Source organism: Rana temporaria, chromosome 1, assembly GCF_905171775.1.
Source record: "Rana temporaria chromosome 1, aRanTem1.1, whole genome shotgun sequence".
NCBI classification, from domain to species: Eukaryota; Metazoa; Chordata; class Amphibia; order Anura; family Ranidae; genus Rana; species Rana temporaria.
Genome location: NC_053489.1, coordinates 128,492,925 through 128,565,013, shown reverse-complemented (window position 1 = coordinate 128,565,013; position 72,089 = coordinate 128,492,925). Strand labels below are relative to the sequence as shown.

The 72,089-nt window shown below is 43.6% G+C and overlaps 2 protein-coding genes across 2 annotated transcripts; one reads left to right on the top strand and one right to left on the bottom strand.

Annotated features, from left to right (window-relative positions):
• Positions 1-39,951: 39,951 nt before the first annotated feature.
• Positions 39,952-44,309, bottom strand: LOC120935946 (protein ANTAGONIST OF LIKE HETEROCHROMATIN PROTEIN 1-like). The gene is made up of 3 exons (XM_040348016.1): positions 43,916-44,309; positions 42,059-42,160; positions 39,952-40,828 (listed from the first exon to the last, which is right to left on the bottom strand). Exons 1-3 carry the CDS (start codon positions 44,113-44,115, stop codon positions 39,952-39,954), a joined length of 1,179 nt encoding a protein of 392 aa, XP_040203950.1. The 5' UTR covers positions 44,116-44,309.
• On the top strand, positions 40,870-41,985 carry LOC120931380. Its single transcript, XM_040342764.1, has 2 exons — positions 40,870-41,017; positions 41,109-41,985. Exons 1-2 carry the CDS (start codon positions 41,004-41,006, stop codon positions 41,725-41,727), a joined length of 633 nt encoding a protein of 210 aa, XP_040198698.1. The 5' UTR covers positions 40,870-41,003; the 3' UTR covers positions 41,728-41,985.
• Positions 44,310-72,089: the final 27,780 nt, after the last annotated feature.

Genomic DNA, 72,089 nt, shown 5'->3' with positions numbered 1-72,089 from the left:
AGATCCGTCCAACTAAAATCTAAAGTACAAACACGCATGCTCGGAACCAATGCTAAACATCAGACAACAATAGCAGAAGTTGCCCAAAGGGTGGCGGTAAAGAGCTAGAAAGCCAGGCCTACCCCGTCCAGGAAACTGTGTATGGACCTGTCTGCCTGGGCTCAGGCGGTGGGTCTGGTAGAGATCTGGAGGTGGAAGAACCCTGCCACAAGGGCTTATTCATGCTTTTCAGCCTCGTACAAGATGGCGTCACGGATAGACTTGGCCTTCTCCAACCCCACACTGTTAGCGGATGTGTTGGAGGCAGCCTATCTCCCTAGTGGCCTGTCTGACCATAGCCCTCTGGCCGTGGTGCTCCGCTCCATGGCCTCCCGGAGGGCGGCGCTCTGGAGGTTGGGCGCTCAGTGGGTCTCCCATCTGGATCTGTCTGATAAATTACCGCCCCTGTTGGCTGAGTTCTGGTAACAGAACACAGTGTCCTCCTCCCCAGACATCGTCTGGGATACCTTTAAAGCCTACACTTGGGGACAGTATATCTCTTCCATCACTAGCATAAAAAGACAGCAATGAACTGCAACTCGAGAGCTGGAACAAGCGGTTACTGACACTTACAATAATGACCCCAGTCCGGTTCACTTTGATCTGCTGATGGCGGCTCAGAGGGAACTTTAGTTGCAATTGACTGAAGCCACACGACTTGAAACTTATAGGGGCAAACAGAGAGCCTTCGAACGGGGTGACCGGATTGGCCATCTGTTGGCCATGCTGGCCCAGCATGAGCAACCTCTCATGCTGGTATCTACTCTACAGACCCCGGGAGGTGGGACGGTGTCCTCCCCTTCGGATATCTTGCAGACATTCAACACTTTCTATGAAACTCTGTATTCTTGTCCTCAGATTTCCAGCCTGGGTGTCATGGTCTTACCTCTCTGCAGGCTTCTTTCATCTGACATGTGCTGGCGGCCATATTGGTTCCTGGGCTTCTTATAACTTACCACACCCTGCGGCTCCTCCTTCCCACTGGGAGGAGCTGGATGCCTTGCATATATATATAGGAGGTCTGTTGCTTCATTTCCCTGCTTGGTCCTCTTGTATACACATGCTCCTGGATTGTGCTGCTGCTTTTGGTTACCGACCCGGCTTCCACGGACTATCCTTCTGGCTCCCGATCCCTGGCTTCGTTCGGACTACCCTTCTGGCTCCTGATCCCTGGCTTTGTTCGGACTATCCTTCTGGCTCCTGATCCCTGGCTCCGGTGGAAGACTCTGCTTACTGTTTGATCATTCGTTTGGACTTTAACCTTGCTGTTTGGTTTTTAATAAAGCCTTCCTATTTCATTTATCTGTTGTTGTACGTCTGATTCATGCTTCCGTGACATTAGGACCAAGCCATGAATTCTGACGGTACAGGGCCACCTTCGCTACCCATGCTGGTTGCCAGACTGGATCAGCAGGATCGCCTGCTGGGTCAGTTCGATCAGGCGTTGCAAACCCTGCTTGCACGCACGGCTCATCTCGCTCCCATTGCCGATAGGCCGGTTGTCGCTCCTGGGTCCGCTCCTACTGCCGCTCCGGTTGTTGCGCCAGAGTCTACCCCGACACCTGTTGTTGCGCCTGCAGTGTCTCGGGGTATGACCGGTTCTGCCCCCCTTCCGCAGCGCTTTGGGGGAGAGCCAACTCAGTGCCGAGGTTTCCTTAACCAAGTGGGCATTTATTTCGAGTTGCTGCCACATGCCTTTCCCACTGAGAGATCAAAGGTGGGCTTCTTGATCTCGCTGCTCTCGGACAAGGCCTTGGCAAGCCCCTTATGGGAGAACAACAATCCGGTGGTTGCCGAGTTTTCCGGTTTCGTTGCTTCTCTTCGGGAGGTATTCGATGTATCGGCTCGCTCTGCCTCTGCTGCGAAGCTCCTTATGTCCGTCAGACAGGGTTCACGATCGGTAGCCGAATGCGCCATTGCGTTTCGTACCCTAGCAGCAGAGGTGGGCTGGAATAACGAGGCTCTGGTCGCTGCATTCTCCCATGGTCTCTCGGATGCCTTGAAGGATGAGGTTGCGGCTAAGGACCTACCAGTGGAGCTCGAGGCTCTTATTTCTTTCCTGATATTGATTGACACCAGACTCAGGGATAGACCTTCCTTTAAGGAGAGCCTGCGGAGGTCTCCTAACAGATTGGCGCCTACGTTTGCTGTCCCACCCGTGCCTCCCTCTCCTCCCACGCCTCCTGGAGTTGACTTGCCTGGGGGTGAACCCATGCAGCTGGGGTTTGCTCGCCTGTCCGAGGGGGAGAGGGCATTCCGGAGACGCGAGGGCCGATGCATGTACTGTGGTCTCGTGGGCATTTTCGGTTGGCATGTCCGAACCGTCCGGGAAACGCTCGCACCTGAGATCCTGTCGGGGGCAGATCTTGGGTGAAGTCTCTTCGACCCCGGTTTCCCGTGCTGATAAACCACTGATCACCGTTGTTCTCTTCTGGGTCGGGGGCTCGGTGACGACCCAGGCATTGGTGGACTCTGGTGCTGGTGGATTTTTCATTGATAGTAAGTTCGCTGCCGCCAACTCCATTCCTCTGCAGGCTCGAGTTTCCCCGCTGGTTCTCAAGGCGATAGACGGCAGACCCCTCCAGCCATCGCACGTGACTCATGAGACCCTTCCAGTGGGGATAGCCATTGGGGCCATTCACAGGGAGTCGGCCTGCCTTCAGGTCATTTCGTCTCCACACTACTCAGTGGTCTTGGGGTACCCCTGGCTCCAGAAGCATAATCCGACTTTCGATTGGAGATCGGCCGAGATTCTCTCGTGGTCACCACAGTGTGGGGCTAGTTGCATCCATGGGCCTGTCAAGTTGTTGTGTACCTCCTCGGACTCTGTTGCCTCCTGATTACGAGGGGTACCGGGATGTATTCGATAAGGTGCGCGCTGGGTTCCTACCCCCGCATCGCCCTTATGATTGTGCCATAGATTTACAACCTGGTGCCGTTCCTCCCCGTGGCAGGGTCTATCCACTGTCGGTTGCGGAGAATGAGGCCATGGAGGAGTACGTGAAGGAGGCGCTTTCCCGTGGTCACATTCGCAAATCCTCGTCCCCGGCAGGGGCTGGATTTTTCTTTGTGAAAAAGAAGGGCGGAGAGTTGAGGCCTTGCATCGACTACAGGGGCCTTAATCGCATCACGATCAAGAACGCATACCCGATACCCTTGATTTCCGAGTTGTTTGATCGCCTGAAAGGGGCCACGGTCTTTACCAAACTCGACCTGAGGGCGGCATATAACCTGGTAAGGATCAAGGCTGGTGACGAGTGGAAGACCGCGTTCAACACCAGGACCGGTCATTATGAATCCTTGGTTATGCCCTTTGGGTTGTGCAATGCGCCCACAGTCTTTCAGGAATTCATCAACAATGTTTTCCGTGACCTGTTGCAGCAGTGTGTGGTGGTCTATTTGGATGACATCTTGGTATATTCTGAATCCATGGAGGCCCACATTCTGGATGTCAAGCGAGTGTTGCAACGGTTACGAGAGAACAAGCTGTTCGGTAAGCTTGAGAAATGCGAATTTCACCGGTCCCAGGTAACCTTCTTAGGTTACATCATTTCCGCGGAGGGGTTCTCCATGGACTCTGAGAAGGCTTCAGCTGTCTTACAGTGGCCCCAGCCCAGTGGTCTTCGTTCCCTGCAGTGCTTTTTGGGCTTCGCCAATTATTATCGGAAGTTCATCAGGGACTTCTCCATGCTGGCCAAGCCTCCCACGGATCTGACCAGGAAGGGCAGTAATTCCCAGGTCTGGCCGGCCGAGGCCATCCGGGCTTTTGAGGCTCTAAAATCTGCCTTTGTGTCGGCTCCAATACTGTCTCATCCCAACCCTGGGTTGCCCTTTGTTCTCGAGGTGGACGCGTCTGAGACGGGAGTAGGCGCCCTTCTATCTCAGCGTCGGACACCAGAGGGTCCTCTGCTTCCCTGTGGGTTTTACTCCCGGAAACTGTCTCCCGCGGAGTGCAACTACCAGATTGGTGACAGAGAGTTGTTGGCCATCGTGCAGGCTCTCAAAGAGTGGAGGCATTTGCTCGAGGGTTCGGTGGTTCCGGTTCTCATCCTGACGGACCACAAGAATCTGACTTACCTTTCTGAGGCCAAGAGATTGACACCCGTCAAGCCAGATGGGCTCTGTTCCTGTCACGTTTTAATTATGTGGTCTCCTACCTACCCGGTTCCAAGAACGTCAGGGCGGATGCCTTATCACGTCAATACTCCGAGCTGTCCAGAGAGGAATCGATACCGACTTCGGTCATACCTCCTAATCAGATCCTGGCCGCCATTCGCACCAGCCTGACCTCTCCCCTTGGAGAGCAGATTTTGGCGGCCCAATCTGGTGCTCCCTCTGGGAGACTCAACGGCAGATGTTTTGTGCCTGAGGAGTTGCGCACTCGGTTGTTGCGAACCTACCATAACTCCAAGACCGCGGGGCATCCTGGAAAGAATCAGCTGTCCTGGGCTGTTTCACGTTTGTTCTGGTGGCCTTCTCTACGTTCTGACATCACCGCATATGTAGCGGCATGCTCTGTTTGTGCCCAGAGTAAGTCCCCTCGGCACCTTCCGTTGGGCCTTCTGCAACCCATCGCCACTGGGGAGTGCCCATGGTCACACCTTGGGATGGACTTCATTGTGGACCTTCCTGCATCCCGAGGCCATACGGTCATTCTCATGATTGTGGATCGGTTTTCCAAAATGTGCCACTGTGTTCCTCTCAAGAAATTACCCTCTGCACAAGAGTTGGCCACGGTTTTCGCCAGGGAGGTCTTCCGGTTGCACGGTTTGCCCAAGGAGATAGTGTCGGATCGGGGAAGTCAGTTTGTGTCCAGGTTCTGGCGCGCCTTTTGCTCCCAGTTGGGGATTCAACTCTCCTTCTCCTCGGCCTACCACCCTCAGTCCAATGGGGCCGCAGAACGGTCCAATCAGGCCCTGGAGCAATTCCTTCGTTGCTATGTCTCCGATCATCAAGACAATTGGGTTGACCTTCTGCCATGGGCTGAGTTTGCCAGGAACACGGCGGTGAACTCTTCTTCTGGGACGTCTCCCTTTATGGCCAATTATGGGTTCCGGATATGTGGGGGGAAAAATTGCGCTAACTAGAAAAATTAGTGATAAGAGGTATGACCCAAAAAGCAGCCAGCACACAAACAAACAAAGTCCAGGCAAATAAATACAAAAAAGTGCAGCGCTAAAAAACATTAATGTGAAAAAAATGTTATATAAACAAACAATTGAGGAAACACTTGTGTAGTGAATGGTAAATGGGAAGTTAGCTCATGAGAGCCAAAGTATATGTGTCTAGCGATCAAGCTAGTGGAAAACACTGGATAAATGCAAAAAAGCAATCAGAGTTCAATGAGCTGTAGGGAGAGTTCATGAAACTGCTTCCAGCTGGAAAGGTGAATGCACTTCACAGATGATGTAAATTCAAACAAACAGTGGTAATGGCTTGTCTGTAGCAATCTCCACGTTGGTATAGGAAATAAAAAGGGTACTCTTACCAGCTGTGGTGGACTTGCGTGCTAATACTAGCGCCAAGTCAGGTAAAGCGTGGTGGTCACAGCGGACCCTGGGTTTTGTGCAGATGGATGGCTCTGTTGGATGGTTCAGATGGTCGCTCCACTCAGGATATTGGAACCGATCTGGTCAGACGCTCTCTCCAAGGCAGAAACCCCAATGGGTGAGGCCAAATGATAGAAAAGGCCACACTCGTGGAACACAGCATATGTGAGAAACAAATGAAAAAATGCTCCAATGGTGCAGGTCAAACAAGTAAAACAAGTAAAAACCGTGAAGGCTTTATTTTGTTAAAAAATGTAGTAGTAAAATCACGTGAAATTAGGATCATAAAAAGCAGTATGGGGTACTCAGCATGTTACCCACGGGTAACATGCTGAGTACCCCATACTGCTTTTTATGATCCTAATTTCACGTGATTTTACTACTACATTTTTTAACAAAATAAAGCCTTCACGGTTTTTACTTGTTTGACCTGCACCATTGGAGCATTTTTTCATTTGTTTCTCACATATGCTGTGTTCCATGAGTGTGGCCTTTTCTATCATTTGGCCTCACCCATTGGGGTTTCTGCCTTGGAGAGAGCGTCTGACCAGATCGGTTCCAATATCCTGAGTGGAGCGACCATCTGAACCATCCAACAGAGCCATCCATCTGCACAAAACCCAGGGTCCGCTGTGACCACCACGCTTTACCTGACTTGGCGCTAGTATTAGCACGCAAGTCCACCACAGCTGGTAAGAGTACCCTTTTTATTTCCTATACCAACGTGGAGATTGCTACAGACAAGCCATTACCACTGTTTGTTTGAATTTACATCATCTGTGAAGTGCATTCACCTTTCCAGCTGGAAGCAGTTTCATGAACTCTCCCTACAGCTCATTGAACTCTGATTGCTTTTTTGCATTTATCCAGTGTTTTCCACTAGCTTGATCGCTAGACACATATACTTTGGCTCTCATGAGCTAACTTCCCATTTACCATTCACTACACAAGTGTTTCCTCAATTGTTTGTTTATATAACATTTTTTTCACATTAATGTTTTTTAGCGCTGCACTTTTTTGTATTCAATTATGGGTTCCAACCTGCCGTGTTACCGGAGTCATTCTCTCCCCAGGATATTCCGGCTGTGGAGGATCACCTTTCCGATCTACGTGCTTCTTGGGTACAGATCCAGAGGTCCCTTGAGGTCTCTGCGCAGCGCCAGAAACTCCAGGCTGATCGCAGACGGGCGCCTGCTCCTTCTTACCAGGTCGGAGACTGCGTATGGTTGTCCACTCGCAACCTCAACCTTCGAGTGCCCACTCCTAAGCTGGCTCCTCGCTTTGTTGGTCCCTTCCGAGTGCTTCGCAGGGTAAACCCGGTTGCCTATGCCCTTGCGCTCCCACCTGGTATGCGGGTCTCCAATGTGTTTCACGTTTCCCTGTTGAAACCACTGGTGTGCAATCGCTTCACCTCCTCGGTTCCTTGGCCTCGTCCGGTCCAGGTGGGCGATCATGAAGAATATGAGGTGAGCGATATCCTGGACTCACGCTTGGTCCGCGGTCGGGTGCAGTTTTTGGTCCACTGGCGTGGTTATGGTCTAGAGGAACGTTCCTGGGTTCCCTCCGCAGATATCCATGCTCCTGCCTTGCTCCGAGCCTTCCACGCGCGCTTCCCCCAGAAACCGCTTTTTTCGCCGTGGAGGAGGGGCCCTTGAGGGGGAGGTACTGTCATGGTCTTACCTCTCTGCAGGCTTCTTTCATCTGACATGTGCTGGCGGCCATATTGGTTCCTGGGCTTCTTATAACTTACCACACCCTGCGGCTCCTCCTTCCCACTGGGAGGAGCTGGATGCCTTGCATATATATAGGAGGTCTGTTGCTTCATTTCCCTGCTTGGTCCTCTTGTATACACATGCTCCTGGATTGTGCTGCTGCTTTTGGTTACTGACCCGGCTTCCACGGACTATCCTTCTGGCTCCCGATCCCTGGCTTCGTTCGGACTACCCTTCTGGCTCCTGATCCCTGGCTTTGTTCGGACTATCCTTCTGGCTCCTGATCCCTGGCTCCGGTGGAAGACTCTGCTTACTGTTTGATCATCCGTTTGGACTTTAACCTTGCTGTTTGTTTTTTAATAAAGCCTTCCTATTTCATTTATCTGTTGTTGTACGTCTGATTCATGCTTCCGTGACATTGGGATGCTGAACGACCTACTGGACCTGTTGGCGCTTGGCTGGCTCTCTGATCATGAGAGGGAGACTTTGGTTCAGCCATTTACGGCATTGGAGGTCCAGGGAGCCATCCAGTCCTTTCCTCCTAGCAAAGCGCCTGGACCAGACGGACTGCAGATATATTATAAGGCACATGTGGGCCTTCTGGCACCCCTGTTGGCACAACTGTATACCACATGTCTGGCAGATGGAAATCTACCTGCATCTATGTATCATGCCTATCTAACACTGATCTATAAGGCCCCTAGGGACCCTGCTTCCTGTGCCTCCTACCGACCCATAGTACTACTCAACACTGACTTTAAAATTTTAACTAAGCTCCTGGCCCTTCAGTTGTATCCCCTCAGTGATAGACACAGACCAGACGGGTTTCATGCCCCGTAGGTCCACGGATGTGAATCTTAGGAGACTATACACTAACATACATGCTCAACACTTTAACCACTTCAATACCGGGCTTTTATACACACTCATTACCAGGCCTATTCTGGCACTTCTCTCCTACATGTAAAAATCATCATTCTTTTGCTAGAAAATTACGCAGAACCCCCAAATATTATATATGTTTTTTTAGCAGACACCCTAGGGAATAAAACGACGGTCATTGCAACGTTTTATCTTGCACGGTATTCGCGCAATAATTTTTCAAACGCCCTTTTTTTGGAAAAAAATTGTTTCATGAATTAAAAAAATAACAAAACAGTAAAGTTAGCCCATTTTTTTTGTATAATGTGAAAGATTATGTTACACCGAGTAAATAGATACCTAACATGTCACGCTTTAAAATTGTGCATACTCATGGAATGGCACCAAACTTCGGTACTTAAAAATCTCCATAGGCAATGCTTTAATCTTTTTTTACAGGTTACCAGTTTAGATTTACAGAGGAGATCTAGTTCTAGATTTGTTGCTGGCACTCTAACGCACGCGGCGATACCTCACATATGTGGTTTAAACGGCGTTCACATATGTCGGCGGGACCTACGTGTGTGTTCGCCACTGCGCGCAAGCTACCGGGGACAGGGGCATTTTAATTTTATTTTTTATTCTTTTATTTATTTTTTTACTTATTTTTTTCTTTTTTTACACTTCTTTTCTAATTTTTTTTTTTTTTTTACTTTTATTCCTATTACAAGGAATGTAAAAATCCCTTGTAATAGGAAATGTGTGTGACAGGTCCTCTTTATGGAGAGATGAGAATAAGACCCTGCATCTCTCCTCCAGGCTGGAAACCATGAGATCGGTGAAAAAAAATTCACCGATCTCATGAATACTGTTGCTTACTAGCCGCAATCGCGGCTTTGTTTACTTACGGGGACCCGGGCGTGACGTCATCACATCGTGCCCGGGTCCTCCGACGGTCATAGAGATGACTGGTGACCATCTGGTCACCAGTCATCTCTATGCTTCCTGCGAGCGCTGGACGATTCTTTCTCCGGGCCCCCGATGGCACGGGAGAGCCCGGGGAAGCACTGGATGGGGGCGGGAGGGGGGGGTGGGTGTCCGCCGCTATGATGATCGTTCTTATGATCGTTCTTATGTTGCGCAGAATCGCTGGCAGAACAAAAGGATATCTGGATGATGCCTCTAGCTGCAGGCATCATTCAGATATCCACCCGCAAAGCCCAGGACGTCATTTGACGTCCACCCAGGATGGGAGATCCCATCTGTGGACGTCAAATGACAATGGGCGGGTATTAAAGTGGTTAATGTGGGTTCACGGGCGGTGGCCTCCTTAGATGTGGAAAAGGCTTTTGATACGGTTGAATGGCCCTTTTTGTGGGAAACAATGCACAGGATGGGCTTTCCTTTGCTTTTTATCAAATGGCTTCAGGTGGTTTACAGGTCCTACTTCCTCGGTACGCCTGGGTGGCGGATTATCTGCACCCCTCAGGCTCTTCAGGGGAACTAGGCAGGGCTGCCCTCTCTCTCCAGCGTTGTTCGCCCTCGCTATTGAACCAGTGGCATAAGGACTCCGCACCTCACCGCATATCAAAGGTCTCCATATGGGGCTGCTGGAGGAGAGGATAGCCCTGTACGCAGATGACATGTTGCTCTTCCTTAATGATGCTGGCCCATCATTGCAGGAGGCACTAACCGTTCTAGACACGTTGGCAGAGGTCATCGGACTTAGAGTTAACTGGTCCACCCAGGTACCGGCTAACAACACTAATGAGACCACGAACACAGGGTGGCATTACATTTCCGGACTGCTACAAGTACTACCTGTCCTGGTAACTGGTGGCTCCAGCCGGACAGGACGATTTCGTCCACGGTGCTGGAGGCTACAGTGGTTGGTTCGCTGGAAGCCCTCCAACTATTACTCTACTGGGGCCCCCGAGCTCCATATCCGCTGACCCCCTCCATGCTTACCACCCTGCGGGCATGGACAGCTGGCCTGGCCATTAAAGGATGTAAAAAGTCTGAGATTTCACCGAATGCTCCAATTTGGCTGAACCCTGGCTTGACGCACATTTACAAAATTTTGGACCCTTACGCATGGACAAAATATGGTATCAAGCTCATGTCCCACATAGTATCGCGCTCATGTCCCACATAGTATCGCAAAACTCCCTGCTTTCCTTCTCCAATCTCGCCTCCCTTTATAACCTCTCCAACCACTACCTTTTTAGATATCACCAACTATCCCATGCATTTCCAGCACAGTTCCCGAGTTCTTCCTGCATCGTGGCCCAGTGGGAGCTGGAGAGAACACTCAGATTTAGCTGTGACAAAAAGCCCACCTCGCATTTATATTCATATTTGGTCTTTGTGTCTCTCCCTCCCCTTGACAAGCCGTATCACAAAAAAATGGCCTGGTCATGAAGGGGGTCAAACCTTCCTGAGCTGAAGTTGTTAAATGGTAAGTTCATTTTTTTAAATGTGCATTTTTTGCAGGTAAAAAATGTGCATTTATAATATCTTTTCTTACGAGCCTACAGAGTATTGATCAGCAGATCATGGATGCAGTGTTTGGCTACTGCATGCTCTCAGTCAGCTGTTTGCCCGTACCTCCCGTATCGGCAGACAGGTACTGAAGAGCAGGAAGCATCAATGAATTTCAAGAGCGTTCACCAGTGCCCTCGCAGTTAGAGAACTACAAGTTGTCTACCGTGGTGGCAGACTGGACCTGTTGTTCCTTTATATCCAGAACTCTGTGAATGAGTGCCGTGGCTGTGTGGGCAGAGCCCTCAACTGCCAGACTGTTTTAAAAAAAAGATTAAGAGAGGGTGCGGGGAAAGAGGGGTGGTTCTGCTGCTTTAGTAACATTTTACATAACCTTGAATAGGAGTGACTTGAAGGTGAATGTTATTTACATGAAATCTTTTCAATAACATTGGAAATTCCTTCCAACTGCATATGCTATTACAAACCAAACCAAGGAAGTCTGATAAAAGTGACAAAAAAAAAAACCTTTTTGGTGTTACTACTTCTTTTCTAATCACACACTTGTACAAGCATGCAGGCTGAGGGATAACAAAAATGGAGCAAAGCCAGTGTGCTGCCCCTCCTTGCTATCAGTGTTGGGGGTTATCGTGGCAGGGGGACTTCTAAGGCCTCTAGCCCATATGATACTATATCCTGTCCAACAAAAGGGATGTGGAGGAAAAGTCATATATTGTAGAATACTACATTGGAAAAAGGGAAACAAATCTGTGCAACACCTCCCATAAAAAGTCTTACAAAGTACATAAGGACCCTTTATAACTACTTCACATAAGGAATAAAATTGAAAAAAAGAGTCCTTTAATTGAAAGAAAATAATCAAAATAAATAAATAAATAATGTCCCACACTTGATCTCACATCAGTCATGTGGTTACACTGCCTGATAACATGTACCTGACAGATTCCTGCTGATATATGAGCCATTTCTGGCAAGACATAAATATAAATATATGTGGAACCCTGAATAATGTGATACCAATAGCCATACGTGATCTGATTCACCATTATTGGTTTCTAATTAGGAAATTGTAATGCAGATTAGCCAGACAGAGTTGCTAGCCAAATTAAGGCCTCATGCACATTGGACATTTTCCTAACTCCTTTCCTCCTGGCAGCAGGGTTTTGGCAAAAAAAAAATACTTGATGCTTGTAAACTCATGTAACGCTTTTGGGCTGTAATTCATTTAATTGGCCAGAGTGATCATTTATTCTGACCATTGAATGAGTTAAAGTGGTTGTTAACCCAACAATCTATCTTTACATAATCCTGTATTATTATTTTTTATGTAATGCCCCCCTGTGACTGTGCTATATAAAAATAATGCTGGATATACCTTGTTTACAGAGCGCTGAACTGCACTCATTGACCCGCCGCCTATCTCCTCTCTCGGTCTGACAGATGTAGTGGGCTTTGGTGAGGAACCCCCACTAACATCAGTCAGGAGGGGAGGAGGAGAGGAGGAAAGAGGCGACCCCACCCGCTGCATCTGTCGGGCCAAGAGAGGAGAGAGAGGTAGGTCAATGAGCACAGATCAGTGCTCTTTAAACAAGGTATATACAGCCATATTTTTATAAAGCACAGTCACAGGGGGGCATTACATTAAAAAAACTGAGGATTATATTTAAAGGAAACAGTAATTTGAGGAGCAGTTCAGGAGGGGGTGGTGTGGACACAGAGCTGACATGCAGAGAGGGGAGGGGGGAGGATGGAGGAAGTCAAGGAGACACAGAGCAGGGCTGCAGATGACGGAGGCATGTATGCTGACAACGGTGTCAGGGCTCAGCACCCCTGATATATCGGAGTCAGGGTACAGGGGGAGGCAGAAACCAGCAGGATCAGCCATGTGATACAGGGGGCCAAATGACACAGTACAAGCACTGTGCAGAAAAACATGCTTTAAAGGAGCAGGATCTTTATATTTATTTTTTGGGTTAACAAACGCTTTAATGCTCAAGAGCTATACACGCCTAGTGCTTAGGCACATTTACACACATTTTTTTTTTTCCACCAAAACTCTTCTGCTCCTGGATGCGCTGGCTGTGGGGGGTTTTCTGGGTCTAAACTTTCTGGCTCTAAACTGCACATGACAGGGGTGAGTCACTTAACAAATGCCACCAATCATAAGTGTATTGTATTTAACCAATGAGAGAGAAGGTATAAAAGTTGAAGTTTATGGCAACACCAGTCGAAAAAAAAACCAAGTAAAGATATAGCAAAAGAAGAATTTTTAATCAGGTTTTAACCCAGAAAACACAAATGATCCACAGTTATATGTTAAATATTTACTAAACATTATTAGGATACTAGCATGGCACTGGAGCATTTACAAGACTGTTCTGCCTCCATTGGTGGATCTGTGCACTCAAGCTATATTGTGCCACTGGCGGTCCTATTTACTTACCATAAGTGCACTACATCTATACTGTTATGTTTTTAAAGCTTGTATCAGTCGGTGCTGCACCTGCTTTTGAGATTCCCTGGAACCCCTGGATCTGAGGCATTCAATATGAAAATATAAGCTTTTAGCTGTGACATAAGTGGAACTTTGCCTGTTAATGAGGGGAGGGAAAGGATGAAAAGGCAAGCAAGACCTGGGACTGGAAGTCATGTTTGAGCATTTCATGTCTGAAGTTCTTTGTTTACTAAGGAAATGCAGCAATATCCATCTGTAAGTACTATGTTCAGTAGAAAATGCTGTTTTTCTCTATTTTTGTTGTAAATCAAATAATACTGAGCAGATACCAGCTGTTTTTCAGCAGATCCTTTCCCTTAATCCAGAATTAATAATGAACAGCATGGATACACTGCATAACAAACCAAACACTCTAAGGAACAAGAGGTGAAAATAATTAGCTAGAAAAAGTTATCTTGAATAATCTTGATACATAACATGCTTTGAGAATATTTTCAAATACTCAACCCAAGAAGTGAGAAAAGCTTATTTATACAAATTAAGAAGTAACATTATCTACGAAACAGTCTGTAGGAGACCCCAAGAGAAATAATAACCTACTACATATACACATTTAAAAAAAAAATGTGACACATAAACATTTTTTTTTATGTGCTACATAATACAACCTATTGTTTTATTCTTTCTGGCTTTCTTAGGCTGGTAAAGAAAAGAAAAAAGCTAACCTCTTTGTATTTCTTTGGGATTGTTCAACTGGAGGTATAAAAATGTATCTTAAATATGTCCAATGTTTTTTCAGAGAGTCTAATGCCTCGTACACACGATCGGTTCGTCTGATGAAAACGGTCTGATGGACCGTTTTCATCAGACGAACCAATCGTGCGTGGGCCCCATCGGTTTTTTATCCATCGGTGAAAAAACTAGGAACTTTTTTTTAAATTATCTGATGGTTAAAAAACCGATATAAAAAAACGATCGTCTGTGGGTACGTCCATTGGTTAAAAATCCATGCATGCTCAGAATCAAGTCGATGCATGCTCGGGAGCATTTAACTTCATTTTTCTCAGCACGTCATTGTGTTTTACTTCACCGTCTTCTGAAACGATCGTTTTTTTAACCGATGGTGTGTAGGCATGACTGATGAAAGTCAGCTTCATCGGATATCTGATGAAAAAATCCATCAGACCGTTTTCATTGGATGAACCGATTGTGTGTACAGGGCATTGGGGTTCTCTGTAAAGTGTTCCAGGATGCTATACCCAAGATAGGCTAGCACGTATTTATCCGGCCAATGTGGAACCTATTTTCTGGAGGTGTCCACAGATCCAGACTTTCTGGTATGAGGTCACTTCTTGCACATCTGAGGGTCCCATCCCGTGTCGATTAGGGTCTGTCTCCTTGGTTTGGTAGTTCCATCCCTAGCCCATCTAACTCTACTCAATATGGTCTTATTCTAGGGCAAATGCCCCTCCAGTATCCTTTTGGAAAGGGCTGGTTAACTCTATGATGCATATGTATTGAGCGACTTATATATCCAGGGGGTGCACAGAATTATTTTATAAGGTTTGGCAAACCTGGAGCGATTCATCTTCCAAGTTGGGGTAAATAGTTATATTGTTTATTGAGAGGTTTTATTGTTTCCGTAAATTGGGGTTTAAGCTTTCTGAATTCAATATAATGAATATATGGTACTGTATATGTGAACACATACCCATGTGCAAGTACTACTTGTCATTGTCAATCCCACTTTAGAGTTTATACTTCACCTCACTTCATCATCATTAAATAAAAAAATACATAATAAATGAACAAACACACACATGTGTTGGTGTCTTGAGTCCTATGTTTTTTAAGCTATGATATTTTCAGCACTTGGTATACCTCAAATAACCTGTGAAATAAGTTAAAGCACAATATGAGATAAAAGTATACCTTTCAAATTCATAAGAGGAAGAATACTCTTAACCACTTAAGCTCTTGTATCTTTTTAACCCCTATGGACTTGAGAAATGTTTACCTTTACACTATGGGCCTGTTTAGCCAGCAATAACCTTTTTTGGAAGGGGGTCAAATTAGGCTTTATTTTTTCATTAGGTACAAAAACCATATGCTATTAACATGGGCGTCCGCTGAAATTTTTTCAGGGGGGGGCGTTTCGCTAGCGGCCAAATAGCGTAGCCAAAAAGATGGTAAAGCGCAGCTTTTTAGCGGCGCTTTACCGATCACGCGGCAGTGTGAAATAGCTCTTGAGATAATTCAGCTTCACTCCATGCCCATATAAATATAGCCTAGAGAATGTACAGACCCCCCCTTCAGCACAGACCTGTCCATTCAGCACAGATGGACCCCCCCTTCAGCACAGACCCCTTCATTCAGCACATATGGACCCCTCCTTCAGCACAGACCCCCCCATTCCGCACAGACCCCTCTTTCAGCACAGACCCCTCTTTCAGCACAGACCCCCCTTTTAGCACAGCCCCCTCTTTCAGCACAAACCTCCCTTGAGCACAGACGGACCCCCCTCCCCCAACTCATTCAGTACCTCAGATCAGCCATCAGCGCGGCACAGGCACAGCAAGTTGGGGAGGCGGCTTCACTCTGCTCGCTGTGCCTGTGAGACATCCGGCCCTTCTCGATTTTTACAGGGGGGGTCAATTGCCCCCCCTTGCCCTATGGAACGGACGCCCATGGCTATTAATAAAAATAATAAACTACCAAAAAAAAAATTAATAATAATCAAGTTGGTCAAAAGAGCGTTAATCACATGGTAATCACAGGACAGCAGCAACCTGGTCACAGCTCCATATTCCACAGCTTTTGACCACCTTGATTATTTTAAGGGGTCCATCGCATTAGGTGAGGAGACACCTGATTGGGCAAGTGGGTGACACTCTTTGGTGGCAGTCTATGGTGGAAGAATTCTGATACTGTGGAAGATTTACTTTTTACTTTTGGCACATGACCTGTGGTGGTGTTTTTACGGACACTTACAATCTAATTGGATGATTTAACCTAATTGGATGACATATGGGACTGTTCTCACTTTTTTTTTTTTTTTTACTTACAACCTAGTTGGATGATATCTGGGATTGTTTTCACAATTTTACTTTTTCTGTACATGATTTTTGATAATTACCGTATTTATCGGCGTATATCGCGCACTTTTTTGCCCTGAAAATCAGGGCAAAATCGTGGGTGCGCGATATACGCCGATACCTGCTTTCCCGCGCCGAGTTTTGAATACTGCGCCGACATATACCGAGCGCAGTACACTCGGGTATAGTCGGCCAGTCTCGGCTTCTTCCGTGCTAACGTCCTGGACGTACAGGACGTACAGGACGTGAGCGCGACAGTTGCCGAGCCTGCCCGAGTGTACTGCGCTCGGTATATGCTAGCGCAGTATTCAAAACTCGGCGCGGGAAACGAGCGGAGAGGACGCGAGGACGCCAGACCCGACGAGGAGGACACCCGAAGCCGCAGACGGACGCCGGATTCGCCGATGGACGCCGCGCAAGACACCAAAACTGTAAGTACAAAAAAATATTTTTTTCCACAGGAATGGGGCAACTTTAGGGGTGCGCGCTATACGCGGGAGCGCGCTATACCCCGATAAATACGGTATGTAAATTTATGAGCTTTGTTGTTTACATGCACATTTGAGTCCATATTTTATAATCTTTTTAGGGAGCGCTTCACTGTTAGGAGGTATACATTAATTATTTCATTATTGTTTATGTATAGGCAAAAAATATTTACATTTTTGGAAATAATTAGTTTATGTTGACTAGTGTTAGTTTTAAAATAAGTGGTGTTACTGTAGATAAAAATATATATTTTTTATAATTTGTTCAGTTTAAAATGTTTCTGGGACAAAGTATTATTTGCAAATGAATGAACTTGTTTGTTTGTTTTTTTGTATGTTTTGCGGATTGTTTATGCAACACTTAACAAAAAAAAATGAAAAAATGAAAAGAAAAGTTTAAATATTAATAGTAAAAATAAAAAGTATAATAGTTATGAGGATAAGGGGAGGGATGAGTCAATAATATCTGACATTTAGATGCAGCACATAGCAATCCCTGTCTTTCATGTTGACAGGCAGGAATAGCTGATGCTATGCCACAGTGGTGGGATGAGCCAGCAGGGGGGTAGTGCATAAGAGATATAACTTAGAAATTTAAAGTTAAAGTTTATTTTTTTTATTTTTATTTTGCCTTTTCATCTGCTGCACTTTTATCAGTTAGCAGTCTTACCAGTTCTCTGTGAGGACTACAGAATGGGGAGAGGGTGTTCTGTAGTCCTTGCACACTTCCTGTCCTAGATACAGTAGTTAGCATTGTCACACAAGGACATGAACTGTGTTACTGGCAGGAGCCCCAGCACTTGAAAGAAATGTGGGTAACCTAAAATAAGAAGCCACCATCTACCCAATATCCAGCTAGTAGTTTCTTGATAGTCTTTACGCTCAGGGTGGCTATAGACCTAAAGTGCACGATCACCATTCAAGTATAAGGTTTACATTGGGTGTGCCTTAGAATGTTTACATGTTTGCACCTTTGAAGGGCCGAGCTGTACAGGCTCTGGCTGTCTTGGGGGAAAACAATAGCCATCAGTCACAAAAATCCACCCTGGTCAATCAATTGTTTACTGAAACAAGCTTGAACAGGAATCATACCATAGATATACAACATTTCTTGATCCCACTGTAAACAGCTGGATCCTGCAAACACTTTCTTATGCCTGGAGGCGCATACAGTATATCTTGTATTCAAGAATTTATTTAGATATTACTCTTTTTTTATATCTGTGCTAATTTCATTTCAAAACAATTAAGCCTGAACTTGTATTACTTTAATGCCGCGTACACACGATCGGTTTGTCTGATGAAAATGGTCTGATGGACCGTTTTCATCAGACTAACCGATCGTGTATGGGCCCCATTGGTTATTTATCCATCGGTTAAAAAACTAGGAACTTGTTTTAAAATGATCTGATGGTTAACTAACCGATAGAAAAAAAGGATCGTCTGTGGGTACGTCCATCGGTTAAAAATCCGCGCATGCTCAGAATCAAGTCGACGCATGTTTGGAAGCATTGAACTTCATTTTTCTCAGCTCGTCGTTGTGTTTTACATCACCACGTTCTAAAACGATCGTTTTTTAACCGATGGTGTGTAGGCACGACTGATGAAAGTCAGCTTCTTCGGATATCTAATGAAAAAATACATCAGACCGTTTTCATCGGATGAACCGATCGTGTGTACAGGGCATTACACTTGTTATTACTGTAGCTCAGTTTATGTGATTTTCCACCTTTGATACGTTTTCTGGTGTTTTGTCATATACAAGTGCTTTTATCTCTTCCAACATTTCATACTGAGCCACTTCATAACTTATCTTCATAAATGCACTTTGATATGTATATCTGAACAAGCATGACCTTTTCCTCCTAAGATCAAGAAGCAGACTGTAGACAGTAAGTATGGTACAATATTAATCAATAAATGTAATCTACCATTGCCTCTTATAATTCCAGGAGCAAACTGTATGTGATAAATAATGTCCAACTGGACTGGATGCATCTACATTACCTTATTACAATTACAGATTATGTCAATTTCCTGTGATAAAATAAACAAAACAGCATTATTGGTGTCATTATTCTCTGGCAGCTCAATTTAAAAGAGAATTACAGTTATAAAGAATTCAGTGAATCTATACAGTACATATGTGAGGATGTTTTAAATGCTAGATGCCTGGCTGTATCTTCCCTTCAAATTTTCTAAACCACTGGTCCTCAACATGCATGCATCAAATAAAGTGAATGTACTGACAAAAGAGAGTCAGCATTACAGCCAGGGAACTAGCATGTTTAGGAGAGAGCCAGTACTTACGCCAGGGAATTCATAAATGTACCGATATTTCCCCCAGTACAGGTTTACCCTAATTTGCCATGTACTTAAAATTCATGCTTCACATGCATCCCTAAGGCTTATTAAAGCACTACTAAATAAACCAATATTTTTCTGTGTAAAAAATGTACATGGAAAAGAGCACCGTCATATGATCTTAAACCCAGGTAGAAGATCCAGTGGTTTGCAGATAGTCTATTGTATTAGATAGAGGATCAGCAAGGAAAACTCATTGTGCAGAGCTATTTAAAGGGGTTGTAAATGAATTTTTTTTTTTTTCATAATAAGCATCCTTAACCTGCAGACATTCCTCTTTTCACTTCCTCATTGTTCGTTTTTGCTCAGAAGTTGCTCTATTTCTTTTCTGTTCTGTTCACTTCCTGCTTGTCTGATTTTACTGACCACCGTGAAGGGAGGCTTTACTGCGGTGGTCATTAATGTGCTCACCCCCTCCAGGGAACTACATCTGTGTGGCAGGACGCTCTTTACGTGTTAGAGGCTTTAAGGAGGTGTGAATTACTGGGCGTGCTGCAATTCATACTGGGAAATGTAGTTCTTACATTAACGAGCGATGCAAACCAGGAAGTGAATGAGAGAACAGAAACTAGAACGCCGGAGGTGATATAGATGAAGGAATTTAATAGGTATTTACTCGTTTTTTAACAGAATCATTACACTATTCTGTCTGTCTACCTTGCAGACATTAATTTTAGGCAAAAAAATGTTTTCCTTTACAACTCCTTTAAGCACAACTCTGGGCAAATATTCAACCCCCTCCCACATTTCCCTTTCACTCTCCTCCCTCCAATTCTGCATGTTTTTTTAAATACTTTGCTGAGTGCTTTATACTGACCAAAGTCCACTGCCTGGGTATCTTGCCAGGTGCCATTTTCAGGTGCTGGAGACTCATTATCCAACAGTGAAGATGTATCCACCTGGGTCAGTCTCCAACAGTTCCCTTTTAGTGATCGCTTTCATGGATCCTGAGAGAACCCTGGTACTGAACAGCCACATCATGCAGACGGAGGACCCAACCTATTATGCACTGAAGAAGAAAGAATATTTGGGACTGACTATTTAGTTGAGTAAAAACAACATTTAGGTAAAGTTTTTTTCAGCCTCCCTGCAATCTGAATGAGAGTGAATGAGAGTGGGAATGAGTGTCTTTTACAACTAAGTACCTGAGCCCACAAAAAAGTGATTTTGCTAAATGTGGTGGAGAATGGGGTAGGAGGACATAAAGCAGAACTTCCCATTTAGGGCGAAGTCCTGCTTTAGTGCCTACACCTCATGAAAACATGCTGCATTTTTCAAATGTGTGGAAGTGCCATTTAGAATAAATGGCAGCCCCTTGTGTCTGCAAAGGTACAGCATGGTTTTCTGCTGGTGGTTGCAGGTGCGAGAACAGGTGTGATTTACACACTCAAAATGAAAAAATGCCTCCGCGCTACTACAGACTCCTTAATGGTGATAGCCCAAAACAAATAAGGTGCAGCAAAACCTAATAGTGTTTACAATACACAAATACAGAAATCATAAATAAAGGGGTTCTGCGCAGAACCCCTTTATTTATGATTTGTGATTTACACACTGTCCCACCATCCTCACAAGTGTGAACCTAGCCTTGGTGTGCTGATCTCCTCAGCGCTCATTTCCTGGGCATGTATATTAACGGCTCAGTACCCAGTACCCAGGAAACATAGGTTAACCTTTTAGTACCCATCATATAGGTTTTAACATCCTATCTTTGTACAGAGCAACCCCAGTCCTCCTCTTCCTGGGACCCCCGCTGATGCTCCTGGTTCCCCCCTCTACCAAGAGGTCTATACCAAAATGTAGAAAGACAATGAAAGTGGTTATGCATTATATGATTGCTGTGATCGATCACAGTTGTAAACAATGCCTGTAACAGCACACAGGTTAATCACAAAGATAAAGCACAGAACACAGTCAGGAAATAGTGTATACTGTTAAGCTCCATTCATATCAAGGCATTCTGGATTGCGTTCTGGATCGCCACGATTCTGCCTGCGAATCCAGAATCACAGCAAAATGCAAAACATGTTTGCAATGCCATTATTTCTCAATGGCACCCCAAATGTGGTGCAAACCCTCTGCAATTGTCAAGCGATAGATCGCCGTAAAATTGCTGAAAAAAATCTTTATGAGCGTTTTTAGAGTGGAGGTAGGCCGATTCAAATGAATGGTGCTGCTCCAAAAACGCTCAAGTAAAAAACATAAAAAAGCTCAAAAGAACGACCAGTCACAGTGGTGACGAGCATAAACACTGTCTATGATGAATAGCCTGTTCTCTCCTGTCAAACACAAAGCACAGATGGGAAAAGCAAGAGTAATGTAAACTGTCTGCTTTTTGCAGCCACCTACCTGATCACAGTACCCCAAAAAATCATCAGCGCCAACAATATTCCTGAACACAATTCCCTTACATAACAATGTCCCTACCTGAATACATAAGGTAGCAGATAATATCCAGACTACAGCCAGTGCCAGATTACAGCCAGTTCTTTATTACAACCAGCCCCTGATTACAGCCTGCACTTGATTACAGTGATCTCCAGATTACAGCCAGGGCCTTATCACAGACAACGTCAAATTACTGCCAGTGCCTGATTACTGCCACTGCCAGAGTTTCCATTTTGCTGAATAAAGTCAACTCCAATGTTTTCAGTTTGCTCACACCACAAGTACCAGTGTTTCTGATTGCAGCCAGTGTCAGCATTTACTTTTTTTTACCTTGAGGTGTCTTCTTTCCAAAGTGTGGTAATTTTGTGAGTATTTCTACTGTCCTAGTACTTTAGGGCCTTCAAAAATATGATAGATAGCAAGAAAACCAGATGCTTAATTTATTCCCTTCGAAAGACTGAAGGTGCTCCTTGGATTTCAAGCCCATCTATGGGTCTAGGCTGAAAACTTATCACATGTGCTGCATCCTTATACTCAAGGAGAGTAGCAGACTGTGTTTTTGTGTGTATTTTCATGCTGTGTGGGAAAAAAAATTGAATTTGGGCCTCTCTATGCATCTCCATATGTGTAGCAAAATGTGTAACTAAAAGTATGTCCAAGCTTTGTGTAAGAAATAACCTGCAACTTTGTGGGAAAAAAAGCAAATTTTATTTGGTTTCTTCATTTTCAAAAACATATGGCAAATAAATACTGTGACGAACCATTGTCCTCAAACAAACTTGCTCCACCGTCAATGCTTCCTCTGTCCAGAACCAGCACTATCCAAGACTCTCCAGCCCCCCCCCCCCCCCCCCCAGTCACCAGACAACACCTTAGTGTAGGGTAAAAACCAGCAGACTACTTTATTCAAGCACATGTTATACAGATCTCTTACTTCAAAACACTTCCCCCCACCCTTGGAAAACAGGGCGTGTTAAACTGTCCGATGACAATGGACACACAGGTCAGGTGTGTTTAAACTTCTCATCAGTAAACAGTCTTATCAGCAGGAGGGCTGCTGGAGGAAACCCCCCTCCCTCTTTCCTCACAGCAAGACACTAATGCCCTGTACACACGATCAGAATTTCCAATGGGATAAAATCCGATGGTATTTTCTGTCGGAATTCCGTTCAAGCTGTCTTGCATACACACTGTCAGACCAATTTCCGACCGTCCAAAACGTGGTGACGTTAAACACTACGACAAGCCGAGAAAAATGAAGTTCACTGCTTCTGAGTATGCGTTGCCTTGATTCTGAGCATGCATATTTTTTTCTCCGTCGGAGTTCCACACAGACGATCATCATTTCCGGTTGAAAAAAAAATAAAACATGTTCTATTTCTAAACTCCGACGGAAAAAAGTCAGATGGGGCCCACACACGGTCGGAATATCCGATGAAAAAATTCCGTCTGACTTTTTCCATCGGAAATTCCGATCGTGTGTACAAGGCATTACACATCCCATAATAGTTGAGGCAGACAGCCATAATAGAATAATAGAATACAGTCACACTCCAAACTATCACAGCACACAACACAACACAACAGCATGAGATAACACACAATATATGCATATATACAACATTGAGTATGACTAGCACAGATCATAGTGGGGTTCTCATTCACCCTGTGCCCCTATTAGAGACACAGGGTGACGAACACATAAGGGGGCTTGGGAAAGCTAGACAAGGAGCCTCCAGAGCTCTCCAAGGCAAGCCGAGTTGTAAAAAAACCCCACCCAAAGTGACCCCTGTCACAAATACATTTTCAAAATAGTAATCTAAATACTTTGGGGTGTTATACTTGAGTTATTTGTACTGTTCTAGTATGCTAGGACCTCAAAAAGTTCAATTTGCAGTCAGAACATCAGGATTTATAACTTCAAAAAGTGACAGCTAGTACGGGGAACTTCCCTTCGCACTACTGTCACTGGGACAGAGGGCATCGGGGAGCGGCTGCAGAAGTGGGAACTAAAACAGGTGGAACATGTTCCCAAAGGTGAACTTATCCTTTAAATCATGGGTCTTCAAACTATGGCCCTCCAGTTGTTCAGGAACTACAATTCCCATCATGCCTAGTCATGTCTGTGAATGTCAGAGCTTTACAATGCCTCATGGGATGTGTAGTTCCACAACAGCTGGAGGGCCGTAGTTTGAGGATCCCTGCTTTAAATAGTAAAAAAAAAAAAGATGCTTAAAAATACCACCAGAAAGCGCTCAAAATGATTTATATAAAATTAATTTGGGTACAGTGTTGCATGACAGAGTAATTTTCTGTCAAATTATCACATCATGGAAAAATGAAAAAAAGCCTAGTAACAAAAGGAGTGTCCCATTTAATTTGCCTATGCAAATTATCACTTACCAATCATCCCCTTCACAGCTACGTGTGCATTCAGATTGATACGCTTGATTGGGAAAACTGGACCATGTACGACTTCCCTAATGGTCTTGATCTAAACGCACACAGTGCTCAGAATTTCATTAGATTTCATATGCATGTTTACCACTGATGAACTGCAAGTAATTTTGCAGCTCATCAGTTGTAAACAGACCTAGAGAACCTAATTAGCAGTAAAACCTCTTGTTATTGTCCCCAAAGCTGATGTAGACCACACAGAAAAGTGTTAATGGAAGTATTGCAAAGTTCTGAAAAACTGTAACAATGGGTTGAAAAAGAGATTGAATTTCAAGTGCAATAGCTGAATGAAATGATTTCAACAAAGCAAAGAATTGCAGATAATACTGACTGTTGTTTGCTATCGGCTAAATGCATGCAAATGCTGCATACAAAAAGCAACTATTACCTCTACTCTTTTTGCTAGCATTTGGGGACAGTGTTATTACTCCATCAGTGTGCCTCAGGCCATTTAAGTGAGTGGCAGGCATATCCCAAATGCTTCATGCAAGGTGTAAATAGGCACTCTGTGACAATGTCATGCAGGGGCTCTTTGGAAAGAGGGGAAATATCTACCAAGCATCCTTGTGAACCTTGTGATACCACCAAACATCACTAAAAGATCATATTACTCTTCAATGTGTCAACCCACTTCATCTCCCACAGAAGGCAGAGGACAATCCCATACAAGGACTACTGTTCTCCAAACTGGATGGAGCTTTCACTTTTTGGCTTCTAAATAAATTGTGCCTTCTGTGGAAAAGGAAGTGGGTTGACACATTGAAGAGTAAAATAATCTTTTAATGATAATTGGTGATATAATTATTATTATTATTATACAGGATTTATATAGCGCCAACAGTTTGCACAGCGCTTTACAACATCAGGGAAAACAGAACAGTTACAATACAATTCAATACAGGAGGGATCAGAGGGCCCTGCTCGTTAGAGCTTACAATCTAGGAGAGAGGGTCAAGTCGGACAAAGGGTAGTAGATGTGGGGGGTGATCAGATGGACAAAATGAAAATACAGTTGTTAGGTGTGGGTAGCATAGGTTTCTCAGAAGAGGAGGGTTTTCAGGGATCCTCTAAGAGCTAATAAAGAAGGAGATAGACGGGCAAATTGGGGTAAGGAGTTTGGAGAGGAAAAGTCCTGGAGACGAGCATGGGAGGAGATGATGAGAGAGCTAGAGAGCAGGAGGTCTTGAGAAGAATGAAGAGAATGATATTTTGAGACTAGGTCAGTTATATAGCTGGGGGCAAAGTTGTGGATGGTTTTGTGGGTAGTTGTTAGTATTTTGAATTTAATTTGTTGGGTGAGCAGAAGCCAGTGGAGGGATTGACAGCGGGGAGTAGCAGAGACAGAGCGGTTGGTAAGGTGGATGAGTCTGGCAGCAGCATTTATGATGGACTGAATGGGGGATAAAGTATGCAGAGGTAAGCCAATGAGGAGGGAGTTGCAGTAATCAAGGCTAGAGATGATCAGGGAGTGAATTAAGAGCTTTGTTGTGTCATTGGTTAGAAAGGGGCATATTTTGGAGATGTTGCGGAGGTTGAGGCGGCAAGATTTGGACAGTGATTGGACGTGGGGCTTAAAGGAGAGTTCAGAGAGATCAGGGGAAAAGGTACCTGGGGAGGAAAAATGATAAGTTCGGTTTTGGATAGATTGAGTTTGAGGAAGTGGTGTGACATCCAAACTGATATATCTGATAGTAAATTAGTGATACGTGAAGAGACCGAAGGAGTGAGTTGAGGGGTAGAGAAATAGATTTGAGTGTCGTCAGCGTAGAGATGGTATTAGACCCAGGGAGGAAGTATAGATTGAAAATAGGAGCGGTCCAAGAACAGAACCTTGGGGGACCCCAACAGAGAAAGAAAGAGGAGAAGAGGAAAAAGAATTGTAGGTAATGCTAAAGGTGCGGTTGGATAAGTAGGTAGAGAACCAGTGAAGAGTGCAGTCACTGAGATCAAAGGCATGGAGTTTTTTTTTTTGAGGAGGGGGTGGTCAACCTTATCGAAGGCAACAGTAAGGTCCAGGAGTAGAAGTACAGAATAGTGTCTCTTAGTTTTGGCCGTTAATAAATCGAGTATATAGTGTTAGTATTTAGTTGTATCTCATGTATCCCTGAAGAACAGACTGCTTTGATCCAAAAAATCTTGAAACGCGTTAGTTACACAATTTCATCAAACAAGCAATTATGTGAAATACAACGTTTCCTAATGCAAATGGTTTTGGGGAATATCACCTAGCATAAATCAATAAATGTCAACCTCTGTACAAGCAAATTGTGATAATTCTCAGATTTTAAACTTTTGTATAGTTTTAAAGATCAATATTAACCGCTTGCCGATGGTAATTCTGCACGAGCTCCGTGACCGTGCCCGCGGGAATCGCAGACTCGATGTCCGGCTGGTGTCCTGCGATAATGTCACGGAGCTGAAGAACGGGGATATGTTAGTGTAAACAAAAAATCTCCTCATTCTGCCTAGTGACACTGTCACTGATCGTGTTTCCTGTCATCGGGAACAGCGATCAGTGAGGTGTCACGGCAAGCCACACCCCCTAACAGTTAGAAGCACTCCCTAGGTTACACGTAACCCCTTTAGCGCCCCCTACATTTAACCCCTTCACTGCCAGTGTCATTTTTACAATAATCAGTGCATTTTTGTAGCACTGATTGCTGTAAAAATTACAATGGTGTCAAAAGTGTCCGATGTGTCCGCCATAATGCCGCAGTCACGATAAAAATCGCTGATCATCGCCATTATTAGTAAAACAACAATTATTAATAAAAATGACATAAAACTATCCTTTATTTTGTAGATGCTATTTTTGTTTATAGCGCAAATGGTTCGGGGCTGAAGTGGTTAAAGATGTAACGTTAATGATAAGTGTTCTAGTTTAGTTGGGTTGGTTGCCTTCAAAATCCCATAGAGGTTTATCGAAATACAATATTTGAGATTAGGAAAAGTGGCAACCTTCTCCCACGACAGAGTGTAAAAGAAAAATCACTAGCAAGTTACATCACATTTGCCACAATATGGCTGAAGAAGGAAAATGCTAGAAGAGGAGGAAGCTTCAGAGAAGATGTCATCAGCAGATGTTGGGCACCAAGGAAGAACGCGGAGCTGTCATTGCTGGAGCAGGGCAAAACTCAAAGGTAGGTTTTCCATAATTTGCAGTTCCACTTTAAGCAGCAGTTTACAAAATATACAGTACAAGTTGTTTCATTAAAAATAGAATGCTGTTTATACTTTCATACTATGTTCATAGTTTTATACTATTTTTAGTGCTACAGGCTTTGTCGTATAAAAACGTAGAAGGATCTATGCTATAAAAGTTACAAAGAATAATTAGCCACTGACAATGAATGTCTTATAAGAACAACTTGGTCAGGATTCTACCACTGAGAACAAGTAATTCAGACATTCCAGAAATAGACTTAGAACATGCTTTGAAATCATGATACTTTAAAGGTGAGCTTTTCAGCCTTCGAATGTATTGTTGAACTGTCAACTGGTTTATTCTTTAATAGTCTCCCTAATCTAAGCCTTTACTGGCGTGCGGCCAACAGACAGAGAGACAATGGCTTCTACAGGCATTGCAAAAGACTTTCTTCTTTCAGTTTGTATACCGCGGTTAATTGATGTATGTAATTATTTCATACTTAACTTTGCATTAGGGGACCGGAAGGCAACTATCATATTGATTTCTGGCAGTACGAGCCTTTCTTGCATCGATTCTCTTTTTGCTATATATATATATATATATAATGAAACAAATGCATCAAATGTTTTGAGGTTCATGGAGCCTTAATTGGGTACCTAAACTTCATTTACATTTACATGATCGTTTTTTTGCCACATTTAATAATATTAACATTTTAATGATCACTTGGATGTGCCTATGCTTAAACTAGAACTATAGGCAAACCTTTTTTAATGACTTTTCTGCACCATCCATCTCAATGTGTTTGGGAATGGCTCCTTCCTGTTCCAATATGACTGTGCACCAGTGCACAAAGCAAGGTCCATAAAGACATGGATGACCAAGTTTGGAGTGGAGGAACTTGACTGGCCTGCACAGAGCCCTGACCTCAACCCGATAGAACACCTTTGGGATGAATTAGAGCGGAGATTACAAGCCAGGCCTTCTCGTCCAACATCAGTGTCTGACCTCACAAATGCGCATCTGGAAGAATGGCCAAACATTCCCATAGACACACTCCTAAACCTTGTGGACACTGTTGGTCCCTGACATTTGGCTTTGGTGGTCCCTAACATTCGGTATTGGTGGTCCCTGACATTTGCCACTGGTGGTCCCTGACATTTGGCTCTGGTGGTCCCTGACTTTCGGCACTGGTGGTCCCTGACATTTTGCTTTGGTGGTCCCTGACATTCGGCACTGGTGGTCCCTGTTATTTGGCTCTGGTGATCCCTGACATTCGGCACTGGTGGTCCCTGACATTCGGCACTGGTGGTCCCTGACATTTGGCTCTGGTGATCCCTGACATTTGGCTCTGGTGGTCCCTGACATTCTGCACTGGTGGTCCCTGACATTCGGCACTGGTGGACACTGACATGTTGCACTGGTTTGCATTTATATTAAAATGCTTTGTATTTATAACTCTGTAACCTATCATACCGTGTGCTATGCACGGCTTTCTGGCTGCGGAATGAGGGGTGTGATTTATGTTGAAGTGGGCGAGTTCACATTTACATGTACAAGCCTAGTGTACCCTTCCACATTCACTCCCATCCCAAGGATTCATGGGAAATGTAGTCTGATTACAGTTAGAGAGGGAGAAGAGGATATGATGCAATCACTGTTCTAAGAGATACTCCCTGTCAGAAAAGATGATGCATTTTTTTAAAAACAAAGCTGACTTCCTGAAAATTAAATCAGACATATCTCCAAAACTGTAAGGAATTTCACAAATGTAATAACTGTTTATTGGTTTGTTGTGGGGAATGGGGAATAATGGGGAATATTTTGAAAATCCCCCATTAGATCTGCTTTAAAGCGGGGGTTCACCCTAAAAAAAAAAAAATTTTTTTTGTCTACCATGGCATCCAGCATACTAGCGTGAGCTACAGTATGCCTTTATTTATTTTTTTGCGCCGTACTCACAGTTTAATCCGTTAGTTTCGTTTCAGACGTAGGCGTTCCTATGAAGAGGGGAACATGATTGACGGCCGGCTATGGCGCGTCACGCTTCCCGAAAATAGCCGAAATAGGACTTGGCTCTTCACAGCGCCTGCGCAGTCAGCTCCTAGTCTGTGCGCAGGCGCCGTATAGCGCCGTGAAGAGCCGAGTCCTACTCAGGCTATTTTCGGGAAGCGTGACGCGCCATAGCCGGCCGTCAATCATGTTCCCCTCTTCATAGGAACGCCTACTCCCCGCGGGGAGTCTGAAACGAAACTAACGGATTAAACTGTGAGTACGGCGCAAAAAATAAAAATAAAGGCATACTGTAGCTCACGCTAGTATGCTGGATGCCCTGGTAGAAACGTGTTTTTTAGGGTGAACCTCCGCTTTAAGTAACAACATGCCATCTATATTTCTATATATCTATATTTTTTTTTTTAAATGGAAGACAGTCATGGATATAAATTATAACTGTCTTTCATGATGCATACAATGGTAAAAATGCATTTTTGTGAAGGCTACAGGTCAGTTCTGGAAAATTATATAGCTGGAGCTTCAACAACATGCAAGAACATACAGTATATAATGAGTGAGTAACTTGTATAGCGCTACAAATGCGAACTAAATCGCCTCAAGGTGCTTTTTGCATCCAGTGCCATCCTGTGTCTTCAGAAGAGGGGGGTCTTAAAGTGGAGTTCCACCCATAAATATAACATTACATCGGTAGTTTTAAAAAAATGTCATTAGTCCTTTAAGAAATTTTTTTTTTTTTTAAGATGCCTTCAAAGTGTTGTTGCTAGGCAGAATAGTTAATCTTCCCACTTCCTGCACCTAGGTGCTTAAGCTTCCTAACCTACACCGCACAGACTCCTGGGAATGTAGTGGGTGTAACTTTCGAAGAATCATGTGACTTGGACAGTACAGGTGCTGAAACTGAGATCTGCAAGGCTGAAATCCAGGAAGTCATACAGTCTGGCTTCATGATGCCCACACTTAAGATGGCCCCAGTCAATTTCTATTTTATAAAGTGTCTAAATGCTGTAACAACCTAAAAAAACGGACCTTAGTTTACAGACTAACTTTACTAGAATACATTAAGCTTGTGTATTACAGGGGTATTTATATATAAAAAGTGAAATTGTGGCCGGAACTCCTCTTTAAGTTTTTTTCTGAAGTACCTACTCAAGCAAAAGACATAATTACGGTCAAATACTGTAGTTCAATGACACTGAAGTTGTATTGTAAGCATGTTTCTTTCTGCAAACTGTTTTCCCATTGAAGCAAATGAAAGTAATAAATACAACAAATATGACTACCAAATAAATAATTAATGATTTTGCAATAAATAATGCATTGAAAAGCGTTAGTTCGTAGTGTTCTAATGTTTAGTTCTATTTTAACTACTCTTAAAAAAATAAAGTCTTTCATTGAGAAATACTGTAGTTTTCCATTTTAATCATCAAAGTAGCAACGTCAGACACAAACATTATGTCCTTTTACTCATTGATTTATTTGTACCGTAATACCTGCAAAGTTATAATTCCACAATAGGAAAGGTCACTGCTGTCACTATGTATCTCCCGTTGCCATTCATTACATTCAGTAAGAAACTTCAGTACTCTGATGTTATATGTGGATAGTTTCACTAGCTGTAGCAGTCTAGGTTGCTGAAAAAGTGATCAAATAGTTGAATTTTCAATAACCAACACAATTTATTTTGTTTCTATAGGATGTTGCACATAAGCAATATCATCAGGAACAACATACCGGCAGCGTAAGTTGATATTTAAAACATTTTGCAAGAAGAGGAAGTACATTAAAATGATTATAATATTTCCCATTTACTTTTGCATATCACTTTTAGAATAGTGTTTTTAGGCATAGTAATGCTTATGCTAACCTTATGGCTATGAATGTGGATGCCAGTCATAAATACGTTAGGGATATACTGTCTATCTCGGACTCCCAAAGTACCAAATCACGCGCCTGCAGGTCGTTCAGAACACGGCCGCGCGTCTGGTGACTGGAAAAAAACCATGGGAATCAATCTCCCCATCACTGAGAAGCCTTCACTGGCTACCAGTGAAAGACAGAATCACTTTCAAAGCACTATGTCTAACGCATAAATGTATTTGGGGTAATGCCCCCCAATACCTATGCGACAAAATAAAAGCCTACAACCCCAATCGCGCTCTGCGATCCTCCAACCAAAATTTACTCCAAATCCCCAAAACCAGATACAAGTCCAAAGGAGAAAGAAGATTTGCTGTCCAAGGCCCTCGACTTTGGAACACTTTGCCAACCTCCATTCGGTTGGAGGAGAACCACTTGGCCTTTAGGAGAAAGATCAAAACCCACCTCTTCTGAGCTCAAGGGAGAAGTGGTCAAACAAGCGCCCAGAGGCGATTCAGTTCGCATGTGTAGCGCTAAATAAATTTTTCACTCACTCACTCACGTCCATTTGTTTTTAGAAGTATGTAATTACATACTTTATGGTGCTGCTCATGATGTTGCTACGCACTACATACAGTAATACAATTCAGTAAATTATAACATTCTATTCTTCTTGAGCCTAATGCCCCGTACACGATTGGAATTTACGTCAAGAAAAGTTCAAAGTGAGCTTTTGGCCGGAAATTCCGACAGTGTGTAGGCCCCATCTGACTTTTTCTGTCGGAATTTTCGACAGCAAAAATTTGAGAGCTGGTTCTCGAATTTTCCGATGGGAAATGTTCTTGTTCTGAAATTTCGATCGTCTGTATGCAATTTCGACACGCAAAAATACATGCATGCCCAGAATCAATTTGACGCATGCTCGGAATCATTAAACTTAATTTTTCTCGGCTCGTTGTAGTGTTGTACTTCACCGCATTCTTGACGGTCGGAAATTTGTGTGACCGTGTGTATGCAACACAAGTTTGAGCCATAATTCCGTTGGAAATAAATCCACGGTTTTCTTGTCGGAATTTCCGATCGTATAAGAGGTAACTCAGTAGATCTATTTCGCCTCTTATGTAAGTGAATTTATTAGTTATAATAATAAGTGTCAGGAACATACCCCATTTGGTAACTCAGTTACCTTATTATAAGACCCCTTTCACACTGAGGCGTTTTTCAGACGCTTTAGCGCTAAAAAAAAGCGCATGTAAAGCGCCTGAAAGAAGCCTCATCTGCAATCCCAATGTGAAAGCCCGAGTGCTTTCACACTGAGGCACTGCGCTGGCAGGGCGTCAAAAAAACTCCTACAAGCAGCTTCTTTGCAGCACTTTAGGAGCGGTGAATACACCGCTCCTAAAGCTCCCATTCCCATCAAAATCATTGGGAAGTGCCTGCAATGCGCCTGCAAAGCACCTTGGCAGCAGCACTTTGTGGTCGCTTTTAACCCTTTATTCGACCACTAGCGAGGGTTAAAAGCGCTGCTCTAGTGCTTGAAAAACGCTGGTAAATCGCTGCTAGTTTTACCAGGGCTTTACCATCGTTTTTTCAGGCACTGGCAGTGTAAAAGGGCTCTAATTACAATAGTGTCATAAAATGTGTCAAGGTGGATGATTGTCAAAGAACATGAAAGGAATCTAGGAGCATGAGTATTATTGGTTATGCAATCAGGAACAACAACAGAAACAGATTGCTGTCAGCAAAGAAGCTTAAAGCAGGCCATACATGGAATGAATTTCTTTCAACCATGGGTTGCAGGAAAGAAATTCTATTCCCCCATCAACACAGACATGGGTGTAGATTCAGGTAGGGTCGCGCAATGATACGGCGGCGCAGCGTATCGTATTTACGCTACGCCGCCGTAACTTACAGGAGCAAGTGCAGTATTCACAAAGCACTTCCTCCGTAAGTTGCGGCGGCGTAGCGTAAGTGGGGCCGGCGTAAGCGCGCGTAATTCAAATGTGGAAGGGGGGCGTGTTTTATGTAAATATATGATGCGCCGTCGTGTACATATCCCAGTGTGCATTGCTCCCAAGTACGGCGCAACGACGTATTGGTTTCGACGTGAACGTAAATTACGTCCAGCCCTATTCGCGAACGACTTACGCAAACGACGTAAAAAATTCAAATTTCGAAGCGGGAACGACGTCCATACTTAACATTGGCTGCGCCTCCTAATAGCAGGAACAACCTTACGCCGAAAAAGCCTAACGTAAACGACGTAAATAAATTGCGCCGGGCGTACGTACGTTTGTGAATCGGCGTATGTAGGTAATTAGCATATTCTACGCCGACAACAACGGAAGCGCCCCTAGCGGCCAACGGTATATTGCACACAATTCTACGCCGCCGCAATCAAGTTACGTCGGTGGAGGAAGCCTATTTTTTAAGCGTATCTGCCTTTGAGAATCGGCGTAACGATACGCGGGCGCGGATTTCAAATTACGGGGGCGTATCTGGAGATACGCCGCCGTAAAAGGTATGTGAATCTACCGCAGTGTTGACAGAGGAATTCCTCCCGCTGAGCCATTGTATTCTCCCAGCGGGGGAAGCTGTCACCATCGGGAGAAGGCAGTTATTATCGCTAGCAGCTATACAAGCTCACAATCACATAAAATATGCAGGCTGGTTGTACCCAAGTTGATCAATTGATCAATCAACTTGGTACATTCAGCCAGTCCATACATGGTCCGTATCTCAGCCCATTGCTGCTGAACCAGCCGAGATTCGAACCGTCTATGGCTGACCTTAGACAATCACAGACTGTTGGAATTGAAATCAAAGATAAGATATGCCATAAGTGTATCTAAAATCAAAACTTCAATAATTTATTTATTTCTGTCTGTGCCCCTTTTTCAGTTCCTGCGCTGGAGATACATTAAGAATTTAGTGTAAAACTTTCTGAAGTGAGGGGAAAATATCACTTGAAAATGTGTTCAAATTGGAAGATTTCCTCTTGGTTTAGATTTTCCTTAAGGCCCCTTTCACATTGAGGCGTTATTACAGCGTTTTTGCGCTAAAATTACCGCCTAAATACCGCAATTAAAACGCCCCCCATGTATCACTGTCTATCCTTTCACACTGAGGCGTTTGGCTGGCTGTGCGTTGAAAAAAGTCCTGCATACCGCTTTTTTGGAGCAACTTTTGTGCGCCCAAAATAGCGCTGCAAAAACGCGGTAAAAACGCATATTCCCATTGAAATGAATGGGTACCGCTATAAAACAGCGGTAAAAACGCGGTAATACAGCGTTAAAAAATTACCAGAAGCTGTTGGAGGAAGTGGAAAGGTCACATGACCGCAGTAGAGTGAAGCATTCTGGGAAACCAGGAAATCCTGTAGGAGAGGAGACAAGCGAGAGAGAGAGAGAAGACACCTCATTTGAAAATGGAAAATCAACCTGCTATTCAACCATCTGCTGAACAAGCAAGTAATGAAGCATCTTCAGGAAGTGGAGAACCAGAAGAGTTTATAGACACTGTCCGCAGGCACCCAGAACTTTGGGACAAAAGAAATGACTGGTATGCAAACCGTCAGAAGAAAGTAGCTGGGTGGGAAGATGTGGCTAGTCACCACATAAAAAATTGGAAGACACTGTCTCCTGCCAGAAAAGCAGAAAAAAGTAAGTAACAAGATCCTGATGCAGTCCCTATTCCTGCTCCACCACCCCTATTCCCAAAATGTCTTATCACTTATCCCACCACTCATAATGTCAAACTACCTTCATTATCCCTAATCCCTCCCCTCTTATCAAACTCCTACCCTAATCCCCAATATCACCTCTCCAAATAACAAAAATCCCATTAAATCCCGCCGCTTATAATCCAAAAAATCCCACTCGTCCATGCATGATAAATCTCCCACTCCTCCACTGCACCAAACTTCTAACCCTAATCTCACTCCTCCATGCACTATGCCACTATACCACTAACCCTAATCCCACTCCTCCATGCACTATACCACTAACCCTAATCCCACTCCTCCATGCACTATACCACTAACCCTAATCCCACTCCTCCATGCACTATATTCCTACCCCTAACCCTAATCCCACTCCTCCATGCACTATACCACTAACCCTAATCCCACTCCTCCATGCACTATACCACTAACCCTAATCCCACTCCTCCATGCACTATACCACTAACCCTAATCCCACTCCTCCATGCACTATATTCCTACCCCTAACCCTAATCTCACTCCTCCATGCACTATACCACTAACCCTAACCCTAATCTGACTCCTCCATGCACTATACCCCTAACCCTAATCCCACTCCTCCATGCACTATACCACTAACCCTAATCCCACTCCTCCATGCACTATACCACTAACCCTAATCCCACTCCTCCATGCACTATACCACTAACCCTAATCTCACTCCTCCATGCACTATACCACTAACCCTAATCCCACTCCTCCATGCACTATACCACTAACCCTAACCCTAATCTCACTCCTCCATGCACTATACCACTAACCCTAACCCTAATCTCACTCCTCCATGCACTATACCACTAACCCTAACCCTAATCTCACTCCTCCATGCACTATACCACTAACCCTAACCCTAATCTGACTCCTCCATGCACTATACCCCTAACCCTAATCCCACTCCTCCATGCACTATACCACTAACCCTAATCCCACTCCTCCATGCACTATACCACTAACCCTAATCCCACTCCTCCATGCACTATACCACTAACCCTAATCCCACTCCTCCATGCACTATACCACTAACCCTAATCTCACTCCTCCATGCACTATACCACTAACCCTAACCCTAATCTCACTCCTCCATGCACTATACCACTAACCCTAACCCTAATCTCACTCCTCCATGCACTATATTCCTAACCCTAACCCTAATCTCACTCCTCCATGCACTATACCACTAACCCTAACCCTAATCTCACTCCTCCATGCACTATATTCCTAACCCTAACCCTAATCTCACTCCTCCATGCACTATACCACTAACCCTAACCCTAATCTCACTCCTCCATGCACTATACCACTAACCCTAACCCTAATCTCACTCCTCCATGCACTATACCACTAACCCTAACCCTAATCTCACTCCTCCATGCACTATACCACTAACCCTAACCCTAATCTCACTCCTCCATGCACTATACCACTAACCCTAACCCTAATCTCACTCCTCCATGCCCTATACCACTTACCCTAACCCTAATCTCACTCCTCCATGCACTATATTCCTAACCCTAACCCTAATCTCACTCCTCCATGCACTATACCACTAACCCTAACCCTTTTCTCACTCCTCCATGCACTATACCACTAACCCTAACCCTAATCTCACTCCTCCATGCACTATATTCCTACCCCTAACCCTAATCCCACTCCTCCATGCACTATATTCCTACCCCTAACCCTAATCCCACTCCTCCATGCACTATACCACTAACCCTAATCCCACTCCTCCATGCACTATACCACTAACCCTAATCCCACTCCTCCATGCACTATACCACTAACCCTAATCCCACTCCTCCATGCACTATATTCCTACCCCTAACCCTAATCTCACTCCTCCATGCACTATACCACTAACCCTAACCCTAATCTGACTCCTCCATGCACTATACCCCTAACCCTAATCCCACTCCTCCATGCACTATACCACTAACCCTAATCCCACTCCTCCATGCACTATACCACTAACCCTAATCCCACTCCTCCATGCACTATACCACTAACCCTAATCCCACTCCTCCATGCACTATACCACTAACCCTAATCCCACTCCTCCATGCACTATACCACTAACCCTAACCCTAATCTCACTCCTCCATGCACTATACCACTAACCCTAACCCTAATCTCACTCCTCCATGCACTATACCACTAACCCTAACCCTAATCTCACTCCTCCATGCACTATACCACTAACCCTAACCCTAATCTCACTCCTCCATGCACTATACCCCTAACCCTAATCCCACTCCTCCATGCACTATACCACTAACCCTAATCCCACTCCTCCATGCACTATACCACTAACCCTAATCCCACTCCTCCATGCACTATACCACTAACCCTAATCCCACTCCTCCATGCACTATACCACTAACCCTAATCTCACTCCTCCATGCACTATACCACTAACCCTAACCCTAATCTCACTCCTCCATGCACTATACCACTAACCCTAACCCTAATCTCACTCCTCCATGCACTATATTCCTAACCCTAACCCTAATCTCACTCCTCCATGCACTATACCACTAACCCTAACCCTAATCTCACTCCTCCATGCACTATATTCCTAACCCTAACCCTAATCTCACTCCTCCATGCACTATACCACTAACCCTAACCCTAATCTCACTCCTCCATGCACTATACCACTAACCCTAACCCTAATCTCACTCCTCCATGCACTATACCACTAACCCTAACCCTAATCTCACTCCTCCATGCACTATACCACTAACCCTAACCCTAATCTCACTCCTCCATGCACTATACCACTAACCCTAACCCTAATCTCACTCCTCCATGCCCTATACCACTTACCCTAACCCTAATCTCACTCCTCCATGCACTATATTCCTAACCCTAACCCTAATCTCACTCCTCCATGCACTATACCACTAACCCTAACCCTAATCTCACTCCTCCATGCACTATACCACTAACCCTAACCCTAATCTCACTCCTCCATGCACTATATTCCTACCCCTAACCCTAATCCCACTCCTCCATGCACTATATTCCTACCCCTAACCCTAATCCCACTCCTCCATGCACTATACCACTAACCCTAATCCCACTCCTCCATGCACTATACCACTAACCCTAATCCCACTCCTCCATGCACTATACCACTAACCCTAATCCCACTCCTCCATGCACTATATTCCTACCCCTAACCCTAATCTCACTCCTCCATGCACTATACCACTAACCCTAACCCTAATCTCACTCCTCCATGCACTATACCCCTAACCCTAATCCCACTCCTCCATGCACTATACCACTAACCCTAATCCCACTCCTCCATGCACTATACCACTAACCCTAATCCCACTCCTCCACGCACTATACCACTAACCCTAATCCCACTCCTCCATGCACTATACCACTAACCCTAATCCCACTCCTCCATGCACTATACCACTAACCCTAACCCTAATCTCACTCCTCCATGCACTATACCACTAACCCTAACCCTAATCTCACTCCTCCATGCACTATACCACTAACCCTAACCCTAATCTCACTCCTCCATGCACTATACCACTAACCCTAACCCTAATCTGACTCCTCCATGCACTATACCCCTAACCCTAATCCCACTCCTCCATGCACTATACCACTAACCCTAATCCCACTCCTCCATGCACTATACCACTAACCCTAATCCCACTCCTCCATGCACTATACCACTAACCCTAATCCCACTCCTCCATGCACTATACCACTAACCCTAATCTCACTCCTCCATGCACTATACCACTAACCCTAACCCTAATCTCACTCCTCCATGCACTATACCACTAACCCTAACCCTAATCTCACTCCTCCATGCACTATATTCCTAACCCTAACCCTAATCTCACTCCTCCATGCACTATACCACTAACCCTAACCCTAATCTCACTCCTCCATGCACTATATTCCTAACCCTAACCCTAATCTCACTCCTCCATGCACTATACCACTAACCCTAACCCTAATCTCACTCCTCCATGCACTATACCACTAACCCTAACCCTAATCTCACTCCTCCATGCACTATACCACTAACCCTAACCCTAATCTCACTCCTTCATGCACTATACCACTAACCCTAACCCTAATCTCACTCCTCCATGCACTATACCACTAACCCTAACCCTAATCTCACTCCTCCATGCCCTATACCACTTACCCTAACCCTAATCTCACTCCTCCATGCACTATATTCCTAACCCTAACCCTAATCTCACTCCTCCATGCACTATACCACTAACCCTAACCCTAATCTCACTCCTCCATGCACTATACCACTAACCCTAACCCTAATCTCACTCCTCCATGCACTATACCACTAACCCTAACCCTAATCTCACTCCTCCATGCCCTATACCACTTACCCTAACCCTAATCTCACTCCTCCATGCACTATATTCCTAACCCTAACCCTAATCTCACTCCTCCATGCACTATACCACTAACCCTAACCCTAATCTGACTCCTCCATGCACTATACCCCTAACCCTAATCCCACTCCTCCATGCACTATACCACTAACCCTAATCCCACTCCTCCATGCACTATACCACTAACCCTAACTCTAATCTCACTCCTCCATGCACTATATTCCTACCCCTAACCCTAATCTCACTCCTCCATGCACTATATTCCTACCTCTAACCCTAATCTCACTCCTCCATGCACTATACCACTAACCCTAACCCTAATCTCACTCCTCCATGCACTATACCACTAACCCTAACCCTAATCTCACTCCTCCATGCACTATATTCCTAACCCTAACCCTAATCTCACCCCTCCATGCACTATACCACTAACCCTAACCCTAATCTCTCTCCTCCATGCACTATATTCCTAACCCTAACCCTAATCTCACTCCTCCATGCACTATACCACTAACCCTAACCCTAATCTCACTCCTCCATGCACTATACCCCTAACCCTAATCTCACTCCTCCATGCACTATACCACTAACCCTAACTCTAATCTCACTCCTCCATGCACTATACCACTAACCCTAACCCTAATTTCACTCCTACATGCACTATACTTCTAAACCTCATACACCGTTATTCCAAAATATCCTTCATCACATAGTAATTACATAATTTTAAATTGGATTTACTGTATTTAATAGAAATGAATCAAAATAATGTTTCAACAATGATTTTATTTATGCATATTGCTTCCTGTCATTTCAAAGTATGAAGATAATATTTTCCAGAACAGTACAGTATAATATTATGAAAGTTAGATCATGTTTTCTTGCCAACTGAGTGCACCAGCTGAACTCATGAAGTAGTCTGCAAAAGTGTCTCTAATAGTGAATCCCACCATAGGTCCACGTACATGCAGAAACTCAGCAGGTTCAATATTATGTGACAGTGTATCCTCAAAATTTACTCCATCCCTCTCTCTTACCAAATTATGTAAAATACAAGCAGCCTTGATTACCTTACATGCGTTTTCTATTTTAAGGTTAATTGGTTTTAGAAAGATTTGCCACTTGTTGGCCAGTATACCAAAAGCACATTCTACAAGTCTACGTGCTCTACACAGTCTATAGTTGAAGATCCTCTTTCGATTATCTAAATTTCTCTGAGAAAATGGTTTCATGAGATGTTCATGAATAGCAAAAGCATCGTCTGCTACAAATACATAGGGCATTTTAGGTCCCTCTGTACCTGGCAGTGGTCGATTATCAGGTAAATCCAACTCATTAGAAACAAGCCTTTTCCCAAATGTACTACGTTGAAAGACAGCAGAGTCTGCATTGCTCCCAAATGATCCTATATCAACAAAAATGAATTTATAATCTGCATCAACCACAGCCATTAAAACAACTGAAAAATACTTCTTATAATTATAATACTGGCTACCGCTATGACATGGTTTTATTAGTCTAATATGTTTTCCATCAATAGCCCCTAAACAGTTCGGAAAGTTTGTCTTGTTCCAAAAAGCCTTGGCAATATCTTCCCATTTTTCTTTATTTGGAGTAGGCATAAAAGATCTTCTCAGCTTCCAGATTGCATCACATGTATCCTGCACAATCTTACTTATGGTTGAAATCCCTAGGCGAAATTCGTATTGCAGTGAGGAGTAGGTATTTCCTGTTGCAAGATATCTGAAACAAATATCATTTTATATTTCAGTGAAACTCGTTAAAAAAAAGATGGAAGGCCTTAAGAGATAACTTTAAGCGGGAATTATTAAAACAACAGCAGACTAAAAGTGGTTCTGGATCCAAAAAAGGACGAATTTATTGCCACTACTTAGAACTAGAGTTTTTAAAACCAGTGATGGAAGAGAGACAGTAAGTAATAAATAATAAGTAATAAAGTTTATTTTCCTTGAAAATATGATTTTCTTTTAAATTTTTCTAATCACATTTTTTTTATTTTAAGAACTGAAAACAATTTCACCAGTGATAGTGAAGATGAGGTAATTTCGCAAACTCATGGGTCTACTTCACAAGAAAATCACCAATTTGAAGAGGATGTGGATTTGGATGACAGAGAGACTCCATTGCCCCCACGAAAAAACACCATGAGATCAAAAAATAATAAAAAGAGGGACACTCAAGATTTTATAGATGTAGTTAAAAACCTGATCGAAACCAACAAAGCGGAGAATAATGAGATCACATCCTTCACAAAAAGCCTGGCTCCGCACATCACAGAAGTTCGAAAAGATTTACAGTGTGATCTAATGATCGATATATTAAAAATTATTAAAGATTATCAAATAAAAAGTAATTGCGCTCCTGCTGTACACAGCCATCCCATGCCGAACCAAAGCCAGCCATTTAGGCCGAGTAACCAATGGGAGGGTTCTGGCTTTAGACCAATCGCAAATCCCCAATTCAACAACAGATATTCGGCCCCTTATGATATGCCCCATACTTATCATATGGAACATCATAATACTCCTCCTCTCCCTCCTCCTCCTCCTCCCACTACTCCTCAGGCAGGCAGCAGTAGGGAGGATATTAACTCACGCCCCTATTACCACGACCTTGGTTAGGTTAAAATTTTTGTTGGATTTGTTATTGAAATATTTTGTTTACAATATTGATAAATATTGCCCGGTCTTTCTATGTTAATGGTTCATGCGAGATATTCTCCAAGTTAACAGTTTAGTTCATAAAAGATAGTTGAAAAGTGTAATGTTCATTATTAAAGAATTATATGAGAAACGTTTTCTAAATAATATATTGTATTATAAAATTCCATTCCAAAAAAGTTGTATATTTGTTATTTAAAATAAAATTATATACATTGATTTTGCCAGAGAAAGCTTTGTTCTATTTTTATGTTGCGTGAATGATATAATGATTGTAAAGGAAAACCCATACCTCAGTGTTATAAGTAGACGTTCACATGGTGTTATAGCTTCTCTACAGTTTGTATCATCTCTCAACAACGCAGGTCTTAGCAGATATAGAAGATAGTCAAACCTTTGGAAAAGAATTACTATTTTTGTTATAAAAAACACAAAATTGGTTTATTAGAGTATAAAAAATAGGAGTGAGATTAGGGTTAGTAGTATAGTGCATGGAGGAGTGAGATTAGGGTTAGGGTTAGTGGTATAGTGCATGGAGGAGTGAGATTAGGATTAGGGTTAGTGGTATAGTGCATGGAGGAGTGAGATTAGGGTTAGGGTTAGTGGTATAGTGCATGGAGGAGTGAGATTAGGGTTAGGGTTAGTGGTATAGTGCATGGAGGAGTGAGATTAGGGTTAGGGTTAGTGGTATAGTGCATGGAGGAGTGAGATTAGGGTTAGGGTTAGTGGTATAGTGCATGGAGGAGTGAGATTAGGATTAGGGTTAGTGGTATAGTGCATGGAGGAGTGAGATTAGGGTTAGGGTTAGTGGTATAGTGCATGGAGGAGTGAGATTAGGGTTAGGGTTAGTGGTATAGTGCATGGAGGAGTGAGATTAGGGTTAGGGTTAGTGGTATAGTGCATGGAGGAGTGAGATTAGGGTTAGGGTTAGTGGTATAGTGCATGGAGGAGTCAGATTAGGGTTAGGGTTAGTGGTATAGTGCATGGAGGAGTGAGATTAGGGTTAGGGTTAGTGGTATAGTGCATGGAGGAGTGAGATTAGGGTTAGGGTTAGTGGTATAGTGCATGGAGGAGTGAGATTAGGGTTAGGGTTAGTGGTATAATGCATGGAGTAGGATTAGGGTTAGTGGTATAGTGCATGGAGGAGTGAGATTAGGGTTAGGGTTAGTGGTATAGTGCATGGAGGAGTGAGATTAGGGTTAGGGTTAGTGGTATAGTGCATGGAGGAGTGAGATTAGGGTTAGGGTTAGTGGTATAGTGCATGGAGGAGTGAGATTAGGGTTAGGGTTAGTGGTATAGTGCATGGAGGAGTGAGATTAGGGTTAGGGTTAGTGGTATAGTGCATGGAGGAGTGAGATTAGGGTTAGGGGTAGGAATATAGTGCATGGAGGAGTGAGATTAGGGTTAGGGTTAGTGGTATAGTGCATGGAGGAGTGAGATTAGGGTTAGGGTTAGTGGTATAGTGCATGGAGTAGGATTAGGGTTAGTGGTATAGTGCATGGAGGAGTGAGATTAGGGTTAGGGTTAGTGGTATAGTGCATGGAGGAGTGAGATTAGGGTTAGGGTTAGTGGTATAGTGCATGGAGGAGTGAGATTAGGGTTAGGGTTAGTGGTATAGTGCATGGAGGAGTGAGATTAGGGTTAGGGTTAGTGGTATAGTGCATGGAGGAGTGAGATTAGGGTTAGGGGTAGGAATATAGTGCATGGAGGAGTGAGATTAGGGTTAGGGGTAGGAATATAGTGCATGGAGGAGTGAGATTAGGGTTAGGGTTAGTGGTATAGTGCATGGAGGAGTGAGATTAGGGTTAGGGGTAGGAATATAGTGCATGGAGGAGTGAGATTAGGGTTAGGGTTAGTGGTATAGTGCATGGAGGAGTGAGATTAGGGTTAGGGTTAGTGGTGTAGTGCATGGAGGAGTGGAATACATTAGGGTAATGTTTAGCTGTATTGGGCATGGAGAAGTGGGATTAGCATGCTTTGAGGGGTAAGATTAGGAAATGTAATGGGCAATGAGATTTGTTGGGTTTAGAACTTTTAGTCATGGAGGAGTGGAGTAGATGTATCATGCATGGACGGGTAGGACTAGGAGGGGTGGGGGACTGCCGGGACTGTCATTTGGAGTGTCAATATAAAACTAGGAAATACTTACGTCGCAATGGTCATTCGTGTGTAATTTCGAAATTTCTCAGGGTGCTCTCTCAGGTCATGATAGAGTAGTGAAAATTGACCTCTATCTGAGTGCAATTGATAGATGGGATGAACCCAAAAGCGACGTTGTGACCTCTGTTGTTTAAGACAATGTACCCAAGCATGTAGTACAAATAACAACAGCAGCTCATGAAACTCCATCTTCTCCAAGGTCCTTCTTCCTTGACGATAAACCAGGAAGTAAACAGGATGTGATGTAATGGGGTATGTCTATTAGCTGACGCTAACGCGGTAAAAACGCGGTAAAAACGCTATTAAAACGCATGGGCGTTAGCGCTAATATTAGCGCAAACGCGGTAAAAACGCGGTAAAAACGCGGTAAAATCGCGGTAAAAAACCATAGCGTTTTACCGCGTTTTCTCAACGCCTCAGTGTGAAACCAGCCTTACTTTGCCAGTCTTACGGTTATCAGAAAAAAACAGTGAGGCTGAATTAGCTCAGCATGAACACAGAGTGATAAAGACCTGACAGAGAAACTTAAACCTGACAGAGGTACTGGCGCCTCTCTATTCCATCCAAAGTGGTTGGCTAGAGATGCACATTAAAAAAGGAAAATCCTCTCAACTGGCGGGACCCTCAAGGGTTGCTCATTGGTGGCCGGTCGCTGGCTGACTGCTGTCCTTGGTTTCCAATAGTCACTCTGGTATGTATTTCTTGGCAATGATGTTAACAACATGTCACCTGAAAGTTGTACATACAGTAGTTGTTTGCAAAAACGTGTATACGATGTCTAACATATATGTATTCCATTGTAGAATTTATGGTCGCAAACCTTTGTTCCCCCTGAAGAAAACCGCAAATATATAAAAGGTCAAAACGCGTTGGGGCCATGCGTCCATAGTAATTATTTTTAACGATGTACTGACTGTTACCGTTACATCCAAATTCCACAAGACCATTCTGATGATAATCAGCTCAGAGTGAATTGTTTGCTCACAGTGGTGGATCACTAATTTTAAAGAATTTCCTTAACTTTGTCATTGTCATTAAAAGCTGGGTTTGCTAAATGGACTATTCGTTTTTCTCTTGTTAAGTTTGGTTGGAGCCCTGCTTTAAATTTTACCTACAAGCACAGAATAGTAAAAGTAAGTTGATTTCTGAAAACCTTACATCATTACTTCTATCATTTCCCAAAGTAAAAACATTACATTTTATGTAATAAAAACATTAATAATATAGTATACTACTAACAACAACGTTTATTAAAAATGTATCAGGCCTTCCAACTTGAAAGTGCAGTAGCACGTGGCTTATTAATAAGCATAGTGTTACGCTTTGATTTATTGTCCTACGTGCCCATACTGTACAATTTCTAGATTGGCAGTTTTAATAAAAACAAGCAAATTAGAGCAGATATATCTTCCCACTATCTTACACTAATTATTCATGTTGTAATGACAAATTAATTATTTTTGCAACACAAAATGCATTCATCTAAGTGAGCAATCATGTTGTTTCATTAAGAGAAGAAAACACAAAACAATTTTCTTTTCTATAGATAAATCCTATAGCAAGGTACTCACATTGGAACTGTTATTATCATCACAATGCTACAGTATCTGAAATTAGGTTTACAGTTCATATTAGTCTCAATTGGATTAAAAGCACTTTAATTTAAATCCCAATAACATAATTAGCTTTTCTTTGTTACACAGCGTGAATGTCTCAAGGTAATATTAGCAGTGCATTGATGTTCAGTTGAAGATTAAGACATTAAAGTTTCATTTACAATGGCTTGCAGTGGATATAAATTTACATTAAGTGACTTTCTGCACTTTGCTTTGAATTATAAATGCTTTATAACATATTGAATAGAGATGAGCTCGATGTTCAAGTTGAACATCAAACAATATGGGGCGTTTGTGGGAAATTAGTTAGTTAGTTGCAGTGTATTTGATATCTATATACAGTCAGTCTAGTATATATATAGGGCCGGCCCTATGATGGGACCGGGGGTATCATGGTACCAAGTAGGGGGAGGGCAAACTGATGCCCACCAGCCAGCCTGTTCTGCCCGCTCCGCTGCCTATGAGGAGCCCGGCACTGCTGCCTGTGAGTGTGAGGACACTCGTACCCCGGGGGAGCAGTCAACGAGTGAGCGGGCAGGCGCTGCTGCCTGTGAGTGTGAGGACACTCGAAGCCCGGGGGGGGGAGCGGTCAACGAGTGAGCGGGCAGGCGCCGCTGCCTGTGCGTAATGTGTGGCAGGTGACGTTCTGGCAAGTGACAATCCGCAATGTGTGGCAGGTGACGTGTCAAGTGACAATCCGCAACGTGTGGCAGGTGACGTGGTAAGTGACAATCCGCAACGTGTGGCAGGTGACAATCCGCAACATGTGTCAAGTGAGAATCTGCAACATGTGGCAAGTGACAATCTACAACGTGTGGCAAGTGACAATCTGCAACATGTGGCAAGTGACGTGGCAAGTGACAATCCGCAACATGTGGCAAGTGACAATCCGCAACATGTGGCAAGTGACAATCCGCAACGTGTGGCTAGTGACGTGGCAAGTGACAATCTGCAACGTGTGGCAAGTGACAATCCGCAATGTGTGGCAGGTGACGTTGTGGCAAGTGACAGCCCAGCGATCCAATGAGTAAGGAGAGAGATAAGCCGAGAGCTGTGACTGACAGTCTACAGCTCTCTGCTCACAGAGCTTTGAAAACCGAGTGATTGGTGATGTTTGATCGCTTGGTTTTCAGTGTAGAGGTGTCTGGGGACAGATGCAGCATCGGTCCTCATGTTTTCTTCCCCCTGAGTAAGACACGTGACCCTGTGTCGACACACATTAGGGAGGGGCAGGGGCGGTGATGGCACCCGAACCCAGTGTGGAGTCAGCAACCCGCAGGGAGCTGCTGTGGCTTGTGCGAATGAACAGAGATATTATACAGAGCTTTTAGCGTGTATAGCCTGGTGCACTGGAAGCATCAGGTAAATGTGGTTACCCAATTTGTCTGTGTTTTCAAATAAAGCAGGAGTTTTTTTTAAGGTATAAGCACTATTGGAGTTTTTTCTCTGCATCAGCTCATTGCTGGATTTTTTACTTAGTTTGAAAAACCTCTTCTTGGAAGTACAGTACAAGACACAGGCTCAATTAATCAGACATTGGGTAATATGCAGCCACCTTCAGGTTATAGGACACAGGCAAACAGGACAGCCATTTTAACCTTCCCCAGTCACAGCAATCCCCAGTTCTGTAGCAATTAGTAAGAGGCAACCATTGCCTGTGTCTTGTACTGTACTTTCAAGAAAAGTATTTGACATGTAATGCCGCGTACACACCACCGTTTTTCGGGTTCTAAAAAATGACGTTAAATGACGTTAAATGTCATTAAAAACCATCGTGTGTGGGCTTCAGAGCATTTTTCACGATCCAAAAAATTGCCATTTTCACTACGTTTTTAACGTTGTCGTTTTTAAGGTTGTAAAAAATGGTCATGTGTGGGCTTTAACGACGTGAAAAAAACGTGCATGCTCAGAAGCAAGTTATGAGACGGGAGCGATCGTTCTGGTAAAACTACCATTCGTAATGGAGTAAGCACATTCATCATGCAGTAACAGACTGAAAAGCGCGAATCGTCTTTTACTAACACGCCATCCGAATGTGTAAATTCCCCTTTATAGTGCCGTCGTACGTGTTTTACGTCATCGCGCTTTGCTAGAGCATTTTCTTTTCACAATCGCGTGTAGGTCAGGCCGTTTTAATGATCGGGTTGGAAAAAACGTTGTTTTTTCTAGACCCTTAAAAACAACATTTTTTAAAACCCGAAAAACGGTCGTGTGTACGCGGCATAAGTCAAAAATCCTTTTTTTCCAAGTTATACAGTACAGGACAAGATTAGAAAAAATCTTGCAAGCTACCACTTGTAATTGAAACAACTGCTGGCAATAATCAGGTCCCATATACACATGTGTGTATAGTGCATATATGTCTAAAAAGGATTGCTGGGCTATCAAAATGATATAAACACTGTTTAACCACCTCAATACTGGGCACTTTCACCCCCTTCCTGCCCAAGCCATTTTTCAGCTTTCAGTGCTGTCACTATTTGAATGACAATAGCGCGGTCATGCAACACTTTACCCACATGAAATTGTAATATTTTTCCCCCACAAATAGAGCTTTCTTTTGGTGGTATTTAATCACCTCTGCGGTTTAAATTTTTTGCGCTATAAACAAAAGAAGAGCGTCAATTTTGAAAAAAAAGCTATGGGCCAGATCCTCAAAAGAGATACGCAGGCGGATCTGCTGTTCCGCCTGCGTATCCCTGTTTCTATCTTTGGAACTGATCCACAGAATCAGTTTCCAAAAGATAGGGAGAAGATCCGACATGTGTAAGGGACTTACACTGTTGGATCTTAGGATGCAGTACCGCTTCCGCCGCTGGGGGCATTTTGAGTCGAAATGCCGCTTCGCGTATGCAAATTAGCACTTACGGAGATCCACAAAGCTTTTCAGTTTTTTCTCCGTAAGTATTAGTTTGCAATCGTAAAATTAGGGCTGCTTTTACAAGGCCTAAACTGTTTAGGCCTTGTAAAAGTAGACCCTTATATCCTACGTCGCCGTCTTTTTTTTCTTCAAAAAATTTTTTTCCCGCTGTAACTCGTATTTTTTTTTTACGCCCGTCGCGATTCTCAAAACCCGGCGCAACGTAAAACCGCGCTAAGCACATCAGGAAAATGACGTCGTGAGCATGCGCAGTACGGCCGGCGCGGGAGCGCGCCTAATTTAAATGGGACTCGCCCCATTTGAATAGGAACGCCTTGCGCCGGCCGGATTTAAGTTACACAGCCGAAAATTTCTAGGTAAGTGCTTTGTGGATCGGGCACTTAGGTAGAAATTTTCCGGCCGTGTAACTTAAATAGAAAAAGTTACGTTGCGCCGGGTTTTTGTGGATCTGGCCCTATATTTTTTTCTTTTTGCTATCCCAAAAATATATAGTTTGAGTTTTGGCCGATACGTATTCTTCTACATATTTTTGGTAAAAAGAATCGCAATAAGCGTATATTGATTAGTTTGCGCAAAAATTAAAGTGGCTACAAAATAGGGGATAGATTTATAGCATTTTTATTTTATTTTATTTTTTACTAGTAATGGCGGCGATCTGTGATTTTTATTGTGACTGCGATATTGTGGTGGACACATCGGACACTTTTGCCACTATTTTGGGACCATTCACATTTATACAGTGAACAGTGCTATAAATATGCACTGATTACTGTGTAAGGCCCCTTTTACACTGAGGAGTTTTTCAGGCGGTATAGCGCTAAAAATAGTGCCTAAATACCACCTGAAAAACTCCTGCCCAGCATTCTCAATGTGAAAGCCCGAGGGCTTTCACACTGAGGCGATGCACTGGCAGGAGAGAAAAAAATCTCCTGCAAGCAGCATCTTTGGAGCGGTGAGAGGAGCGGTGCGTATACCGCTCCTTCACCGCTCCTTCCCATTTAAAACAATGGGAGACCGCGGTAATACCGCCAGCAACACGCCTCTGCAGAGGCGCATTGCGGGCGGTATTAACCCTTTTTCGGGCACTAGCGGGGGCTTAATACCGCACAGCTAGCGGCTGAATCCCGCGGCAATTCCGACGGTATATTTTTAGCGGCGCTATACCGCCACCGCACCTCCACTGCCCCATGTTAAAGGGGCTTAATGTGACTGGCAGGTAAAGGGGTTAACACTAGGGGGTGAGAAAGGGGTTAAATGTCTACCCTAGTGAATGATTCTAACTGTAGGGGGAGGGGACTGACTGGGGGAGGTGACCGATTTGTGTCCCTATGTACAAGGGACACACCATCGGTCTCCTCTCCCTGACAGGACGTGGATCTCTGTGTTTACACACAGAGATCCACGGTCCTGCTCAGTTACTGGGCATTCGAGGGTGCCCGGCGGACATTGCGGGTTCCCAGTGACGCGGCGGGTGCATATGACGTCCTCCCAGAACGAGAGCCTTATCGGCGGTAGCCTAGTGGTTAAACAGCAGTGAATAAATAAAGTGACAATAGTGCAAGATACTTTTATAGTATATCAAATACTCACATGCAAAATCATATATATGTAAATGATATAAACACTGCTTATACAGCAGTAAACATTTTACAATAGTGCTATATAATACTGAAATGTAGAAATATAAACTCACATCATTCAAACTGACATGATTGACATAATCAAATGCATACTGACAGGGTTAAATCATAAATTCATTATAATGAATCCTGAATAACATACAGTGACAAATTGTGGAAAAAAAGAGCTATAGTGCAAAAAATTGTGATACACTGACCCTAGGTCTCATGGGTCAGTGTAACATAAAACATAAAATAAATCCTTTGTTGAGGTGATCCACATGTGTTGAAGTGTCCTCACTCTGGTGCTGCCCCCCTTAGGTAATAGGCGCTCCCCTCTGAGCGTGTGACCTCACACTTACGTTTGGTCAAACCACGCATATGAACCACCTCTGGGTTCTGTGACTGCTGTGGGATCCTGGACTGCACAATAGCTCTGTTTGCTCATACACATATAGTAAGAAAGAAGGCTAAATAGTGTGATATTGTACAAATTTATTTAACAAAAACTCCCAATGCAGGGGAATTCACATGGACCTGGTGCTTTAGTGCACCAGTCTATCACAGTCTAAATCCTTTTTATACAGTACAGGACACAGGCTCCATTAATCAAAAATACTTGAACATCGCCAAGCAATAAAACTAAGGAGTGGGCAGCACAGTAAACAAAGCCAACATACACACAAAATAAATAATAAGTGAACCCAGTTCCAAAATCAGAGAGTGGCATGAAGCACCATACAGCTACAGCTGGTGTCAGCAGTGGCCCCGAACATACAATGTGAACAGAAGACCAGGTGTAGGCCTTGCAGATCTAAGAAACAGATGCCTAGGCCCAGGAGGCACTGATAGACCTAGTCAATTGAGCCTTAATAGGAAAGGGGAAATTGCTGTCCTTAAAGGGGAATTTCAGTCAAAATGTAAGAATTAAAAGAAAAAAAAACTTTAGCAGCAAATATATTGTTAATTGGAATTAGGGGCTAAATATTTAAAAATATGCTATTTTTCTGAGAGGAGATGTTGTGTGGTGCTGTGCTATTTTGTGATGGCGGCCATATGTAGTAAGGGCAAGTGAAGCCAGTGGCCTGTCTCTTCCTGGGACAGCTAGATATAGACACACACAATCTGTCTCTACTCCTCCCCACAGCATCAGCAATCAATACACATAGTAAACTGCTTCTATCCACCCCACACTATCAGCCCCTATTACACATAGTAAACTGCTCCTATCGTGCTTGCACCAGCCAGCAGAACCTTGACGTGCATTGTGGAAGCCAGGTTACTCTTCCTCCCATCGCCATCCTGTACAGGCATGCTTATTTTTAACCACTTAACCCCCGGACCATATTGCTGGTCAAAGATCAGAGCACTTTTTGCGATTCGGCACTGCGTCACTGACAATTGCGCAGTCATGCAACGTGGCTCCCAAACAAAATTGGTGTAATTTTTTTCCCACAAATAGAGCTTTCTTTTGGTGGTATTTGAGCACCTCTGCGGTTTTTAGTTTTTGCGCTATAAACAAAAATATAGCGACAATTTTGAAAAAAATTTTTTTACCTTTTGCTATAATAAATTCCCCCCAAAAATATATAAAACAACTTTTTTTTTCCTCAGTTTAGGCCGATACGTATTCTTCTACATATTTTTCAGCAAAAAAATCTCAATAAACGTTTATTGATTGGTTTGCGCAAAAGTTATAGCGTTTACAAAATAGGGGGTAGTTTTATGGCATTTTTATTAATATTTTTTTTACTAGTAATGGCGGCGATCAGCGATTTTTTTCGGTACTGCGACATTATGGCGGACACTTGGGACACTTTTGACACATTTTTGGTTCATTGGCATTTTTATAGCGATCAGTGCTATAAAAATGCATTGGATTACTATAAAAATGCCACTGGCAGGGAAGGGGTTAACACTAGGGGGTGGGGAAGGGGTTAAGTATGTTCCCTGGGTGTGTTCTAACTGAAGGGGGGGTGGACTCACTAGCGGAAATGACTGATCGCTGTTCATACATTGTATGAACAGACAGTCAGGCATTTCTCCCCCTGACAGGACCGGGAGCTGTGTGTTTACACACACAGCTCCCGGTCCTCGCTCTGTAACGAGCGATCGCGGGTGCCCGGCGGTGATCGCGACCGCCGGGCACGCGCGCGGGAGTCAGAGACGAGCGGCGCGCACGCGCCCCTAGTGGCCGCTTCGAGAGGTGACGTTATACTACGTGCTCTCGCGCAGGGGAGCCGACCTGCCGCCATAGAACTGCAGCGGCTGGTCGGCAAGTAGTTAATGACTCATTGCTCTCTGTTTCACTGGCCAGAGACTCATGAGATTTGTGACTATGATAAAGACACATCAATCGCCTAGGCCAGTGTTCATCAACCCTGTCCTCAGGGCCAACTAACAGGCCAGGTTTGCAAGATAACTGAAATACATCACAGGTGATTTAATTTGCTGCTCAGCGATTGCAGTATTCTAGACTGCATCTCCCCAAGGTAATACATAAAACCTGGCCTGTTAGTGGGCCCTGAGGATAGGGTTGATGATCACTGGCCTAGGCCAACAAAGAAGGAATTACAGGGGGACACTAAATAATTAAGGTGTTTTGAGCTCAGAGTTTGTTTTTTTTTTTCAATTACATTATAATGTATAGGGACAGATTATTATTATTATTATACAGGATTTATATAGCGCCAACAGTTTGCCCAGCGCTTTACATCAGGGAAGATAGTACAGTCACAATACAAATCAATACAGGAGGGATCAGAGGACCCTGCTTGTTAGAGCTTACAATCTAGAAATCAAAACAGATCACAAGTACAGGAACTTTAAAACAGGATGTAGATCCGCTTTAATATGTCCATAAACTTTTGTGATGACCCACCTAGACCACCTAACAGTGGTAAGCCGAGATGCAGCTTGGAGCTTTAGGAGTTCTCAGGCAGGACAAAGAGACTAATCTATTGAAAGAACGAGAGGTAAACTTATACTGCATGCCCCTTCAGTCAGCCAAGGGAATATCCTAGATGGGCTTGAAAAGAACGCATCTGTGAAGTAGACAAGACCAGAGTAAGATCCCACAATGACACCAGGGAAGAATGTGAGGAGCTATGTGACTTACTCCTGCACAAAGGCTTTCACCAGAGCCTTAAAGCTGGTCGGCCACCACTGTAGGGACAGGCACATGGGCCATAGCACCAGAATAGTAATGGTAAATCTAGACTCTTTGAATGACAAAGTCCTTTAAACTGTCTCTGCCCTGGGGACTCCATCCCAACCTGACAGGCTGGCATTCATTGTAAGAACCATCCAGGTTAACAACAGAAATTACTTCCAGCATAGAGCAGTGAAACTGGGCTGTGGGCAAAAAAACTATAAACACTGCTAGCCCTCCATAAAGTGCAGAAACCTCTGAGGCAAAGGAAAGATTGGAAAATGCAAGTAGGCATCCTTGATGTCAAGAACTCTCCTTGTTGCAGGAATGCAAGGACATACTGTTTTGTATCCATCCAGCATTTTTGGACTTTCAGGAAGATGTTGAGAACCTTCTGATCCAGAATGGAGCTAACACCCCATGTTGGGTTTTGGGAACTGTAAATAAGTTGAAGCAAGCCCTCTGAAAACATTCCTCCAGGGGAACCTGAACAAACAAAGCATACAGTTGCCACATGGCCATATGAAGATCCCATAACCTCAGCAGAGGACATGAAACAAGGCTAAGATAAGATAAGGACTTAAATTCCAGCCTGTTCAGCTGAGACACAACATCTTGGACCCAAAGATATAAAATACCCAGTCCAGTTCAAGGTCAACAATTGTCATCCCACTCATTGCAAGGCAAGCTTAGAACTAGACATGGCCAGCTTAGCCATCCAGGACTGGCGAGGGATATGAGTGGAAGAATTGGTTTTTAAAGCAGAGGATTGAGAGAGAAAGAGTTCTTCCAAAATCCAAGAGCAGCAGACTTCACTGCAGCAACTTATTATTACACTTTCTTTTTGTTAGGTAAGAGTGCACTCTTCCTGCCATGATTTCCTTTAATACATTTGTTCATGGACTCTTCAAAGAGTCATTCCCCATCAAATGGAATCCATTCCAGACACTTCTTGCAGACCAGGTAAAGTAATCTAAAGAATAATATAGTTAACTGAACTTTGTACTTTACAAAAAATAGCATGGATGTGGGCACAGCCGTAGGGAACGTGTAGCTAGGCAACAAAAAAAAAGTAAAAACTCCATTAGGCCAGGAGCTGTGATTTAAAAAAAAATTAAACATTAAAAACACCCCGTTTTTTTTTTTTTTTTTTTAGTAAACAGCACACAGATGACTCCAAAGGTCCCTCAAAATTATTAGACTATTAAGGGGTCTTAAAAAATGTAACTTTTTTAACATTTGTGCTTAAAATTGGATAATCATCCTATTTGTGGCAAAGGATTCCTTTGTTTAATACTATACAAATCTGCCTAAACTTACAATGCAATAAACAAATCTTTCATCAAATGATTTAAAAAAAGATACATGGGAAAACTGTCCAATTGATTCACAGTCTGTAGGGTTAAACAAATTAGTTTTCTGCATCCATCTGTGCATGTTGGCACAAAATTTTATGATACACCAAGTGATAATGAACAGGACTTGTGATTTGCAATCTGGCGCACAAATAATTTTGATCTTGTATGGTGGCTAAAATACAGCTAAAGTCAACAAGAGCAGCAACACAACAAATGAAATCAAGTGAAAGACCATGTAACCAATCTTAAAGCAGAGTTCCACCTAAAAATTGAACTTCTGCTGTCCGTATTCCTCCCCCCCCCCTCCAGGGGTCACATTTAGCATCTATCAGGGAGGAGGGGAGCACATACATGTCTAATACAGGTATTTTCTCCCACTTCCGGCGAAAGATCGCCGCAGCATCAACATCGATCTACCACATGTCCAGACCCTCCTCCGTCCTCCCTGCTGTCTTCTTGGAGACACACAGGTCCCCGAACACAGCAGGGACTACTCAGATTGCGCAAAGCGCAACTCGCACATGTGCAGTAGGGATCCAGGCTGTGAAGCCCTTACTAGCAATTCCGGCGCCTCCACCTGGAGCCGAGGGGACAGGTCGGCTTCGGGTGAGGACATCGTGGGCGACCTGGATAGGTAAGTGTGCTTATTTAAAAAATCAGCAGCTGCTGACTTTTATTTATTTATTTTTTGCCGAAACGCTACTTTCAAGAAAATCTTTACTGTGGAGGTCACCATTACTGACCTCTCCTGTACATTTGTCTTAGGTTAGTAAAAGTAATGAAAATTCACTATACACTATAAAAAAAATTCACTTAGCTATGCAAATAAAGTGACTTCAATTAACTAATCATGTACAAGGAAAAATCCTGTTTTATCATTTTACGCCTCATTCGCTTAAATAAATACAAATTCACTTATGTTAACAACAATTCACTTTGAAGGTGAACATGATCTACTCTTTTATAGCTAGATTGAGAAAGACTTAGGCTGGCGTATCAGTAGATACGCCAGCCTAAGTCTGAATCTGCGCCGACGCTAATTTAAGCGTATTCTGGTAACCAGATACGCTTAAATTAGGCTCAGATACGAGCGGCGTAAGCGTCTTACACCGTCGTACCCTAAAGTGTAATTTTTAGGCTGACCGCTAGGTGGCGCTTCCATTGCGGTCGGCGTAGAATATGTAAATCACTACATACGCCTATTCACGAACGTATGCCCGGCCGACGCAGTACAGATACGCCGTTTACGTAACGCATTATCAGGCCTAAAGTTATTCCATCAAATAGCTGGAATAGTAATGTTAAGTATGGCCGTCGTTCCCGCGTCGAAATTCAAAAATTTTACGTCGTTTGCGTAAGTCGTCTGTGAATAGGGATTTACGTCATTTACGTCCACGTCGAAACCAATAGGACCGTGCGGCGTACTTTGCCGCAATGCACACTGCGATATGTAGGCGGACGGCGCATGCGCCGTTTCAAAAAAACGTCAATCATGTCAGGTCAACCCAAATTAACATAAAACACGCCCCCTCAGCCTATTTTGAATTAGGCGCGCTTGTGCCCGCCGCATTTACGCTACGCTGCCGTAACTTAGCAGGCAAGTACTTTGTGAATCATGTTCTTGCCTCGCTAACTTACGGCGGCGTAGTGTAAACACGATACACTACACAAAGTTAGGGCGGGCTTTCTGAATCCACCTATTAGACATTAGGTATACATGAGGCCTAAGTTATAAATTATGCTAAAGGTTTGTTCATTGATTTTACTTCCACTTAGTATTCGATACAGTACTGTAAAGCCAGGTAGAAGACTTCTGTGTTGATGTTCATGAACCATAGCTCCCAACTGTCCCTGATTTTGAGGGATTGCCCCTGATTGGGAACAAAGGGGGTTATTTACGAAAAGGCAAATCCACTTTGCACTACAAGTGCAAACTACAAGTGCAAAGTGCACTTTAAATTGCACTGAAAGTGCACTTGGAAGTGCAGTTGCTGTAAATCTGAGGGGTAGATCTGAAATGAGGGGAAGCTCTGCTGATTTTATCATCCAATCATGTGCAAGCTAAAATGCTGTTTTTTTATTTCCCTTGCATGTACCCCTCAGATTTATAGCGACTGCACTTTGAAGTGCACTTTCAGTGCAATTTCAAGTGCGCTTTGCACTTTGCCTTTAGTAAATAACCCCCAAAGTCTCTGGCCCAGATCCACGAAGCAGTTACGTCGGCGTATCTATTGATACGCCGCGTAACTTCTAGGATGCTCCGGCGTATCTTTGTTTTGTATCCACAAAACAAGATACGCCTGAAGCTGGGCTAGATCCGACTGACGTACGTCTTAGTACGCCGTCGGATCTAAGGTGCATATTTACGCTGGCTAGGTGGCGCTTCCGTTGATTTCCGCGTTGAGTATGCAAATGAGCTAGATACGCCAATCCTCAAACGTACGTCCGCCCGGCGCATTTTTTTACGTTGTTTACGTAAGGCTTTTTTCGGCGTAACTTTACCCCTGCTCTATGAGGTGTACACAATGTTAAGTATGGACGTCGGGCCAGCGTAGAATTTTCCGTCGTGTACGTCGTTTGCGTAAAACGTTCGCGAACAGGGCTTTGCGTAAATTACGTTCACGGACGGCGCATGCGCGATTCCAAAAAAACTTCATTTACGTGGGGTCAAGTTGCATTGACATAAAACATGCCCACATCTTATCCATTTGAATCGCGCGCCCTTACGCTGACACAGTTACACTACGCGGCTGTAACTTACGGCGCAAATTCTTTGTGGATACGGAAAATACGCTGTAAGTTACGGCGGCGTAGTGTATCTGAGATACGCTACGCCGGGCTTAGAGATGCGCCGAGGTACGTGGATCTGGCCCTCTCTGTTTTTCTTTCCTCCTCATTTGTCTCTCATTTTGGTCTGGTCTATATATTTGTATATAAAATGCACTATGTATCTTTCAAATTGTGTTTTTCACTGCTAAACCTTTCATCCAATTTCTAAATTGCTGCATTTATAAATCTCAAAAGCCAGTGTAAAGGAATAGTCATGGTAAAAATCACTTGTTGGTATAATTATAGATATAAGAAAAGCGTGATTTGACAGCATCACCGTAACATGCCTCCATCCCTAATACAAACAAAAATTCTGGTCATGGGACTTTAAATGAGGCATATAACAAAATAAAATTACGAAAATGTATTATAAAGTTTATTCCAAAATTCATTGTAGAAGCACATTTCATGTTTAACGAAATATATGGTACAGAATAAAAATGTAATGATGAACATAATTAAGAGCTGACATATGGCACATGATTATTATAATAAATGTATAAAAATACAATACATGGTACAATAGAATAGACAAATGCATGATGGATTTAAAATGTAAGGATCAGACTGTCTTGAAGTATAGTAACTTTACGTGTTTCGTGGCTCATGTCTACTCATCAGGAGTATGGTGCCAAACTTCTCTGGGAATCTAAGTAATAAATAAAAAATGTGTAGGGGTAAAAATCCCTATATGGGTAACAAAAACTAATATAACAGAGGCCAGAAGTCTGATACACACATGTCATGCGCAGCGGTACCTGAATCTGGCCCAGTATCTCTCTGCTGCCTGTCTTTACTCAGGAAGTGGCAATCCGCTACGTGTGGCAAGTGACATCATGGCAAGTAACAATCTGCATTGTGTGGCAGGTGACGTGGCAAGTGACAATCCGCAATGTGTTGCAGTATAATGTCCTCTATGAAGAGGAATTAATACTATAAGAGATTTTTTATTTATTTTACCAATGGAAAAAAAGGGGGAGGGACAAGATAAGTGCCGGACTCATTGGGCTTAAGCTATACAGTACATGCATAAATAACGCACCTAAAATACTAGTATTTAGGCGCGTTATTTATGTATGTACTGTATAGCTTAAGGCCAATGAGTCCGGCACTTATCTTGTCCCTCCCCCTTTTTTTCCATTGGTAAAATAAATAAAAAATCTCTCATAGTATTAATTCCTCTTCATAGAGGACATTATACTATTTGGCCACAAGATGGCAACCTAGGAGAGGCATATAAAAACGAGCTGTAGTGACCCCTACAGCCAGCTTGACAAAGGTGCGCGCTGTGAGTTTGTTTTTCCCATCGAACCACAGCACATGCATGGAAACACGTCGCACAATTGCTGTCCCCGGCGATGACGTCATCTCCTCCACCGCAACCATAGCGTCCCAAAGCGTGCGCTCCAACGTGCGCTCCGGCATCCCTGCCAGCACATCTGTGCGCTTCCATCTTCACACCACATCGCATGGACCAAGCAGGATTGCATCTGCTACACAGTACAACACAAGCGCTGTGACAGAGACCCAAGGGACATCCACATCTATTGGCTGGGCTCAGACGAATCGCAGGACAACATCCATATGCCTGAATCTTCAAAACTACATGTGAGTGCTTTTATTACATATCCAAGTAAAAGTTTTACAGTTTACCAAGTGGCGCCTGCTTCTTCTTGTTGTTTCCTTTATTTTATGTCTCCTGGGGGGAGGATGTGGGGTGATTGCGGCGATCGCCGTCTTCCCCGTCTGTCTCCTGGGGGGGATGTGGGATGCTTGCGGCGATCGCTGTCTTCCTTGTCTGTCTCCTGGGGGGTGGGGATGTGGGGTGCTTGTGCCGATCGCCGTCTTCCTTGTCTGTCTCCTGGGGGGTGGGTTTGTGGGGTGTTTGCGGCGATCGCCGCCTTCGTATCCATCGTCTGAGATGGCTCTTGCTGGACCTGTAACAGCTGAAAGCTGGAGGGAGCAAAACGGGCAGGTGGCAATTAGCCTCACAGTGGAGTGTGATCACGGGCGGGCGGAAATTTGATTCACAGACAGTGGAGCGGGAAGCGGAGTGGGCGGGCGGCAATTTGCCGCCCCCTTCGAAATTGCCGCCTGGTACCATGGGACCAGCAGGTAGGGCCGGCCCCGTACATGTATCTTTAAATGCCGTCTGGAGCTGCAAAGCAGAGTAGATTTATATGTTGTCCATAGAAAGTAGATTCCCTTTGTCCCTTAAAAAATGGCTGCATGGACTGCCATGCTAATATTGCTATAGGTTATAACAATCAGTCATTATCTATGCCGGTAGATAATTGTATCTGGATAGAGGCTGTTTGATCTCCTGCTGACCTAAAATTTGCAGCATACTAGACAAGCAAGAGAGGTACGGATACAGCTGTCAAAATAATGTGCTGGTATTGTAAAATGCCCATTCTCTGTGGCAATAAGGAAGCCCACACCATTTTTCTCCTGTCTACATGATATGCAGTTGGCCTGAGGTTTGTGCTGGATTCAGTCTTGTTATGCTTTCTCCAAACATTAGACTGTATATGTTCACAAAAAATAAATAAATATAAATATATATATATATATATATATATATATATATATATATATATATATATATATATATATATAATTTATTTATTTATCACATTTGTCCACAAATGTTGTTATGGAAGTTTTATAGAATGTCCATGCCTGGGATGGTTGTATCTGTATTAGTGCACTTGCAAACAAAAACAATTGAGTACTGTCTTGAAGACGAAAATACACTCTAAAAGCTTGTCCTGAAAATAGAGATATTGGTACAAATAAAGAAAGTATCACAGACAGTAATCAATAGAATATTCAGGTATTTTCTTTAACAAATTTTAGACAGGCACACATTTCTTTTTCAGGTTGTAGGCCGGTTCTAAATGTGTACAGTTTAGTTAGCCAGCATCTGGCCCAGGCTGGGGAAGGGGTTAATTGTTTTTAGCGAGTGGCTTTTTGTCCTAGCCAGCCAACCTGGGCTATAAAGAGGGGTAAACCTAGGGTTCCTGCGAGAGAGAGAGTGGAAACGCTGGTACGTGGTACCAGCAATTACAGCCTTATCTATGAGTGAAATCATGGAGTTGCTGAAGAAATCGGGAATTGTGGTAGACATCCAAGCCATGGACAATGCCATTATAGACTCCCACCTTATGAAGCTATGCCCTGGCCACTACATTATTCTAGATAGGATTAGGAAAAGGACGTTGTTAACAGTGAACTGTATACCACATCATGTTTTGTAAAGTTACATAAACCGTTCTGAGCCTCATTTGAAGTTATTCTGAAGTTATTCAAAGGGGGACATGATGGTCCTGGCCTATCAAAATAAGTTGGGTCTATAAACGCACTACTGGGTATGAAGTAACACATTACAAAAGGGTTAACTCAGCAAGACACAGGGAGGAGGGGTGTAATTGCTATGGGTAACCAAGTGAAGGGAAAGCTATAAGCAATCGTTGTTAAGTTTAAGTTGTTAAGCATGGTACCTAGTAACGTTGCAGGTCCTCCGGTAGCAAGGGATTAAATGTTCTGGCTCCCTTGGTATCCAATAGTAACCAGATTCAAACTTGCATTAGAGATATCTATTGCCTGGTCATGAGGTATGGGAAGGGAAGCGCACTATGTGCTCGTGGGACCCCATTCTGTTACTGGGAGTGAAGTTAGAGAGGTATACACCCCCTAGTGACCCCAGTATAACAGAGTCCCTTTATTTTAGCACTCCCCCTTGGAGAACCCCCAATAGATAAGAGTGCCCTTATTTACGCACCCACTGTATTATAAAGGGGGGTGACACTGCATTGGATTGGGCTGTCTTTTTCCTGAATATGTGGAGATGTATCTTTGCTGCAGAATTTTACTGCATTGGGCCACCTCTTTGTTGAGTGTATGGGGATGTCTTTTTACTGCATTGGGCCATCTTTTTGCTGAATATTTGGGGTTGTCTCTTTGCTGAATTGGGATGTTTCTTTTCTGAATATGTGGGGATCTCTCTTTGCTGAATATTTGGGCTTGTGTCTTTGCTGGACTGGGGTGCCTCTTTGCTGAATATTTGGGGCTGTCTCTTTGCTGAATATACAGGGCTGTATCTTTGCTGGATTGGGCTGCCTCTTTGCTAAATATATGGGGCTTTCTCTTAGCTGAATACATGGGTATGTCTCTGTGCTGAATATTTGGGGATGTCTGTTTGCTGCTCTTTGGCCAAAATATAATTCCGTACTGTTAAATCTTGAAAGCACTGATGACTTGGAATATACTTTTCATTTTCACATATTAAGTTGTAAGAATGTTAGAATAAAACTGGGTGCACTGAAGGATGATAAGTAGGAGGGCCACAGCACAAACGCAGCAGCAGATCAGGCAAAACAGTCCTTGGGTCCCCATTCTTAGGTAAGGACCACCAGTATAATATATATTTTTCCCTTTGTATGTTCATTAAATAATAATACATAGTATATTTTTTAATAGGGATGAGCTTCGAGTTCGAGTCAAACTCATGTTCGACTCGAACATTGCCTGTTCGCCTGTTCGGCGAACAACAAACAATTAGGGGTGTTCGCGGCAAATTCGCAAAGACACGGAACACCCTGTTAAAGTCTATGGGAGAAGTGCTAATTTTAAAGGCTAATATGCAAGTTATTGTCCTAAAAAGTGTTTGGGGTCCTGGGTCCTGTCCCAGGGGACATGTATCAATGCAAAAAAAAGTTTTAAAAACTAAAGTTTTTTTGGGAGCCGTGAATTTAATAATGCTAAAAGTGAAACAATAAAAGTGAAATATTACTTTAAATTTCGTACCTAGGGGGGGGTGTAAAGTTAGCATGTGAAATAGCGCATGTTTCCAGTACATAGAACTGTCTCTGAACAAAGTGTCATTTCTGAAAGGAAAAAAAGTCTTTTAAAACCGGACTTGCGGCTATAATGAATTGTCGGCTCTGGCAATTCAGAGAGAATTCATTCATAAAAAAAAAAAAATAGCGTGGGGGTCCCCCAAAAATTCCATTACCAGGCCCTTCAGGTCTGGAATGGATATTAAGGGGAACCCCGCCGTCAATTTAAAAAAAATTACATGGGGTTCCCCCAAAATATCCATTCCAGACCCTTCAGAAAAAAATCCAGCAGTGGTAATCCACTCTCGGTCCCGGCTTCCTGCTCCAACATTGTCTGTATCCACCTATTATACGTCACTGGGGAAGCCCAGCAAGGGGGAAGACTGGTCTTCCCCAGTGATGTAGCAGAGGGTGCGGGGTCACGTGACGGGTGGCTCCGCCTCCCCTATATAAGAAATGTCACAGCTTTAGCCACATCATTCGCTGGGCTGTGTCCAGCGGAGAGAGGAGGTCGGCGTGGCTGCGCTCTGGATGGATGGATCTTTTTATCGCTGGACCGGAGATCACCGACCGTCGCTGGATACAGACAACGTTAGAGCAGGAAGCTGGGACCGAGAGTGGATTACGACCGCTGGATTTTTTTTTATTAATAAAGGACTTTTTTCTACGGTGTGTGTGTGTTTTTTTCAAACTATTTACACTTCCTTCGTGAAATGGAAGGGGTACAATGTACCCCATTACCAATTCACATAGGGGGGGCCAGGATCTGGGGGTCCCCTTTGTTAAAGGGGTCTTCCAGATTCTGATAAGCCCCCCGCCCTCAGACCCCCACAACCACCGGGCAAGGGTTGTGGGGATGAGGCCCTTGTCCCTATCAACATGGGGACATCCTCCCCATGTTGAGGGCATGTGGCCTGGTACGGTTCAGGAGAGGGGGGGCCGCACTCTGTCCCCCCTCTTTTCTGCGGCCGGCCAGGTTTATGTGCTCGGATAAGGGGTCTGGTGTAAATTTTTGGGGGAATTCCACGCCAAAATCGTATGACAAGTCATTCTTCATTATTTTCAATGACTACCATTCTTCAAAATAGTTCCTGCACTACTTTTTTTCTGAAATCGGATCAAAGTCGGATTCCATATTAACAGATCCAACTTTGGTATGCGACTTGTACACGACTTGTGCATGAAGGGGAACTCCACGCCAATTTTTTTGAAAACAAAAAATGGGTTCCCCCTTCATGAGCATACCGAGCCCTTTGGTCTGGTATTGATTTTAAGGAACCCCCACGCCATCCCCAAAATCAATACCAAACCCTTATACGAGCACCAGCCTGGCTGGTCAGGAAAGGGGGTGGGGATGAGCAAGTGCCCCCCCTCCTGAGCCATACCAGGCCGCATGCCCTCAACATGGGGGGTGGGTGCTTTGGGGCAGGGGGGTCCTGCACCCCCACCCCAAAGCACCTTGCCCCCATGTTGATGAGGACAAGGGTCCCCTCCGACAACCCTGGCCGTTGGTTGTTGAGATCTGCGGGCGGGGGGCTTATCAGAATCCGGGAGCCCCCTTTAAAAAAGGGGGCCCCAGATCCCGGCCCTTTACCCTAGGTAAATGAGTATGAGGTACATTTTACCCCTACCCATTTACCTGGAGGAAAAGTGTCAAAAATTATAAACACACTACACAGGTTTTTAAAATAATTTCTTAGTCAGCTCTGGGGGTCTTCTTCCGACTTCTCCGCTCTCCGGGGGTCTTCTTCTGACTTCGGGGGTCTTCTTTTGCCTTCTCCGCTTTCTTCTTCTGCTCTCCGGTGTTGTCTCTGCGCTCCCCGGTCACAGTCCCAGCATGCTCCGGGTGGTGATGACATAATTACCCCGCCCCCTTATGTTGTCACCACCCAGAGCATGCTGGGACTGTGACGTCATAAGAGGCCTATATAAATCGCTGCGCACCGAACACACGGCATTACAGCGGGAGGGAGCGTCGAGTGAACATCGGAAGAAAGGAAGAGGGAAGAAGGTGACGAGCAAGACCGGGCTGGCCGTTGCTAGTAAAAGAGCTTCAAAGAAGATAGCGGCGGCGCAGCCCGGCAGAAGGAAGAAGGCACCAGAGAGAGGGAGAAGAAACGAGGAGCGCAGAGACGACAACAGAGAGCAGAAGAAGAGAGCTGAGAAGACGAAAGAAGACCCCCGATTCAGAAGAAGACCCCCAGAGAGCGGAGAAGTCGGAAGAAGACCCCCGGAGCTGACTAAAAAATGATTTTAAAAACCTTTGTAGTGTGTTTATTTTTTTGACACTTTTCCTCCAGGTAAATGGGTAGGGATACAATGTACCCCATACTCATTTACCTAGGGTGAGGGGCCGGAATCTGGGGGCCTTCTTATTAAAGGGGACTCCCAGATTCCGATAAGCCCCCCGCCCGCAGACCCCGACAACCAACGGCCAGGGTTGTCGGGAAGGGGCCCTTGTCCTCATTAACATGGGGCAAGGTGCTTTGGGGTGGGGGGTGCAGGGCCCACCCCCCATGTTGAGGGCATGCGGCCTGGTATGGCTCAGGAGGGGGGGCGCTCGCTCGTCCCCACCCCCTTTCCTGACCGACCGGGCTGGTGCTCGGATAAGGGTCTGGTATGGATTTTGGGGGGGGAGCCCACGCCGTTTTCCGGCATGGTGGTTCCCCTTAAAATCCATACCAGACCGAACGGCCCGGTAGGTTAACGAAGGGGGAACCCATGCTGGTTTTCTTTTTTTTTAAAATTGGCGTGGAGTTCCCCCTAATTATTGGAGGATCAAAGTCACATCCCTGCTCATTGAAGTCATACTTCAAGTTGTGGGGCAAAGTCGGATCCACAGTCGTATGATTGTCTTGTCAAAATCGCGGCCACGAATCGGGGCAAATTTGCGGTAAAATCACGCGACTTTGAAGTCGCACAAGTGTGAAAGGGGCCTTACTATCTAAATCTTGCTTACTTTCGAACCAATGACACAACAAAGCTCTTATTTCAAGCTTGCCTTGACTATTGCAACTCCCTTCTCATTGGCTTACCTCTACACAGTCTATCCCCCTTCAATCCATCATGAATGCTGCTGCCAGACTCATCCACCTTACCAATCGCTCTGTGTCTGCTATTGCTCTCTGTCAATCCCTGCACTGGCTTCCGCTCATCCAACAAATTATATTCAAAATACTGACAACTATTTATAAAGCCATCTACAATTTAGCCCCCAGCTACATCATTAGCCTTGTCTCAAAATACCAACCTAAATTGTTCTCTTCATTCCTCTCAAGACCTCCTGCTCTCTAGTTCCCTCGTCACCTCCTCCCATGTTCATCTCCAGGACTTTTCCAGAGCCTCTCTAATCCTATGGAACTCCTTACCCCAATCTGTTCGATTATCTCCTACTCTATTAGCTTTTAGATGATCCCTGAAAACCCTCCTCTTCAGAGAAGCCTATCCTACCCACACCCTAACAAATTTTAATTTTCTCCATCAGATCATAACCCACAGTTATTCCCTTTTGTTCTACTTGATCCTCTCTTCTAGATTGTAAGCTCTAAAAAGCAGGGTCCCCTGATCCCTCCTGTATATATTTGTATTATACCTGTACTGTCCCTCATGTTGTAAAGCGCTGCACAAACTGTTGGGGCTAAATAAATCCTGTATAATAATAATAATAATATGTATGTAGCTTTTTGAGGGCAGAGACTGATGTGAATGTGCAATATGTAAAGTGCTGCATACATTGTTAGCCCCATATAAATACCTGTATTAAATAATCAATTCCTTACCACAAAGTAACAATACAAAATGAATGCCGTGCAATCTGCTTGACTATGTTGATATAATATCTATGGTAACCATTAAAACAAGCCATTTGGCTTTATCAAAATTACATATTTTTTATTTATTTTTTAGAAACCTTTAGGTACTATTACAGTGGAAGTAGTTACATTTTCAGTGTACATAGCTGACCTAAGGAGGGTGTGTATTTTCTCAGAATAGCTTTCTCCAACAGCTAGATAAAATAGTATGATTTATAATGCCTGCTAAACCATTATTTTGAATCCCTATTTGGAAACAACAAACTAAAGTTCTTAACGAGTTCTCATTATGAAGCAAGCCTGCATGCTTGGATCATTTATTGTATATGTGAATACTAATTTACAAAATAACAAACATAAAATATTTATGTTTTTATAATAATTAGGTGATCTACATCCAAGTGCACAGAAAAGAATGCTCATGCACACACATTGTTGCTTTTGTTTAATTTTTTTTTACATATGGATTTGTTTAGTAAGGCAAAGTGAGCATTAGGCAAAATGTAGTAACCCACAGTTACCTCATAGGAACTACCTTTCCTTGTTCTAAAGCTCAGTACATGCTGCTAGTGTACTGACAGCTTAGGTAAGAGCTGCTGTGCTAACTATCCGATCTCCCCGGCTGTTCTATTGTGTTCTAACAGGGCGATGCCCCCGCCTCCCCTCACATCAGAACACCCCAGTCAGTCCAGCTATTGGCTGAGAGCGCTGACCGGTACCCATTCAGTAGACTTTTTTTTGGTCATGCCCCTTCGCCAGAAGCCAGCCGAACTGTAGGACCGGCTGCTGTACACACAGGCCGATGACGGGCAGATTCTATTAAACCGTTTGATGGCACCCGACATTTGGCCTGTGTGTATAAGGCTTAAGTGTTCAAATAATTGTTTACAAAGAATCTTTGTTAAATACTCTAATGTGCCGATCAGTATTATATGCTTGTTTTCAATGACTAAGCCCTGTGGGTGGGGCAAAACATTGTCAGGGTTGTAATGGTCCTGAGTACTGGGCTTATGTATATATTATAACGTCCAAAACAACAAAAGTACAGCCAGAATATAGAGATTACTTTTATCAGGAAATTACTTTTAACAGTTCATTTAGAATGTTTCAAGTCCAGACACCCCTATTTTAGATCATATGGGGAACCACTGGCACCCCTTATCCCTCCTAGGTAAAGTAGATATCTGAGACCTGCCATATTTATATATTTTTTTAAGCATGCTGGACCATAATATAAACGTTAGCAGTCTGTATACAGTAGGTATTCGTAGATATGAATACTTATAAAAAACTGTAGGGGCACAGAAAGGGCTACTTTAAAAAGTAACCAAAGGTTGGACTTTTAAGGCATGGAAACAATCGAGAAGTATTTATAAAAAAAAGAAGTATTTATTGAAAAAAGTACATGATATAAAACAGTATTCAAGAATTAAAAATCCTAAACAATTATATCAATGATATAAATTGTGAACTGAGCCCTTGTGTGTCCACGTGTTTCGCCGTTGGGCTTCTTCAGGAAAACGATCAAGTTTCAAAAGGAATGACAAAGAAAGAACAAGTCTTACTATCTGAAATGAGATACATTCAAATAAAAAATCTAGCAAAATGTATTATTTAAAAAGCGTATGCTTAAAACTATCTTAGTGGATAGTCAGGGAAAAGAGGACATAAAAAAACTGTCTTTGGGACATAGTCATATTAACAGGGACATCCCAAAAAAACACTCCTCAGATGCTTTATTGGTAAGATGGCCTCTGTCAACACCCCTTTGATCCCAAATAAAAAAGGAATGCCTGAACAGTTTGACAATTCTCATGTACCATCAGAACAGGAATATCTGTCAAGTTTGAGAACCAATAACACCTGGCTCATCAACTGAACTCTGCTAAACCCTTGGACACTGCAAGTATTCTGCCATCTCAACTCTGTCTTATTTCGCTGTTGCTGTATTATGTCTTTATTTCTTTGAAACACTGTTTTTTCTGTAAACATTTTATTTCCAACAATTTTACCTTTTCATTATTAATCCTTTTTCTGTAAAGTGTTAAAACTGTCTTTAAAGCGGGGGTTCACCCTATAAACAAAAAAAAAAATAAATTTTTCTTCTAGCCTTGCAATTAGCCATAGTAGCGCGAGCTACAGTATGCCTGTCTTGATTTTTTATCCCCGTACTCACAGTGCAATCGTACATTGAAGATACTGACTCCCCACGGGGAATGGGCGTTCCTATCCAGACGGAGGATGATTGACGGCCGGCTCTGGCACGTCACGCTTCTCCAGAAATAGCCGAAATAGGCTTGGCTCTTCACGGCGCCTGCGCATAGTCTGTGCGCAGGCGCCGTATAGCGCCGTGAAGAGCCGAGACCTACTCCGGCTGTCTTCGGGGAGCGTGACGTGCCAGAGCCGGCTGTCAATCATCCTCCGTCTGGATAGGAACGCCCATTCCCCGCGGGGAGACGGAATCTTCAATGTACGATTGCACTGTGAGTACGGGGATAAAAAAAATCAAGACAGGCATACTGTAGCTCGCGCTACTATGCCTCATTTTATGCTAAAATGTTGCTATGGAGGGTGAACCACCGCTTTAAGGCTCTTTTAATGTAAGTTAAACTAATCCCTGTCTCTTGAAGAGCGCTACTGTATACAATAAATCGCTGAACATACCTGTCTGTGAGGACAATGTGTGTTACTGATGTTTTGTATTCTGAAATCATAATTGGTATTGCTAAAATTATGAGTTTCCTTCTGCTTGGCCCAAAGGGGGTGGTGGTAACTAAAGGGTTAATTGTTTACTTAACATAGCCCAGTGACAATCACTCTCAGGCTGCTGGACCTAAATTGTGGTCCCGCGAACTAGAAAATCTTTGTACTGGGTTCCAGCTGAGAGTGGCATTGTTACACAAGTGACAGCATGGTGTGAGATTGCCTGACCTGCACCCTCAGTGGAATACACTAAATGAGGGACATATTTGCCCGAGCAGAGACTCTAAAGATGGTTTAGGTTCACTACCTCATCATTATAACGTCACACATCCTGGGCTCACAAGAGGCTCACAGCAAATTTTTTTATTTTTATTTTTATACTTTACTCCCTTCCTTAAAAATATATTGGCTGTTTAAATCAGAAGCTTACAAACTGGTGTCATTTTAACTACAGTCGATACCTGTGTGCTACATAAGCTATTAAAGAAATGTCTTTAGAGCGGAGTTCCGACAATTTTTTTTTTAAAGTCAGCAGCTACAAATACTGCAGCTGCTGACTTTTAAAATAAGGACACTTACCTGTCCAGGGCGCCCGCGATGTCGGAGCACACGGAAGCTGATCTGTCCCTCGGCTCTCAGATGGAGGCGACACCATCTTCAGTAAAGAAATCAGGAAGTGAAGCCTTGCGGCTTCACTTCCTAGCTCCCTACTGCACATGCGCGACTCACACTGCTCGATCCCACTGGTCCCTGCTGTCTTCTGGGACCTGTGTGTCTACCAGAAGACAGCGGAGGGGGGGAGGCGCCGGAAGTGGTGTAGATAGCCGCAGGTGGCTTGGGTATCTATGCCCGGAAGTGGGAGCAAAATACCTCCCCCTCCCCCTGAAAGGTGCCAAATGTGACACCTGAGGGGGGGAGGATTCTGAAAAGCGGAAGTTCCATTTTTGGGTTGAACTACGCTTTAAGGAGGTAATAAACTCAAAAACAAAAAAGTCAAATATATTTTATTTTCACCTGGTGTTTTGATTAGTAACACACTTTCTTAGGGTGTCTCCACTAAGGATGGAGCAGCAATTGAGACAGCTTTGGACAGCAGCATTAGGGTGAGGGTAGTTTTAGATGCGCTAGCAGATAGACTTGACTGACAAATGAAAGCCAAATTCCAGCCAACATTTTTTATGAAGATACAGCAACAGTTTTTTTTCCTTTTAAAATAAAGGTTTTACAGAAAATCATAAAAGATGGTAGTTGTAAGCCTCTGTCATGCCCTGTACACACAAGGGTAATTCCTGTCATAAAAAACTTGGATGGTTTTCCCGACGGAATTACGCTCAAGCCTGCCTTGCATACACACGGTCACACAAAAGTTTGGTGAACTTTTGACTGCCAAGAACGTGTGACGTAAAAGACGAGAAAATTAAGTTCTATGCTTCCGAGTATGCGTTGATTTGTTTCCGAGCATGCGTCAGAATGCGTGTCGGGATATGTACACACGATTGTAAATTCCGATCGATTTTTTCCAGACGGGAGAAAAGGGAACCTGCTCTCTATGTTTTTCCGGCAGTTTTTCCATTGGAAAAAGTCCGATGGAGCATACACACGGTCAGGATTCCCGACCAAAAGCTCTCATCTGACTTTTTCAGACGGGAAAACCGATCGTGTGTACGGGGCATCAGAGTCTTGTCTCAACCCTGTGAACCAATTAATTAGCGCTATAAAATACTTAACTATATACCCATGGCAGCTATCTCATCAAAGAATAATCTGTATATTAAGATAAACACAATAGTGCATAACATAATTATTTCAGTGATAAATGTGCTTATTACATGGCAGCTTGTCATATAATGCCTTCTTAAGGAAGTCCTTGTGATGAAACACGTCGGCAGTGGCTAGGACATCAGTGACTGGGGAACCTGGAAGTGCATGGAATTTATTCATACTTGAGCCTATTTTTTGCTGTTTACATGTGAGAGCAAGTTTTATATTTAAATAAAGGAATTTTTAAATACTGTACAATGGTGACTGTTTGCTTGTATCTTTAATGATGAGAGAAGGGCTGGTTGGATAATGATCCAACCAGAGGGAAAGTTGAAAATGAAGGTTACCAGAGGTGATTTAACAACTTGACCTAGCATTGTGTCGACTGTCTTAGAGATAAGCCGTCATACAAATCTGGTGACCATGTTTTTTTCATATGATTGAAGAAAAAAGAATATCTGGCATTTATTGGATATACTCACTGAAAGACTTTTAATGAACTACCATATTCTGTCATTTAATAGTACACTGAGTATTGGTGTATGGGGCTGTTTACATGTATTTAACACTGAAATACTTATGTTATACTATAGTATTTATCTCAAAGGAGAAGTACAGCCAAATCGTGTTTGGCTGTACTTCTCCTGTGGATCCCAGGAGTGCAGTTCATTCTGCAAACCTGTAACCTGTTTCCAGTAGAAAGCGGGCTTCAGTGAAGTGACTAGCCTCACGTGATACACAGAGATGAAACAAATCCTCCTACATAAGTTGTTTATTTGCAGCTACTTCTTCTCTGCAGCCTTCTATAACACATATTTTACACAGCATCTCTCAGCTCTGAAAAGCAAGGGGTAGAGACCTGGGGTTTCACACTGCAAATCTCAGTGAGGAGAGTTCTTCAGCCCTAATTGGATGGAAGGGACACATGTGCACAGCTGAGGCTGTCAATCACAGTCTGAGCTGGAGCTCTTTTCACCCATCACCAATTAACTCCTGGATTCAGGAAGTGAGAAGTGACTCATGCAGATAACAGAGAAACAAGGCAGCAGAGAGGAATCACACTTTGGATAGAAACAAGTATACAATATAGGACGTGTTTTGTTCAAATTTCATGTAGGAGGTTTACAACCACTTTAATATACAGGTTATTTTTTTTCATTTGTTGAGATAGCTAGCATATTTGTTACTTATATGGTTTATTGGTTTACATTATTATTTATCCTAAAGGAAAAAATGTATCCAGCAGCTTATAAGGTTTTTTCAGTGGGTTGAAGATTAGATTGCAGATAGTATGTGTTACTTAACGCCTTAAAAAGGAGGAGGAGGGGAAGGGGGGTGGTTGTTGCTGGAGAACGAAGAGGGGGGTTGAGAGAACTTTAGAACTTAAGACATTTTAGCATAATTTGGAGGATTTAAAATGTTTTATAATATGTATATTCTAGGAATGATACACGTGTTTGTGATTGTTATTTTATGTTCTTTTTGATATAAAATGTTATTAAAAAAATTGCGTGCTGGTCCCCCCAAATTCCATACCAGACCTGAAGGGCCTGGTATGGAATTTAGGGGGGGCCCCACGCAATTTTTTTTCA

Coding starts and splice junctions, on each gene's coding strand:
- LOC120935946 (XM_040348016.1), bottom strand. CDS start 44,115: ATGGAGTTTCATGAGCTGCTGTTGTTATTTGTACTACATGCTTGGGTA. Junction 42,161..43,915: donor ACACGAATGACCATTGCGAC/GTAAGTATTTCC, acceptor TCTTTTCCAAAG/GTTTGACTATCTTCTATATC. Junction 40,829..42,058: donor CGTCTACTTATAACACTGAG/GTATGGGTTTTC, acceptor TATTTGTTTCAG/ATATCTTGCAACAGGAAATA.